A 72,089-nucleotide genomic window follows, 5' to 3' on the forward strand; every position below is an offset into this window, starting at 1 on the left:
CCCAGAATTCCTTAGTTTGGAGGCTGAAAATGGAAGGATAAATATTGAGAGAGCCCACCAATATTGACAGCGCCCCCGCCCTGTCTTGGTACAGTTCCAACATTATGAAAACAAGCCAAGAGTCACTGAAGCCTCCAGACCCCAAGGAAGGATCCATGGGTGTTGATGTGCAAGGGCTCCAGGGTCATCTTTTTCCAAGACTTTTCAGTGGTGGTGATTCAGAAAACAGCATCCTACGGTGGCATCAAGCAGAGATTGAGAAAACTTGGTATCAAGTACTCTCTAAGACGCTCCTGATTAAGGGCTTTTGCCCAAAATGTTGATTTTTCCTGCTCCTCGGATCCTGCCTGACCTGCTGTGCTTTTCCAGCACCACTCTAATCGTGACTCTAATCTCCAGCATATGCAGTAACCAATTCTGCCTACTCTCTAATTAGATTCAGATCAATTATAATGGATCTGTACATTTATTTGACTTGCCAGAGAAAGCAAGGAACTTTGTGGACATGCTGACTAAAACCAGATGATTATAAAGTTGTTCGAGTTTGTCCTTCTTTGGAGAGGACTTGGTGGAGTCCCCTTTTGTTGATAAGAAGTTGCGTTAAATTATGCTCGGGATGGATAGAGTTAATTTCTAAGTTAAGTTATACCAAGGAATGGGTGATGTATTTTCTTTTAGCTTACTTGTGTATATTACTAATCTTGTTTTTTTCTTACCGGGTTGCCTGTGGTTGTGGCACGACCCTAGCTAGTAGGTGTTAAGAGGGTGGTGGGGATGGTTAGTAAGGTTTTAGGATGTGTAGGTATCCCCTTTAAATGGGGCTAAATTCCTCTAATTAGTGCCTTTGGCACATTGTGTTTTTCCGTTTTGGGTGTATGTAGTTTTTGCAAGTTTTTTAAGTTTGTTGATTTTAGTTTATGTGTTTTTTGTGTTTTGTGGACTTTCTTGTGCTGAAGCTCAGCAATTCGTAGTTTGAGTTCTCTCTCTCTGGAGTCTAAATGGTGCAATAGAAAGATATGGCTAAGGATGTATTCAACTGGAACATTATGGGGAGTCTCTCATCAGTCAAGAGGAAAAAGGTACTTTCTAGTCTTAAAAGATGTTGTCTTATTGCAAGAAACACACCTAGATGATGCAGAGCATCTAAAACTGCAATACAATGGCTATGACTGGGTTTACTTTTCATCTTTCAATACTAGGAGTTGGGGAAGGCCATACTTGCTAGGAAGAATCTCCCATTTAAGTTGTTAGACTATATTAAAGTCACACACGGGAGATATGTAATCCTTAAAGCTCTGATAAATGGGGAAGAATACAGGATCTTAATTGTTTATAGTCCCCCTGCCCATCCCCTCTAGTTCTTGATAGATGCGCTTTCTAAACTGGTTAACCTCACATCTCAGCATGTTATCATAGGGGAGGGATTTTAATTGTCAGTGGACAGATTGCACATGGATATCTTCTTTGTGATCTAAGCAATTAAAGGATATGTGTGTCGAACTAGGATTAGTAGATGTTTGGAGGCACCTTCATCCTACAGGCATGGATTTTACGTTTTCTCGAATCCATACAAATGCCATACCAGGATTGATCTCTTTTTGACTCCCGTAGCGTTTTTGATCTTGATGGTGTCATGTGCAATTGGCAATATCACTATTTCTGATTGTGCTCCAGTGTCAAGAATAAGGATACTATGGTTGGTTCGAGGCACTGGCAACTGGATCCCTTCATTCTTAAGGATAGCAAGTTTACTGAATTCTTTTCTACTGAATTCAAGGGTTTTTTTTAGACATTAATTTAGACTCAGCCAGTATCTGAGAAACTGCTAAGGCCTTTGATAGGGGGCTAGTTATTTCCAATTCTTCCGGGAAGACACGGCAGAAGGTTGAGCAGCAACACTTGCTTGAGACATGTCTGAAGGCAGCTGAAAAGGCATACTTCGATAGGCCTTCATTATCTAAACTCAGACGATCACTGTGCTTTGGTCTACACTGAACTCCATGTTCACACAACCAGCTAAGATGGAGCTTACATTTGCAAAACAAAGGCTGTATGAGCATGGGGATAAACTGGGCATGTAATTAACATATCTTGCCAGGAAAAAAAGTGCTCCCCAAGCCATTACCATACTGGAAATCTAACCCACAATTCTAAAAGGATCATGTGGCATTTTGAAAATTTTACTCCAAACTATACCAGTCTGAAAGCTGTGAGCGTGGGCGGGTTAGGATGGAGTCTTTTTTTAAGAATTTGGACGTCCCAGGAGTGACCCCAGAGCAAGAGTCTCTCCTCATGCCCCATTATCAGTGCAAGAGGTGCAGGAGGCTGTGAAGCAGCTTCAGAGTGGAAAGAAGCCTGGTCCGGACGGTGTTCCCAGTGAGTTTCATAAGAAATTTGTAAGTACCCTGTCAGGACCAATGTTTAGCATATTTAACAAGTCGTGGCCTCCTCCCACCATCTTTAAGAGAGGCAAATATCTCTCTTATCCTTAAAAAAGGAAGGCCTGGGAAACTCTGCTTCCAATAGGCTCATCTCACTCTTAAATGTTGATTTCAAAATCTTATCTCAGACTCTTGCACTAAGATTAGAAACTGTGCTTCCCTCCACCTTCAAGGAGTATCAGATAGTTTTTATAAAAGGTTGCAGATTGTCAAATAATGTCAGGAGGTTACTTAATATGATCCATGTATGTCAACAATGATCTCCTTAGACATGCAGAAGGCGTTTGACCAGATTGAGTGGCCATAATTTTTATACTTTGAAGTAATTTGGCTTGGTCTTTATCAGATGGATAAAGGTTTTATATAGTGACCCTCTTGCCGCGTTCCTCACCAATAGTTTGGGGTCAAGCAATTTCTATATACTTAGAGGCAGTCAACAGGGATGTCCCTTATCACCACTGCTTTTCACATTGGTGATTGAACCATTGGCGGAGGCAATACATTGGGATCCAAACATATCTGCTCCTGAAATGGGGACAAAGTCACATAAGATTGCATTGTATGCAGATGATGTTTTTGTCTTTTTATCGAACTCAACAGTTTTGGTGCCTCATCTGATACAATGCATTAATTTGTTTGGCGGCTTTCTGAGTTACAGGATCAATTTTGCAAAATCAGAGGCCATGCCAACAGGTGGCCTCCTGAAAACGCCTGGGCCTGAGGATGAATCTCAGTCTCCCTTTAGATGGTCACAGGAGAGCTTTCTCTACTTAGTTATATTCATTACTCCTGTCCTTGATCGGTTATTTAAAACCAATTTTGCCCATCTATTTGACAGAATCAACAAGACCTTCGAAGATGGGAGACGCTTCCGATCTCTTAGTTAGGTCGGAGAGCCCTCATTTCAATGAACATTGTCCCCGTCTGCTGTATCCTATGTGAATGCTTATTCTGCTTTTCACTGAGCAAACATTTAGAAGACTGAAAGGTTGGTTCAGCTCCTTTATCTGGTATCGCAAATGATCTCTTATTAAACTGACTAAACTGCAGCTACCCCACAGACTGAGATAACCTGAGATATCATAAACTATCAATTAAAGCTTGTTCCTATTTTACATGAATGACTGGGCCCGGGGGACCCTCACTCACTATGGCTGGATACCGAAGCATCTCAGGCAAGATACCCCCTTACTGGCTTGCTGTTCTTGGACAAAATGAGGACAGCTAAGGAATATTGACATAGCCCAAAAGTTAGTAATACTGTTAAGACATGGAGGGCAATATTGCCAAAACATCACCTTTGCACCCATAGTAGGTATGCCGGGTTTTCAGCCGGGGTTGATGGACTCAGCCTGAAATGTCAATTTTCCTGCTCCTTGGATACTGCCTGACCTGCTGTGCTTTTCCAGCACCAATCTAATCTTGACTCTGATCTCCAGCATCTACAGTCCTCACTTTTGCCAATGGACAGTGAGGGGTGTGTCTTGCCTGGGTGATTTATTCAAGGGGGATATACAATGTCTTTTGACCAGTTGGCTCAGAAATATGAGTTGCCCAGTAGGAACGTCTTCTGTCTTTTTCAAATTAGAAATTTAATTCAAAAAGAGACCACACTTCCGATTCTTATAGATCTTACATGGAGAAGAGGGTACTGAGTACTGGGAACACACTTTCTGTCAGCAATGCCTATCTCTATTTGGAGTGGGTCCTTTTCACGAGTCCGAACGACTCTGCAAGGTATGGAAGAGGGAGGTGGACATTGAGATCTCTTCTGAAGTCTGGGAGGATATCTGGGAAAATCCAAGGATGATCTCAATATGCAACGGGACCCATGCCTTGCAAGTGAAAATTCTCCATAGGGTCCACTTGGCTCCAGATTGCCTTTCAAAATTTAAAGCAGGTGTATCTCCACTATGTCCTAAATGCAAAATAAGTATGGGTACGCTTACTCATTGTCTCTGGTCCTGCCACAGACTGTGGGCATTCTGGCGCAATGTGGTAGGTGAATAGAGAGGGTCTTGGGGCAGAGGTAGAGATGAACCCGGGGTGACTCTTTTTCTTGGCCTTGTTAGTCCACTTCCATTAGATGCGCACAAACAAAAGCTTTTCAGTATCCTCACTTTTGTGCAAGAAAGAGCATTTTGTTCAGATGGGTGTCTGAAAACCCCCAAGGCTAGCGTAAGCTAGTCATGGAACACATTCCTTTGGACTTTCTTGGAAGTATGGTGCACCGTAAAACTGAGAATTTTTATAGTACGTGGTGGCCCTTTTCGGACTACTTGGGTACAGATATGTTTGCCATACTAATAAGGGACTTTATATAGCCAAGACGATTGTGTTTAACGAATCCAGTATCCAGAGATGAGGAACGATGAACACATGAAAATATATAAAGATAAGCTCTAGATGGTCGAAGGCCATTACTTTGTTTTGTTGAGTTGTATTATTGTTATTATTATAGTCATGATTTTTAATTAGTTGTTAGTTATTCATTTTTATTTATTTATGTAATTAGTGGGTTTCTTTGTATTGTTTTGTTTAGTATTTGTTGTAATATCCAAAAAAAAATTTTATAATAAACAGCTTGTGAGGCTTTGGGCCTTTTTAAAAAAAAGGAACAGTAGAAGCAGCCTGAATGGGTGAGGCAAGCTCCATAGAAACCAGGATTTTTAGTTTTAGATTTTCAGTAGCAGTTGCTGAGGTGTTGAAGCTGGATGTGGAAGCTATTTTTCCTCTCTCTGTTACAGCTAAAAGCTGGGGGTTCTCTTGCTGTTGCAAGAATTGTATGTGAGACAATCTGTTTTATGTGAGACTTTGCCTTTTGCCAAGGGTGTGTTTGTGGGATGTTATCATATTGGAACAGTTACTGTTTAGTACTTAAATAATCTATTATTCTGTTAAGTTTTCCAACTGAGTTATTATTCCCATTTCTTTTTATTTTGTTGTACTTTAACTGTAGTGTATGAATAAAGTGTGTTTTGCTTCATATCTGGTAGTTTGACCAGTCAAATTGCAGCCTGAATGCAACACTTGTCTTTAAAACAAGAAAAAGTTATGGTCTAGGCTATCTTCTTAAGATATTTAGAGAGGGTTTGGTCTGGTCCATAACACATGGTAAATGACTGAGGCCCCAGGACTAATCCTTATAGCACTCTTCTGGTTATTTATAGCCAACCTGTAAATGACCCACTAATACTGACTCTATGCATTCTGTGTTAACCAATCCTCAATCCATGCTAATATATTATCCAAAACACTAAGCTTCTATCTTGTGCAGAATACTTTTATGTGGGACCTTATTGAATGCCTCCTGGAAACCTGAGTATACTGCAACTACCAGTTTCCCTTCTTCAACTTTGCTTGTAATGCCCTCAAAGAACTCCAGTAAACTTTTCAAAACAATGTTGACCTTGTTTGATTGCATTATATCTTTCTCAATGTCCTTCATTTTTTATTTGCTCACAGGACAATAGCTGGCCAGCATTTATTTGTCTTTCTTTCATTCCCCTTGAGAAGGTGGACATGAGCTGCCTTCTTGAACCGCTGCAGTCCATGTGTTGTAGGTAGATCCACAATGTCATTACAGAGTGAATTCCAGGATTTTGACCCCGTGATAGTAAAGAAATGGTGATCTATTTCCAAGTCAGGTGAGTGGCTTGGAGGGAAACTTGCAGATGCTGGTGTTCCCATGAATTCATTGCCCTTGCCCTTCTAGATGGAAGTGATCATCAGTTTGGAAGGTGCTTTTCTTCAGTGCATCTTGTAGATAGCGCACACTTTTGCTACTAAATGTTGGCGTTGAAGAGAGTGGATGTTTGTGGATATGTTGCCAATCGAATAGGCCGCTTTGTCCTGGATGGTCAAGCTTCTTGAGTGCTGTTGGAATTGCATTCATCCAGGCCAGTGGGAAGCATTCCATCACACTACTGACTTGTGCTGAAAATGTGTTGCTGGAAAAGCGCAGCAAGTCAGACAGCATCCAAGGAACAGGAGATTCGACGTTTCGGGCATAAGCCCTTCTTCAGGAATGTTCTCCTGTTCCTTGGATGCTGCCTGACCTGCTGCGCCTTTCCAGCAACACATTTTCAGCTCTGATCTCCAGCATCTGCAGACCTCACTTTCTCCTCGAAGAATCTCCTGTTCCTTGGATGCTGCCTGACCTGCTGCGCTTTTCCAGCAACACATTTTCAGCTCTGATCTCCAGCATTTGCAGACCTCACTTTCTCCTTGAAGAGCTCCTGTTCCTTGGATGTTGCCTGACCTGCTGCACTTTTCCAACAACACATTTTCAGCTCTGATCTCCAGCATCTGCAGACCTCACTTTCTCCTCGAAGACACTACTAACTTGTGCCTTGTAGATGATAGACAGGCTTTGGGGAGTCAGACGATGAATTACTTGCGGCAATATTCCTCGCCTCTGACTTGCTCTTGCAGTCTCTGCATTTATATGGCCAGTCCAATGGAGTTCCTGGTCAATGGAAACTCAAGGATGTTAATAGCGGGAGATTTAGTGATGGTTACACAATTGAATGTTAAAGAGTGTTGGTTCGGTTGTTTCTTATTCAAGATAGTCATTGCCTGACATATGTGTGGCATGAATAAGTCTGAATAATATCTAGGTCTTGTTGGATTTGAACCTGGACTGTTTCAATATCTGAGGAGTTGCAAATAGTGCTGAATATTGCTCAATTTTTAGGCAAACTTTTGCGCTTCTAGCCCTTTGATTGAGGGAAGGTCATTGATGAAGCAGCTGTAGGTTGGGCCTAGGTCACCACCCTGAGGAACTCCTGCAAAAATGTCTTGGAGCTGAGATGATTGCCCACTAATAATCATGACCATATTCCTGTGTGCAGGTATGACTCCAACCAGTGGAGAGTTTTCCTCCTATTTCCCATTGATTTCAAGTTTGCTAGAGTTCCTTGATGCCACTCTTGATCAAATCCAGCCTTAATGTCAAGTGCTGTCACTCTCACCTCACCTCTGGAATTCAGCTCTTTCGTCCATATTTGAACCAAGGCTTTAATGAGGTCAGGAGGTGAGTGGCCCGAACAGAACCCAACCTGGGTGTCAGTGAGCGGGTAATTGTGAAGCATGTGCTAATTGACAGGCACTGTTGATGACACTGTCCATTATTTTCCGACAAAGTAGACAGATGAGGCAGTAATTGGCCAAGTTGGATTTGTCCTGCTCTTTGGTTACATAATATTCCTGGGCGCTTAACCATGTCATCAGGTAGATGCCAGTGTTTCAGCTGTACAGCAACAGCTTGGCTAGGGATGCGACAAGTTCTGGAGCACAAGTTTTTGCTGCTGTTAGATGCTTGTTGAGAGGGCCCATGGTCTTTGCAGTATTTGGTGCCTCCAACCGTTTTTTTGTGACATCACATGGAATGAATGAAATTGGCTGAAAACTGACATCTGTAATGGTGGATGCCCACTGGAGGATGTCTAATGGACACTAAACATTTTCATAATGACAGATGTCAAGTCAAACAGTGGCTTCACATGTGTCGTGGTTTTCCGTTGTGATAGAGACTATTGCAAAACCCTTCATCCAATTAGCATCTTGTTTATGTAAGATCTTTAAGATGTTTGCAGTATCCTCTGCCATTGCAAAGAATTGGTTTTAATTGTCTGCCTTTTCTTTGTTATTAGTTTCCCAGTCACATCCTCTAATGGCCCCACACTCATTTCACCTACTATTTTTTATGTACCAGTAGAATTTTTTTGCTGTTTGCTTTTACATTTTTGTTCAGTTTACATTCACAATCAATTTTCTCCATCTTTATTAGCTTCTTGGTCATCTGCTGCTGGTTTTTAAAAATTCCCAATCCTCTGGACTACCACTATATTTTGTCTCCTTGTGGCATTAGCTTTTGTTTAGTTATTCTCCTTGATTGCCCTTGTTAACTATTAGTGGTTCACCCTTCTAATAGTGTCTCTCACTTTGATTGGAATAAATTTTTGCTCGGCGTTTAGAATGTCTGCTTAAATGCCATTGCTTGTCTATTGACATCCCCTTTGTCTATTTTCCCTGCCCACTTTAGACAATTTTTTCTTCATAGCTTTGTAATTGCTTTTATTTGTGTTTAGCACACTAGTTTGAGACACATGTAACTCTCCCTCAAACTCAATTTGAAATTTGTGTGAAGATTTGTAGCTCGGGTGCTCGTTGTTGTGGTTCTGTTCTCCGAGCTGGGAGTTTTTGTTGCAAAGGTTTCATCCCCTTTCTAGGTGACATCCTCAGTGCTTGGGAGCCTCCTGTGATGCGCTCGTGTGCTGATTCCTCCTACATTTATAGTGGTTTGAATCTGCCGCTTCCGGTTGTCAGTTGCTGTCCGCTGCAGTGGCCGGTATATAGGGTCTAGGTCGATGTGTCTGTTGATAGAATTTGTGAATGAGTATCAACAGACACATCGACCTAGACCCTATATATCGGCCACTGCAGCGGACAGCAACTGACAACCGGAAGCGGCAGATTCAAACCACTATAAATGCCGGAGGAATCAGCACAGAAGCGCTTCACAGGAGGCTCCCAAGCACTGAGGATGTCACCTAGAAAGGGGACGAAACGTTTGCAACAAAAACTCCCAGCTTGGCGAACAGAATCACAACATCAATTTGAAATTCCACTATGTTGTGTTCGCTACCCCATAGAGGATCCTTAACTACAACATCTCTTAATAATCCTATTTCTCCACACATTACTAGACCTAAAATAGCCTGTTCTCAAGACAATTATGCAAGGTATTGTTCTAAGAAACAAACCTTAATGTACTCTACAGCTTTCTGTTCCATGTTACCCTTGTCCATCTGATTTGTCCTGTCAATACGTATATTTTAATTACGCATGGCAATTGTATTGCCCTTCCTACATGCCCCTATATTTCCTGATTTATACTTTGTTCCACAGTGAGGCAAATCTTGGGGTTCTACAGATGACTTCCACCCTCTTTCTCACACAATTCCTTATTTCCCTCCAAACTGACTCCACATTGTGATCTATTGCATTGATATCACTACTCATTTTTACAACACCTTTGATACCTTTGTTTTTTGATAACACTTCACACCTTCTCCTTTATTTATTTCCTCATTTATTTCTATTTGCATCATCAAATAGAGAATTGCCCTATTTCTATGAATGCGAAAACTGTTCCTCGCAGTATTTGATTGACTTGGATTTGATGAACTATGCTATTTTAGCACATTATAGTACATTGTATTATAGTACATTGTGACTTTGTACTTGAGCTGCATTTTGCTGCACTGTGTCCTGGGTTATGATATTGATTTGTACATTGATATTGTAGTTAAAGTTGATTTTATTATTGTTAATTAAAATGTCTTTAACTTAATCATCCTTAAATTGCACTGATGCACATCCAACTGAGTAGATGGTTGAATCTTTCAAGTTCTTGGCTAAGTGTCAGCCAATTTGGTCCAGTTTCATGGAGAGTTCTTGTCATGAGGCATAGCGAGATCTCTTGCTGCCTCCTACCAAATCCATCTCATTAGCGACTACCCCACCTCTCTCACCCCATTTTAGCCCTATTTTACTATCCACACTTCTGGGTTGAACTTGTCACTTAACAAACACCTGCTGAAAGAGTGGAGCCCGCCATCTTTCAAGGTCAGAGGTCAGGCAGCATCTGAGGAGCAGGAAAATCAATGGTTCGGGCCGGAGCCCTTCAGCAACACATCCCGGTCCCTGCACTTGAATCCTCACTATGAAAGCCAACTTACCATTTGACTTCTTCATCCCCTGTTGCACCTGAAAGCTTACTTTCAGTGACTGGTGTAAGCTGACTCCCAGGTCTTGTTACACCTCCCCCTTTCCCAATCTATTACCATTCAGATAATAATCTGCTTTTCTATTTCTCATTTACATTCATCCAAGAATTTATATCATGAACAATTGAACAATGTCGTAATGGTCTTCAGATTGATCGATGAGGTGAAGGAGCAGAACTGTGCAATTTTAGCATTCATGGCTAAACCCCTGCAAGTCTGAAAGATATCATAATGAACAGAAAGGAAAAAGAACTGAGCTGTTATAAAACCGAATGCACTACTCAAAGAATAGTGGAGTAGCATTCCAAAATGGAATAGAATAACTATATAAAGGGGGAACATTTACAGAGTGAAAGGGGAAGAACAGGATGTAAGATTAATTGAATAAGTCTTTAAAGAACCAATGCAAATATGATGTGCTGAATGATCTCCTTCTGTAGCTTATCTTTCTAAGACATAGGACTATGAGACCTATGCTTACAATAGCAGCTGGTGTATTCCCTACAAGTAAGCAGTATGAGTGTTTGAGAAAGAAAGGAAGAATGGAGCTGGATTGTAGAAAATAAACACCAAAAATTGATACCGTATATAGCAGTTGTCAAATCCAGTTAAAATGAAGACCATTAGAAATAGGAATAGGAGTCGCATATGTGGCCGCTTGAGTGTACTTCACCTTACAACAGGATCATAGCTGATCCAACATTCCTCAGATTCACTTTCCTGTTCTTACCCCATAACCCTTAATTCCCCTACTAAGGTAGCTCAACCTTAAACATACTCAAACATCCTGCCCCCACAGATCACTGCAGGAAGGAGTTCCAAAGACTCACAACCCTCTTCATCTCAGTCTTAAATTGCTGCCCCTTTAATCTGACACTATACCCTCTGACCTAGACTCTCACCAGAAGGGAAGCATCCTTTCAGTGTTTACCCTGTAAAACTCATTAAAAATCCTATAAAGTTTCAATGAAGTCACCTGCGATGCTCTAAACTCCAGTGAGTAGTATCCTAAGCTGTTTAGTCTTTGCCCATAAGACAATCCCACCATACCAGGGATCATCTTAATGAAACTTCTCTGAACTACTTCCAATAAAATGACATCTTTCCTTAAATAAAGGGACCAAAACTGCCCAGCGTTCTCCAGATATGGCCTCACCAGCACCTTATACAGTTGCAGTAAGGCTTCCAGATTTTGAATATCTGGTCACGTTGCATGAGAGTTTTCTTCAGATGAAGAAGTTTGATAGTGAGGAGTTGGAGGTAATCAACAAGCAGATGACTGACTTTACTGTCAGGCTGTGATGTGACCAATGATACCAATTGCCCCCACCTCCTGCTCAAAGGATCAAGAGAGAAAAATGTGACACAAAACAGCAATAGGGAGTGAAGTAAACTGGAGGTATAGAACCAAGAATTGGAATAGCCTTGATTTTTACAAATAAACTTTCAAACAGGTAATTTAAAGTGAACAAGTAAACCCTGCAGCAAGAACACTCAGCAAATTGTAACTACGACAAGCTCTACTTGACATTTCCTCTTGTGCTAGATGTCCAACACGCGCCTGCTAAATATGGGTGCTTAGGGAAGAGTATGGCAGCACCGCAAAACGAACCGAATATTAATAATGATAAAAATCAAAGTCACTTAAATGGGTGACTTTTATTTTCACTTGATTATCCGGAAACGCACAGTTTCTGATAGGCAGTGATGTAGACAGCGACAGGTGCCGGGGTCCTCGCTAGATGCGTTGACGTGTGATAGCGCTGCCACGTCCGGGTCAGAGGGCGCTCGGGAACAATTGAGGGGAAGAATAATGTGAGTGGGGGGCGGGGTGCAACAGGAGGGGAGCCAGGGCGCGGGAATGTGAGGAAACAATCCGGGGGAGAGAGAGCGAGCGCGCGAGGGGGAGAGCGGGAAAGAACAATGGGTGTGGGAGAATGGACAGCGGGAGGGCAGACGGGCCACAGTGTGAGTTGGGGTGTGGGGAAACAATCGGGGGTAAAGAGAGAACAATGGAGGTGGGGGGAGTGGATGAGAGAGAGAGAGAGAATGGTGAGAGTTGGAGGATTGAGGGAGAAGATAATCTGAGGGATGAGGGATGGGGGATGGGGGATGGGGGGGGTGTGTGGACATGGGGCTTTGACTGGTTGGATGTCACTCAGTCTTTAATATAAAAAAGTAACCCTGTCCTGTGCCACTTGCTGGTACACTCTCAGGGATTTGCAGGGTATTAACCCCTGTTAGTCATTTTGGTGTTGACATTGCCCATTGATGCCCCCTTCCACCTGTCTCCTGTTCCAATTTTGATACTGCTTAAACCAGTTCATAATCACAGACAAACACTGATACTAGCACCTTTTTATATATGTAATTCATTTTATGTTGGTTGGTTAGGTTATTATTTGTTTTAATAAGTAATATATTGTGACTGAACAGCTGGTGGAGGCTCACTAATTCTATGCTTTTTCTCAGGTCAAAGGTCACATTTAAAATCACGTTGACATCGGATCCAAAGTTGCCTTACAAAGTGTAAGTTAGTATGGCTAAGAATAGTCTCTGAGAGCTGGTACTTCGTGGCCTGGAACACTTTTTCATCATTTTAATGCATGATCACAAGCAATAGGATTTGAGAAGTGAATCATTCAGGGTCTAGAGTGTGGTACTGGAAAAGCGCAGCAGGTCAGGCAGCATCCAAGGAGCAGGAGAATCGACGTTTTAGGCAAAAGTCCTTCATCAGGAATGAGGCTGGCTGGCTGCCTAGGCTCCCTGCCTCATTCCTGTTGAAGGGCTTTTGCCTGAAGAGTCTATTCTCCTGCTCCTTGGATGCTGCCTGACCTGCTGTGCTCTTTCAGCACCCCACACTCGACTCTAATCTACAGTCCTCACTCCAGCCAAGTGAATCCTCAGTTCATCAAACCTGCTCCACTATTCTATATAAGGTATACAAGATAATGAAGGAATAGATAGTCAATAGCCAGAGACACTTCCCTAAGGCAGGATTGACAGGTACGAGGGGTCATAGTTTTAAGATATTAGGGGAAAGGTATAGAGGAGATGTCAGAGGTAGGTTCTTTACGCAGAGAGTTGTGAATGCATGGAGTGCGTTGCCAGTGGTGGTCGTGGAAGCAGAGTCATTAGGGACATTTAAGCGACTGGTGGACAAGCACATGGAGAGCAGTGAGTTGTGGGATGCAGAGGTTAAGTTTTTTTACATTAGGATTAAACCTCGGCACAACGTCATGGGCCAAAGGACCTGTTCTGTGCTGTACTTTCCTATGTTCTAATCATTTGAGGTGGTTTTAAAAATACTTGTCATTGATAGTTAAATGATTCATTATTTTAGTTACTATTATTAAATGTAATATTTGTAGTATTCACCTTAGAACTTGAATGCATGTAGCAACTGCAACAAAACTGATGAACTGGTATTGCAAATCAGTGTGATCTGACAACCATTACAGAGACATGGTTACTGAATAGCATAGATTGGCACCTGAATGTGACATTTAGGAAACAAACTTGACAGAGGTAGAGAGGTGACTGTAAATGGCCTTTTTAGCACAGAAGAGGGGTGACCTAATTTCAGTAAACAAGGATGTCAAAGCAATTTTAGTAGAGATGAGAACAATAGACAACAAGTTGTTTGAGAGTTGTGTACAGGTAACCTGACAGTGATAATGGTACAACATACTATAAAGTGGGATCTGGCACACAGTTTCAAGAAAACATATAACTGCTGTTAAGTGCCTGGGAGAAACCTCTGTCCTGTTAATAGAGATGTTCATACTTTAGAGTTTGACAGACAAAGCTAACAGATAAAAACTATTGGCTTTGTTTTGAAGGAAACAAGGCTTTTGTTCAAAGGGAAAATTATTTCTTTTAGCATGAGTATCAGTTCAGGGAACCAGTATCTTTGGCAGAAGTGACCATTAGTCTGGAAAGCTTTCAAGCCAGGTGAGTTTGAAAGAGAAATCTTTAAGTTGTTAGATCTGAAAAAAGTTAGACCATCAAAATTATGAATAATTCATGTTATCCGATTCAGAAAAGAATCGTAAAATTATCTCTGCATTTCAAGACATTAAAGAAATGCCCTTATTCTTGTAAGTCAGAAATGTGTGTGGCTTAGGTGGAAACTTAGAGATGGTGTAGCCATGCATTTTCTGTCCACTTCTAGGCAGTCAATGTCATGGATTTGAAAGATGCTGTAGGAGGATCCTTGGTGTTTTGCTGCAGTGCGTTATAAAATGGTGTACACTGCTGTCACTATATGTCACTGGTGAGGGGAGTGAAGGTTGAAGGCAGTTGGCAGTGAGACAGTGGGCTGCATTGTTCAGGAAGGTTTTAAGCCTCTTGAATGTTGTATGGCCTGTGCTCAAACAGAGATGTGAAGAATATTCCGCAACATTCCTGATTTGTGCCTTGTAATTGGTAGAAAGATATTGGGGAAACAGAGATAAAAACAATGACTGCAGATGCTGGAAACCAGAGAAATAGAGGGCTCTATTTCTGATGAAGGGCTTTTGCCCGAAACGTCCATTTTCCTGCTCCTCAGATGCTGCCTGAACTGCTGTGCTTTTCCAGCACCACTCTAATTCAGAATTGGGGAAACAGAGCATGAGCTACTCTCCACAATATTCCTAGCGTCTGACCTCTTTTAGACACAGTATTGAATAGATGGGGGAATAGTTAGATTCAATATGTGATGTTATGACATGTCACTTCTTATTAGATGATATTCAAGTTGCTGCAGATGAACACAAGCTGCTTCAGTATTTTGTAAAGACTACATCTTTTTATTTTGCTGTTGTTCTAGCTAAAAGGAGATAAAGGACTGTTTTGATCTGAGGGTTGTGGAATGGATTACTGCCCTTTTTAAGGGAAGTTACCAAAACTGATTGTAAGTGATGTTCGCACTGATGCTTTGTTCAAGGATTGCAGACAGGCTGGCACTGGGGGATATGTACAAAATAAGATTTATCCAGTAACAAATATCTTATGGTGAAGCTGTGACCAGATGTGGATATTAAATGCCTTCTGCTTGCCAACAACTATGTGGTTAGTTCCTGGGGAGCTCAATAGTTTGTGGATGTGAATAATATTACTGGAAGGGGAGATGATGTTTCTCTGCAGTAGATAATAGCTGAAGGAAGATAGCTATCTTCTCCCACTAGTTACTGTAGGCTGTTGCTTTCACCCAGGAAGTCAGGTTTTACAAGTGGTGAGCATATCACCTATACCTTCTGTGAGGATGGACTGAAGGACATCAAGTCTGTGCAAGCAACAGGATAATTTCAGTAAACCCTGTGGAACAGGCCATTGACTTGTTATCCCAGTTTTATTTCTCGTCCAACCATTGCACCAATGTGTTTTGTCTATCTCTCTCTGTGTTTAGAGATGACAGTTTTAACATTTTATGTCAACAGTTCACAATTGTTTCCTGTAGCTAGAATTTACTTATTTGTAATAAATAGAAATTCTTGTTAGGAACAGCAATGTGGTCCAAGACCTCAGTTTGCTGGCGTCTAAAAGACAGGAAATTGGGAAATTCTTGTTTACTTTGATAAATTTTTTAACTGTGTGATAACATCGGGAAGAGCCAAACTTGATTTCCGAGTGCTACCCTAGTGAGGTGTAACTATCTGAGGACTTGAAAATGATGCTGAGTGTTGTGCAACCATCATATTTCCCCACTTCTGACCTTATGATGGAGGGAAGGTCATTAACAAAGCAGCTAAGGATGGTTGAGCTCAGGACACTGCCCTGAACAGCTCTTGTATTGATGACCTGGGACTGAGGTGATTGTCCATCAACAACCACAATCATCATCCTGTGTGCTAGGTTTGATTCCAACTGGTGGAAAGTTTTCCCATGATTCATGTTTACTGTGTGCTCCTTGGTGCCATTCATTCCAAATGCTGCTTTGTACTTCAGGGCGGTTGCTCTTTCTTCATCTCTGGAGTTTTAATTTCTTCATGTTTAGACCAAAGTTGTAATGAGTTCAGATTCTAGCATTTCCCAGACTGAGCATCAATGATGAAGTCATTGCTTCAGTGCAGAGCAAGTGCCACTTGCTTGTGCTGCTGATGACATCTTCCATGACTCTTAAGTTTGCTTGCTGAGCTGGAAGATTTGTTTTCAGACGTTTCATCACCATACGAGGTAACATCATCAAAGGCACTGGTGGCATGGCCCGCTTTTTCTTATATGTTTAGGTTTCCTTGGGTTGGTGATGTCATTTCCGTGGTGGTGTCATTTCCTGTTCTTTTTCTCAGAGGGTGGTAAATGGGATCCAAGTCAATGTGTTTTGCTGGTTGTCTGTCAAGTTCATTAGCTGCTGTTTTAGCGTGTTGGTGAGTTTGTGGGCTACCGCAATACCAAGAGGTCTGAGTAGTCTGGCAGTCATTTTCGAGATGTCTTTGATGTAGGGGAGAGTGGTTAGGGTTTCTGGGCATGTTTTGTCTGCTTGTTTGGGTTTATTGCTGAGAAATTGGCAGACTGTGTTCATTAGGTATCTGTTCATTTTGAATACACTTGGTGATTTTCCTCTGTTCTTCATTGTTCTTCTGTGCTGCAGTGTGTCGTAGCTTGTTGAAATAATGTTCTAATACAGCTTCATTTGTGGGTGTTGGGATGATTGCTTCTGTAGTTCAGTATTCGGAAGTTATGTATTGTTTTCCTGTAGACGCTGGTTTGAAGTTCCCCATTGGCTGTTCGCTCTACTGCGACATTTAGGAATGGCAATTTGCTGTTGTTTTCCTCCTCTTTTTAGTGAATTTTATGCCAGTAATGATATTATTGATGGTCTTGAACGTTTTCTCTAATTTGTTTCCCCAAGGAAACCTAAACACAGAAATAAAAAGTAGGCCGTGCTTCATCCAGCAGCTCACTGATGATGTTACTTAGTATGGTGCCAGAAGGTCTGAAATGAACCTTCCATCTCAGCGAGCAAACTTACAGAACCTCAACCTGAGCTACAAATCTTCTCAAAACCCACTATCTTCCATGACTTTACTGATTCCTGAAAGTAGCCTGAGTAGGTAGCTAGATTTTTGATAAGCAAAAGAATGAAAGGTTTTAAGACAAAAAAGCAATCAGAGGTAAGCAGGCATGCAGAATAATCAGAATGATTGTGATCCTATTGAATAATGAAGCAGATTCAAGGGACTGAGTGGCCTATTCCTGTTCCTAATTTGTATCTTCCTGACCTTGCCATGGAAATATTTTTTGTGTTTTGAATATTTAAATACATTGTTATTTTCAACACATTTATGATGCTTTTGTTTAATTTGAAACATCAGTTTAATTTGAAAATGTTTGTATTTATGTAAGATTTCTAAAATTGATTAGTAGTGTTGGGTGCATTTTTGTGTTTTTGATGCAGTGCATGTTTTCCTTTGAGTGCTCAGGTGATAAGTAACTGTCATACAGCAATTATAATATACTCAATAAGAGCAAATAATTATAATTTGCAGTACATTATAACTTTACATCTACTAGCAAGATGTGTGTAATTACTTCTGTTTGTGATAATAAATTGTTAATGAAGACCAGTTTAAAATTGTATAACCCAGACATTGCAAACAGCATTCCTACACCCCCTTCCACAAGCCAGCTCTCCACTTTCAACATTGTCAGAGATTGAGTGACCAACAGTGTGCTTGCAGATGATATTGTTATGAAAGTATCATTCATAATGCGGCCTGCTTGTAGAAGCAACTGTCTTTGGACTACTTGTTCCCAAAACTTTCCACTATTTATTCTTATCTCATGTTTAGTCATTTTAAACTAATGAATAAAGATTGTTATCATTCTGTTATTATAAATGTTTCCCCTCTCTTCCAATTTTCATCTGTAAAATGTCTTAGTCCAGGTTATTGAATAAGAAATTGAAATGTAGTCACATTCTGATAGTAAGACTGTATACATCATTGTGTTTCAGATTGAGTGTGCCTGAAGTCACACCTTTCACAGCTGTTTTGAAGTTTGCAGCAGAAGAGGTAAGTGCATTAGAATGCATCCTAGAGTTATTGAATTGTCTAGTACAGGAGAAAACCATTGCGTCTGTAGAAGCTCTTTATGAGAATTGTTTAATTTCAAATCCATAGAAATAGCACCCATGATCACATTGTTTTATACCAAATAATTTTCAGTCTATTCTTTAATTTGTTATAAGCAAAACCAGAGTGTACAGCAATGGCGTTTGTAAAGTTTGGACTAACTGTGGTACAACAGCACAGCAATTTTTAAAATCACAGCACTGCTTTTGAGGCAAACCTGTAGTCATGATGTACTGGGTGAAGAATGTTACCTGATACTTACTTGATAATTATTGTGTATGCGTGCGTGCACCAGAGAGTGGCGAGTGCACAGAATGCACTGCTTGCAGTGGTAATACAGTCAGAGACATTACAGACTTGCACATGCACATGGACGGCAGTAAATTGAGGTATGTATAGGTTAGGTTGATCTTAGATTAAGATAAATGCTCAGCACAACTTTGTGGGCTGAAGGGCCTGTACTGTGCCATACTATTCTATGCTCTATGTATTCAATGCAGGGTGCTTGGGCTTATAGTCCTGAGTTCCAAAGTAATTTTCATAACACTGACTTTTAGGATTTAAGTTTTTTAAATTGTGTTTCATACAGATAGAAATAGCTGAAGTGAAAATTGAATCTACTTTTTCATCAAATTTCAAAATGAAGCCCTAGAAACACTGTCTGTAAACCTGGTCAGGAAGATTTAGTTCAGATATATCTAAAATGTGGAGATACTGTTCTAGATGTGAGGTAAATAATGCATAAAGACATTAACATGGCGTTGGAAATTACCTTTACCACCCCACTTTATGTAGCACAGTTAATAGAGTCATACTGCATGGAAACAGACAGTTTGGTCGAGCTCATCCATGCCGACCAGACATCCAAATCTCAACTTGTCCCATTTGCTAGCGTTTGGCTCATATCCTTCTAAACACTTTCTATTCATATACCCATCCAGATGCCTTTTAAATGTAATAATTGTACTCGCCTCCACCACTTCCTCTGGCAGCTCATTCCATACACACAGCATCCTCTGTGTGAAAAAGTTACCCCTCAGAATCTTTTTAAATCTTGCCCCTTTCACTTTACACTTATGCCCTCTAGTTTCCACCCAAGGAAAAGAACCTAGGCTATTCACCTTATCCGTGCTGCTCATCATATTATAAATTACTATAAGGTTACCTCTCAGCCTCTGACACCTCATAAATAAAAAGCCATAACCTAGTCAGCTTCTCCCTATAACTCAAGCCCTCCAGTCCTGTAAGTAAGCAAATAAATATTTTCTGCACCCTCTCAAGTTTAACAAAATTCTTCCTATAGGAGGGCAACTAGAATAGTACGCATTTTTTTTTAAAAGTGGCTTCACTAAAGTACAGCTGCAATGTGACATCCCAACTCTTATACACAATGTTCTGACAGAATATTTGAAACTTTCCGAGGCATTTGATAGAAGCATCACTGGATCACGTAAGGAGATGTTGTCCTTGATCTTCTGGTAGGAAGATGGTCTCTGTAGCAACTTCGATGGCAGTTGATGCCAACTTGGATTCAAGGCTTTTCAGTGAAATGCTAGCCAAGGCTATTTTTTTTTCTGTGGATTGAATTTATTAACTACTTTGTCTTTTTTGTATAAATCAGCTGTTAAGAACTCAGCATTTTTTTAATTTTAAAATCAACTTGTCCAGATATATTGCGTCACATCTTTAGATCAGGTGGGACTTGAACTCGTCCTGGTTAAGACTCTGCCACTGCACCACAAAAGCACCATTAAATCATCTGTGTTTCTGAATAGATTGCTAATTTATATGCAGAGCCTGTCAGAGACTGTGCAATGACAGCAAAAATTTGATCTAGTAGCTGTTTCTATACCAGTCCCATCTGTTTCCCCATAATATCTCTCCAGTCAATTAATTAATCCCATTCAATTGCTTAAATATTTACTTAAAAAGCAGTTACTCATCAGAACAATACAGTCGTCCTGATGCAAATGACCTTGCAGGATCTTTCCATGAAGTTGAAACCTGGTGACTGGAATCCTCTAAGCCAGTCCCCAACTGTATGTTAGAGCAGGAAACATGAAATATTAAAGTAATTCAAACTTCCCATCACTCCTGGCTTACTGTAGAATGAAGAGACTGTAAACTAGGTATAATTGACCCAACTCCTCTCTCCATCCCACAGAACCAACACTCTCCCTGACTATGGGCACAATTTCTCACACTGATTTTCATCTCAAATATCTGTGTGATTTTGTTATCTGCTAATTGAGAAAAATCAAGACATGGCATTTACTTGTTGGGAAAATGTTGGAATCAATTATGAAGGAAATTGCAACCAAAATAGGTAGAGAGAAGCCAGTAGATGCATTGTAGTTGGACCTCCAGTAGGCGTTTCACAAGGTACCTCACCGAAGATTAAATCTTAAGACTTCCAGGGTGTTGGACTTAATATATTGCCATAATTTGGAGATGCTGGTGTTGGACTGGGGTGTACAAAGTTAAAAATCACACAACACCAGGTTATAGTCCAACAGGTTTAATTGGGAGCACACTAGCTTTCTGAGTGACGCTCCTTCACCAGGTGATTGTGGAGGGCTCGATTGTAACACAGAATTTATAGGAAAAATTTGCAGTGTGATGTAACTGAAATTATACATTGAAAAATTGATTGTCTGTTAAGCCTTTCATCTGTTAGAATACAGTGATAGTTTCACTACTTTCATGTGTAAATCACAAACCCCTTTTTTTTAAAAAGTTGCATTCTCAGGTTAGCTGTTAACAATGGTGATAGCAAGACAATATGTTGAAGGTTCTGGATTAGTAATGCTGGAAGAGCACAGCACTTCAGGCAGCATCCAAGGAGCTGCTCCTCTGATGCTGCCTGAACTGCTGTGCTCTGCCAGCACCACTAATCCAGAATCTGGTTTCCAGCATCTGCAGTCATTGTTTTTACCCATATGTTGAAGGTGTTAGCCCCTGGGTTCTCTGTCTATGACCTGCTGTTTAGATTGATTCTAATTTAAAAAGTGAGATAACATAAATTTTACATAAATTCATGCAGTTTTTGAGCTCAGAGTTCTACGTGAATGTATGCAGTTTTTGAACAAACTGCAAGTTTGAACAACTTGCAATGTAACTCTGCAAGTACAAATTCACCCCACAAAATATGTGTGCATGTGGGTCTTTGTCTGTCTGTGTGTGTCTGTCTGTCTGTCTGGGGTGTGGGGGTTGTGAGTGAGAAAGTGTGTGTGTGTAGTGGGTGCAGAGTGTCGTGTGTGTGTGTGTGTGGTGCAATGGTGATCACCTGTAATGTGACATGAAGCCAAGGTCCAGGTTGAGGCCCTCCCTATGGGTACCGAACTTAGCTATCAGCCTCTGCTCGCCCACTTTCCTCTGCTGCCTATCCCGAAGTCCATCTTGGAGGATGGTCACCCGAAGGTCCGAAGCTGAATGTCCTGGACCACTGAAGTGTTCCCCAGCTGGGAGGGAACCCTCCTGTCTGTTAATTGTTATGCGGTGCCCATTCATCCGTTGTCGTAGCCTTTGCTCGGTTTCCCCAATGTGCCATGCCTCCTGGCCTGGATTTTTAACTAAGTTGACGTAGATAGAGATTTGACTAATGGGTAGGAAACAGTGAGTTGGAGTTGGCGTGTCCACCCGCTGCAGAGTTGGCAAACTAGAGACTCAGCATGCTTGTCAGCTGTGTTTATAAGTTAACTTAATTTGAAAGTAAGGGGTTCTTTTTGGCAACCTGTAGCCAATGATATTCCAGTGGGATCAGTCCTGGGACCACAACTGTTGACAATATTTGTAAATGACTTGGAGGAAAGAAGTAAATGTGCTGTAGTCAGATTTGCAGACCACGCAAAAGTAGGTGGAAAGCCATGCTGTGAAATGTGTATCAACAGGATACACCAAGACATTGATAGGTTGAGTAAGTGGGCAAATGTTGGCAAGAAAAAGGAGTATAATGTGGGAAAATGTGAAGGTAGTCATTTTGGAAAGGGAAACAAAAGAACAGCATTACTTAAACTGAGATGTTGGAGAAAAGTGCAACGCAAAGAGACTTGAAGCACAGAAAGCTAACACACAGGTGCAAAGGGTAATCAGGAATGGAAATGGATTGTTGGTCCTTATTTCACTTGGAGTATAAGAATAGGGAAGTCTTTCTACAACTGTTTAAGATGCTGATGAGACCACGTCTGGAGTATTGTGAGGAGTTTCGCCCCTTTTTTAATGGTAATTTTTTTTGGAGACAGTTCAGCAAAGGTTCTCTACGATGATCCTTGGTATGGAGGTATTTCTAATAAAGAAAGGCTAAACAAGTTAGGACTTTACTCACTGGAGTTTAGCAGGATGACAGGTGATCTCATTGAAGCATGTATGATTCTGAAGGGGCTTGACAGGATTAATGCCGAAGGATGTTTCCCAACATGGAAGAGTCTTGGACCAGAAGACATAGTCTCAGAATAAAATTGCATCAATTTAAGACTGAGCTAAGGAGGAATTTCTCAGAAGGTTGTGGGTTTTGGGACTCCTCACCAGGGGGAGTTATGGGGATCTCATACTTTTAAAACCAAAATAGATTCTTGATCAGTAGGGGAATCAAGGATTGCTGGGAAAAGGCTGGAAAGTAGACATGAGGAATGTTGGATCAGTCATGATCCTATTTAATGGTGGAGAAGGCTTGAGTGGCTGAACAACCTGCTCCTCTTCCCATTTCTCATAGTGTTATAGCTTTATCCAATGTCTGTCCTTCATATAGTCGCTCGAATACTCTTGTGCATTCACACGTGTGCAAAATTGAGAGAGAATAGCTTCCAGTACAGAGGAGGAAAAGAGTAAACGGTTTAAAGACCTGTGGGTGTCTTTGAACCATAAGGTTTTAACCCGAGTGCACAATTGGGTTATCACCACTAACAAACGTTAAAGTTATGTATTCTGTTCGCTGGAATCTGTTGCCATTTTCCAGTCAATGATTTCATACAGGGCATTGAAAGAAGTGAATGTGAAATGAGACCTGGAGGTGTCCTCATACACCAGTGAGCATGCTGGTTGTGGTCCGATGTGACTCCATACTCTTAACTTGCCTCTGAAAAGTCATTCAGTTCTCATGAAGGTGATTCAACATATCCTGCTTGATGGCATTTAGGGATGGAAATAAAATCTGACCTGCGATTGTTTTAAATATATTTGTTCATGTGATTTGGGTGTCACTGTCTAGGCCAGCACTTATTGCTTTGGAATAGGTGGTGGAGTAAATGCAAATGAAACAATTAGAAAAATGCTACAAGCCACTACCAGTTATATTATCCCTTTTGTATCTATCGTCATTTCTTGCTTAAAGCTGTAGTAGTACTTCTGAAAACAGCAACTTCAAATGAAAACATTACACTAATTGGATTTTTCCATTACAACCAATGTAAAAGCTCCTGTTAGGTTCTGTAGGCTTTTTCTCATCATAAAAATCATTAAATCATTATATCAGTAATTAGAAATACTTAACATTACTAAATCTTTAAGTGAAATTACTTTCAAGTTAAGTTAATTTAATATATATAATTGGAATGCATTGAAGTGTCTTCTTAGAATTGCTACCTATCCAGCATGCTGAATCTCTAGCTCGCCAACTCTCCAGTGAGGTGGCTCTGCAAATTGCTGACCTTCGCCTTGCTGTTTCTTGCTCCTGAGTCTGTGACTGAGGGTTCATGAGATGAGCAGGAAGAGTCGTTTCAAATTGTAGGTTGCAGGCATGAGCCACAAATTGGAGAGATGGGATTGAGGTAAGGTTGGTATTGACTAGGGAGGCTGGATTGGAAGATGTTACTTTAAAATGTATCAATTGAGTGATGTGACCCCATCCCCGACCTGACGTTTTATTTTAATTCAAAATGTGAATGCAGGCCATATCATCTGACCGTTAAAAGTGGAACAAGTTAAAATAGGTTAATTTAAACAGAGTACTGACTATTTGGAAATTAAAAAGCCTATACTTCATGAGAATGTTGAAAAAGGCATCACGGTTTTCTTTTAAAACGAAGATATTTTGAATCATTTTTTAAAAGCAACTTGACTGACTGTGCTTTACTGCTTGAGTCAGGTAAGTTGCTAAAAGGGAGCCTTCAAATAAATCAAATTGTTGAGACATCTCTAGACCAGTGAACGTTTCAAAGATAAAAGAATAGGATTGTTATTAATTTAAAAGAAAATTAAAATGTATGTTTTTGACAATGTGGAAGATAAGATTGAAAGGAAAATTCAAGAGTAGAATGGTGCATATTAGTTCAAAATTCCATTTTATCAAGGGGTGCTTTGAAGATTCTTCAATGTAGAAATTTTAATATAGAATGTACATTGAACTTCTATTACAAAAGTAACACGTACTTCAAAAACTGTGTACGCAAAGTTTAAAATCAGACTGGAGCCAAATTTAAGGTATCTTAGAACATGAAATAAGATAGCATAAGAAAAGCCCTTTAGCCCACCATATTTGTGCCAATCATGTTGCCATTTCTCAACTGATCCCCTGATCCCGTCTGTCCTCTATTCCCTGCCTGTTTGTGTGTCTTTCTAAATACTTCTTAAACGTTGTTTCTACCACCTTCCCTAGCTGCACATTCCAAGCACTTATCACCCTTTGTTTAAAAAAAAACTTGTCTTGGCAATCTCATTTAAATTTTCTCCCTCTCACATTAAACCTATGTCCCCTTGTATTTGACATTTCCACCCTGGGAAAAATAGTCTGACTGTCCACCCTATTGTGGTCTTATCATAATTTGCCCCTCAGCCTGTGATGCTCTGGTGAAAACAATCCCAAGTTTGTCCAACCTCTCCTTAGCTTTCCAAATATTGACTGGAAAAGCTGTAGTTCGAATACTTTAGATGGGCCAGTTTTTGTCCAAAGTATGCAGGAGAGTTTCCTGACATGGTATGTAGATAGCAACAAGAGGCCACATTGGATTTGGTACTAGGTAATGAACCAGGCCAGGTGTTAGATTTAGAGGTAAGTGACCACTTCGGTGATAGTGATGATAATTTGGTTATATTTACTTTAGCAGTGGAAAGGGATAGGCATGTAATGCAGGGCAAGAGTTATAGTTCGGGAAAATTATGATATGATTAGGCAAGATTTAGGATGCATTGGATGGGGAAGGAAACTGCAGGGGATGGGCACAATTGAAATGTGGACCTTGTTCAAGGAACAGCTACTGGGTGTCCTTGATAACTATATATCCTTCTGGCAGGGAGGAAGTGGTCGAGCGAGGGAGCTGTGGTTTACTAAAGAAGTTGAATCTCTTGTCAAGAGAAAGATGGAGGCTTATGTGAGGATGAGGCGTGAAGGCTCAGTTATGGCGCTTGGCAGTTACAAGTTAGCCAGGGAAGACCTAAAGGGAGCATGAAAAAGAGCCAGGAGAGGAGGTTAAGTCTTTGACAGGTAGAATCAAGGAGAACCCTTAAGCTTTCTATAGGTATGTCAGGAATAAAAGAATGGCTAAAGTAAGATTAGGGCCAGTCAAGGACAGTAGTTGGAAGTTGTGCATGCAGTCGAAGGAGATGGGAGAGGCGCTAGATGAATATTTTTCATCAGTATTCACACTGAGAAAAGACAGTGTTGACAAGGAGAATACTGAGAGACTAGACAGGATTGAAATCATAAGGAGGCGGTGTTAGCAATTCTGGAGAATGTGAAAATAGATCATTTCTGGGCCTAGGATTCTCTGAGAAACTAGGGAGGAGATTGCAGAACTATTGGCTTTGATCTTTATGTTGTCATTGTCTACAGGAATGGACCAGAAGACTAGAGGATAGCAAAGGTTGGTCCCTTGTTCAAGAAGGGGAGTAAAGGCAACCCTGGTACTTACAGACCAGTAAGCCTTACTTCGGTTGTGGGTAAAGTGTTGGAAAGGATTATAAGAGGATGTATAATCATTTAGAAAGGAATAATTTGATGAGGGATAGTCAACGTGGTTTTGTGAAGGGTAGGTCATGCTTCACAAACCTTATTGAATTCTTCGAGAAAGTGACCAAACAGGTGGATGAGGGTGAAGTGGTTGATGTATATATGAATTTCAGTAAGGCATTTGATAAAGTCCCCTAGGGTAGGCTATTGCAGAAAATGTGGAGGTATGGGATTGAGGATGATTTAGCAGTTTGGATCAGACATTGGCTAGATGATAGAAGACAGAGGATGGTGGTTGATGGGAAATATTCAAACTGGAGTTCAGTTACTAGAGTTGTACCGCAAAGATCTGTTTTGGGGCCACTGCTGTTTGTCGTTTTTATAAATGACCTGGATGAGAGCATAGAAGGATGGGTTAGTAAATTTGCGGATGAGACTAAGGTCAATGGAGTTGTGGACAGTGCTGGAACATGTTACAGCTTACAGAAGGACATAGATCAGCTGCAGAGCTGGGCTGAGAGGTGGCAAATGGAGTTTGATGCGGAAAAATGTGAGGTGATTCAGGTTTGGAAGGAGTAACAGGAATACAGGGTACTGGATTAAGGGTAAGATTATTGCAGTGTGGATGAGCAGACAGAGCTCGGTGTCCATGTACATAGATTCCTGAAAGTTGCCACCCAGGTTGATAGGATTGTTAAGAAAACATACGGTGTGTTAGCTTTTCTTGGTAGGGTGATTGAGTTTTGGAGGGATGAGGTCATGCTGGGGTTGTACGAAATTCTGGTGTGGCCACATTTGGAGTATTGCATACAGTTCTGGTCGCCACATTATAGGAAGGATGTGGAAGCTTTGAAAAAAATGGAGAGGAGATTTACCAGGATGTTGCCTGATGTGGAAGGAAGGACTTATAAGGAAAGGTTGAAGGACCTGAAGCTGTTTTCTTTAGAGGGAAGGAAGGTTGAGAGGTGACTTAATTGGGGCATATAAGATGTTCAGAGTATTAGATAGGGTGGAAAGTGAGCGCCTTTTTCCTCGGTGATGGCTAGCACAAGGGGACATAATTTTAAATTGAAACATCTCTATGACTTTATGACTCTATGAAGGGCAATAGATATTGGACAGTGGTCAGAGGTAGGTTCTTTACTCAGAGAGTAGTAAAGGCATGGAATGCCCTGCCTGCAACAGTTGTAGTCTCGCCAACTTTTAGGGCATTTAAATAGTCATTGGATAAACATATGGATGAAAATGGAATAGTGCAAGTTGGATGAGATTCAGATTGGTATCGCAGGTTGGTGCAACATCAAGGGCGAAGGGCCTGTACTGCGCTGTAATGTTCTATATAGTTAATACACTTAAACCCAGGCATCATCCTCATTGATATCCTCTCCAAAGCCTCTTCCTATAATGTGCCAACCAGAAATGTACATGATACTCCAAATGTGGCCAAAAGTAAGATTTATACAGTTGCAACATGACTTGCCAAGTTTTATACTCAGTGCCCTGACTGTTGAAGGCAAGCTTGAAACTGCCTTTTTTCAATGCCTTATTCACTTGTGTAGTCTCTTCCAGGGAACAATGTACTTGCAAGGTAAGACCTCTTGTATCAATGCTCCTAAGGGTCCTACCATTGACTGTAACTCTTGCAATTTATCTCCCAAAACATATCACCTCTCACTTGTCTGGATTAAGTTCCGTCTGCCATTTCTCTACCCAACTTTCCAATTGAACTATATCCTACTGTATGCTTTGACCATATTCCTCACTCTTCACAACTCCTCCAATATTCATGTCATCTGAAATTTACTAAGCAGACTACCCAGGTTTTCATCCTAATTGTTTATATAACATAAAATAACAGGTCCTTGTACTAATCCTTGAAAAACATCGCTTGTCACAGACCTCTACAACTATTTTCTGTCTTCTTTGTTTCCAACCTACCGAATCACCATGGATCCCATGTGATTTAATCTTTTGGACCAGCCTACTATGAGAGACCTTGTCAGATGATTCAGTAAAGCCTATGTAGACAGTATCCACTGCCCTACCTTCATCAATCATTTTCGTCACTTCCGCAAAAAACTCATTAAATTTGTAAGACAAGATCTTCCCTGAATAAAGCCATGCTGACTATTCCTAAAACATCCATTCTTTTCCAAATGTGAGTAATTCCTGGCCCTTAGAACCTTCTCCAGTAATTCCCCTACCACTGATGTAACATTCAGCAGTCTGTAATTTCCTGGATTATTCTTGTTGACCTTCTTAAACGAAAGAACAGCATTGCCTATTCTCCAGTCTTCCAGAATCTCACTTGTGGCTAAAGAGGATGCAAAGATTTCTGTCAAGATCCCTTGACTCCTAGTGTCCTGGCATAGATGCCGTTAGGCACTGGAGACATATTTACCTCAGTGCTTTTCAAGACACCCAATACCACCACCTCCTTAATAAGAACATGCCCAAGAATATCAACATACCCTTCCCTAATGTTAACATTATCCATTTCCCCCTCCTTGGTGAATACCATAATGAACTGCTCAGTAAAAACCTCTCTGGCTCCATGCATAAATTCCTTTAGTGGGCCTACCCTTTCCTAGCTATCCACTTGTTCCTAATATGGTAAAAATGACTTGGGATTATCCTTAACCCTACTTACCAAGGGCATTTCATATTCCCTTTTAGCCCTCCTAAATCTTTGTTTCTCCTTAACCCTACTTACCAAGGGCATTTCATATTCCCTTTTAGCCCTCCTAAATCTTTGTTTAATTTCTTTCCTACATCCTTTAAATTCCTCGGGCCTTGACTGATTTCATTTCCTTAAACCTTACATTTGATTCCTTTCTCTTTTTGACTAAACTTTCAATATCTCTTGTCATCCAAGGTTCCTGAATCTTGACATCCTTACCATTCATCCTCTCAGAGACATGCTGGTTCTAAACTCTGATCAACTGCCCTTTTAAAAAACTTCCACTTGTTGGATGTGGATTTACCCTTAAACAGCCATTCCCAGTATAATTTCTCCATGTCCTGCCTAATGCTGTTGTCATTCCCAATTTAGCACATTTGTCTGAAGATCAGTCTTATTCTTAGTGATAACTATCTTGAAGCTTACAGAATTCTGATCACTGTTCCCTAAATGCTCCCCCACTGAAATTTTGATTGCTGAGCAAGACTCCAAATACAATACAAGGGTAGCGGGTTTTGAGAAGATTTGTAGCTCAGTTTGAGGTTCTGGATGTAAGTTTGCCCGCTAGAAGGTTTGTTTTCACATGTTTCGTCACCATACTAGGTAACATCATCAGTGAAACTCTGGTGAAGCAGTGGTGGTATGACCCGCTTTCTATTTATGTGCTTAGGTTTCCTTGGGTTCGTGATGTAATTTCCTGTGGTGATGTCATTTACTGTTCTTTTTCTCAGAGAGTGGTAAATGGGGTCCAAGTCGATGTGTTTGTTGATAGAGTTGCAGTCGGAATGCCATGCTTCTAGGAGCTCTTGTGCGTATGTCTGTTTGGGTTGAACAGATACCCGATGGACATAGTCCATTGGTTTCTCAGCAACAAACCCCAAAAAGCAGACAAAACACATCCAGAAACCTTAGCCTCTCTCCCCTGCATCTAAAAAATGACTGCCAGACTACTCTTGGTAGCCCACACACCCACCAACACACTAAAATAGCAGCTAATAAACTGAAAAGACCCTGTACAGACAACAAGTAAAACAAAGGTCATTTACAGAATACCTTGCTAGAACTGTAACAAGCACTACATTGGACAAACAGGCAGAAAACTAGCCACCAGGATACATGAACACCAACTAGTCACAAAAAGATATGACCCACTATCATTATTATCCTGACGTACGGATGAGGAAGGACACCACTTCAACTGGGCCAACAGATCCATCCTAGGACAAACCAAAAAGGGACATCACGGGAATTTCTAGAAGCATGACATTCCAACCAAAACTCTATCAACAAACAAATTGACTTGGACCCTATTTACTATCCTCCAAGAAAAAGAACATGAAATGACATCACCAACCTAAGGAAACCTAAACACATAAAAAGAAAGCAGGTTATAACTCCCTGCTTCACCAGAGGCTCACTGATTAGATTAGATTAGATTAGACTTACAGTGTGGAAACAGGCCCTTCGGCCCAACAAGTCCACACCGACCCGCCGAAGCGAAACCCACCCATACCCCTACATTTACCAAGTAAAACAAAGGTCATTTACAGAATACCTTGATGATGTGGCAAAATGTCTGAAAATGTACCTTGCAGCTCAGCGGGTAAACTTGCATCAAGATCCTTCTCTTGTGTAATAGCCTCACTGGAAGATAACCATTAAATATTGCTTTCTGACATGATTAATGAGAAATGGTGATTCTTTGAACAATTCTGTGGAGATAACTTACAATTAACTATTTATTTTGTGTAATTCCAAGCTATTTTGAAATTATATTTAGCAGAATTTTAAGTTTAACCAAGTTAAGGTAAGATTTGGAATGGCAAATAGAAGCAACTGACTTCTTCTAGAGAGCAAGAAAACAGAGCACAAAAGTCGGGCATGCAAGGCACAGTAAAAGTAAAAGTGGAAAGAGAAGGAGACAGCAAGAGGTTGGAATCTTGATTGCTTTCAAGTTGGCACTGGCTTTCTGAAGTTCTGGATTTGAAACGGTAACTGTTTTCCCTTCACACATACTACCTTGCCTACAGAGTTTCTCCAGCAATTTCTGCTTTTCTTTATTTCTGGCGTTCTGGTTTATCATAGCTGTTACCGTTTTGGCTTCATTAACTGCCATAGAGAGGAAATAAAATTTGCAATGAGCCTTTATGTCCTTGGAAGAAATTTTCCAGATCTGTCACATTTATTACTTAAGATTACCCTTGTCTCACTTCATGACTTGTCAGAACAATATTATTTAGATTATGCAAGAAGGCAACTATTTGTGGCAAAGACTTTGCAGACATGACTCATTTCAAGATATGAAGTAGTGATGTCAGTTCATCTCTGACAATCGTTTGATTTCAAAATTCATATATTTTGTATCGAGAGAACAGTTGATCTTTTAGACTACATTTTTAAAAAATCAAATCAACTTAATTAAAATTGAGCCCAATTCTGCATGAGTAAATGCAAAAGTAAATGTCATTGTGATTAACAATTTCAGTCGTCTTCAAAAAAGTTCAATCCCAGAACTGGACAGTTTTCACTAAATAAATTACAAATCCTATAACTTGATATCTACGTTGGAATATGGGAGGGATTCAAAAACAACTTAATAACTCTTCTAGATTTCAAAGAGTTTATCATTTGTAAGTAAACAGTCTTTGTTTCAATTTGATGATTTATTTTGAATTGAAATTGTTGAGATGGATTCAGCCTGATTTGTATTGTTAGAAAAAAATCTTGATCTGGCAGCATTGGAACAAAAGTGAATTTGTAAGTAATGAATATCTAGCTTATTTGGAGTTATGACTATCTGTTCAAAACATATAATTAATCGTCTCCTGTTGCACCTAAATCCTTCCCACTTGGATTGCATATTGCTATTTGCCCAGTTACTGTGATATACTGCAGTCAAGATCTTGTTTAAATAAATGTCATAATGAGCAGTGTATTTCTTCTTTAAAAATATGTACTTTAAGTAGAATGTCCACAATACAGTGATCAACAAGACCATCAATTATATGAGAATGATGAGGATGCATTCTCAATGTGCGCTCAGAATTATTAATTGGCATAAGCTTTTGTGTTCAAAAGAAGATACTGCTTTTGTGTTCAAAGAACTTGGGTATTTCAGAAGCAGATGATCGGTATAGATCATTTATTAAGTGTTTTTATGTTGTTCCTTGGAATTATTTTGCCCAAAGTGTGCCTACCTGATTAAATTATCTTGAAGAAAAGGTAGAGTATTTTGCTAGCCTGTGTCTGATTCTGGCTTAATTTGAGCTCTTACTTATCTGTGATGGTGCAGGCTTGTTTCAAGCTGACAGCAGTGACCTTATCAAAAAATGTAGTGAGACTTGGATTAAATTCTGTTTTTGCTTCTAGGGTACTATATTTGCATAGAGGCATGTAAGCTTCTCTGACAGCAAGAATGTAATCTTAAAAAATGGATTTGTACTACAATCACGCTTTCTAAAATTCAGTCATGGGACATGAGCATCACTGGCAGACCAACATTATTGCCTGACCCTAATTGCCCATGTGAAGGTGGTGGTGAGTCCATGTATTGCAGTTAAACCCACAATTCTATTCGGGAGGCATTCCAGGATGTTGATGTAGCAATAGTGAAGGAACAGTGATATATTTCCAAGTCAGAGTGGCGAGTGACTTGTGGGGAAATTTGTAAGTGGCAATATTCCTATGTATCTGCTGCCATTGTCCTTCTAGATGGAAATGGTCATGGATTTAGAAGATGCTGTCTAGGGGTGTTCAAATTTCTGCTATGCACCTTAGAGCTTGTGCACACACTGTACTGATCAGTGGTAGAGAGAGTGGATTTTTGTGGATGGGGTCGCAATCAGGTGCGCAATGGGCTGCTTTGTCCTGGACGGAGGCAAGGTTCGAATGGTATTGAAGCTGCAGTCAACTAGACACTGTCACACACCTGAATTGTGACTTCTAGACAGTGGCTAGGCTATCAGGAGTCAGGACGTGAGTTACATGCTGCAATATTCATGACCTGTGACCTGCTTTTACAGCTACTGTGTTTGTATGGCAAACCCAGTTCAGTTTTTGGTCGATGGTAACCCCCAGAATGTTGGTCGGGGGGATTCAGTGACAGTAGATCCATTGAATGTCAAGGGGTTATGTTAGATATTCTTTTATTGAAGATGGTCATTGCCAGGCATTTATGTGGTGCAAATGCTATCTGCCACTTTTCAGCTCTAACCCGTGTATTGCCCTGGTCTGTTTGCATTTGAACATGGACTGCATCAGAATCTGAGGAGTCGTAATGATGCAGAACATTGTGCAATCATTTGCAAACATCCCCACTTCTGGCTGTCTGGTGGAGGGAAGGTCATTGATGAAGTAGCTGAAGGTGGTTGAGTCTAGGGCTCTGGGGACCTCTTGCAGAGATGTCCTGTAACTGTGATGACTATCCTCCAACGGTCAAAACCATCTTCTAAAGTGCCAGGTATGACAGCAGAGCGTTTTCCTCTAGGTTCCCATTAATTCCAGTTTTGTGAGGGCTCCTTGATGCTATACTTGGTTGAATGCAGCCTTAATGTCAAGGATTGGCACTCTCTCCTCACCACCTGGAATTAAGCTCTTTTTTCCATGTTTAAAACAAGGCTGTAATGAGATGAGGAGCTGAGTGGTCCTGACATTGCCTAAATTGGACATCACTAAGCAGGTTATTGCTGAGCATGTGCTGCTTAATGACACCTTCAGTCATACTGATGATTGGGAGCAAACTGCTGAAGTGGTTATTGTTAGGATTAGATTTGTCCTACTCTTGGTGTGCAGAACATACCTGGGCAATTTTCCCCACTGTAGGCTCAATGCCAGTATTGTAGCCCTGCTGGGGCAGCTTGGCTAAGAGCATGTTCTGGAGCACAAGTCTTCTGTATTATGGCTGAAATGTTATCAGGGCCCATAACCTTTGCATGATGCAGTGCCTCTAACTGTTTCTTGCTGTCTGGTGGAATGAATCAAATTGACTGAAGGCTGACATTTACGATACTGTGGACAACTGGAGAAGGCTGAAACGGATCACCTATTGGGCACTTCTGGCTGAAGATTGTTGCAAATGCTTCAGCTTACCTTGGCATTAATGTGTTTCCTCAGCCATCATTGGCGATAGGGCCATCTAGTGAGTTATCCACAACCTTTCACAAATGAATATGGCAGGACTGCAGAGCTTACATATGATTCATTGATTGTGAGATTGCTCAGCTCTGTCAATCACTTGCTCCTTATGCTATTTAGCATGCAAATAGTCCTGTTTGGTAGCTTCACCAGGTTGACAAGTCATTTTTAGGTATGTCTGATGCTGCTCCTTTCATGCCCTCCTGCACCCTCCATTAATTCAGGGGTGATCACCTGGCTTGTTGGTACTGGTTAAGTTGGCAGTATGCCAGGCCATGAGGTTTCAGATTGTGTTATGTATCTGACTCTGCTGCTGTTGATGGCACAATGTATCTTATTGACCAGTCTTGAATTGCCAGAGCTAATTTAACACAGTGCCTCACATGATGGAGTATATTGCCAGTGTGAAGGTTGAGACTTCCTCTCCACAAAGACTGTGCGGTGGTCAGACTTACTGATATTGCCATGGGCAGATGTAATAGGTAGGTAAGTGAGGATAAGGGCAAATATGTTTGTTCTTTTTGTTGGTACTCTCACCACCTACTGCAGACCCAGTCAAGCAGCTATGGCCTTTCGGACCCAACCAGATTGATTAGTGGTGTTATTGTCAAGCCATTCTTGATGATGGGCATTGAAATCCCCCACCAGAGTACGTTTTGTGCCCTTGCCACCCTCAGTACTTCCTTCAAGTGTTGTTCAACATGGAGGAGTATCAAGGGAGGGAGGATGGTATGTGGTAATCAGCAGGCAGTTTCCTTGCCCATGTATGAATTGAAACTATGAGACATCATGGTGTCCAGAGTCAATGTTGAATAAAGGGCCACTCCCTCCCAACTGGAAACTACTGTGCAATCCTCTCCTGAGGAAATCTACCCATAAGGTTTTCCTTGCAGTTGATAGAGAGGTTGACCCTGTTGGTCATGTCGAACATTCACCATGGATGATGATGGTGGTGGCTGGGACGTTGTCTATAAAATATGGTTCCATGCATGTGACTGTCAAGCTGTTGCTTGACTAGTCTGTAAGACCGCGGTCCCAATTTTGGCACTCTGGTTTTGCGCCAGTGGGGTATGTTGAACTGAACTAATGACTTGGTGACTGAAATAAATCTTAAAACATTGTAAAGTTTTTCTCTGTAAAGAGCACATTTCTGAAGCTGCCTGGCATCATTTAATTGTAGAACAGTATAACCGTCAATGTGGTCATTGGCTTGTCAAGTCTGTCCTTTTGAAATGCAAACCAGTTCAATTCCCCAGTTCTTTCCACGTATCTCTGCAATCCAATTCCAGCTGCCTGCTGAATCCATATCCATTAACCAATCAGACAGTTTGCTTGAAATTCTAATCACTCATTGGGTAAGGAAGCTTTTCAGTATTGTTTCTGATTCTTCTGCCAGTCACCACCTGATCACTCCAGCTGGCACACATTGATGGAACTGGCATGGCAAAAGGTCTGCTTACTATATGTAAGTTTTAATTCAGATTTACAGCCAGAAATAAACTCTGGCTTGTATAAAGCTCCAAAATCCTGTTTGAGCAAAATCCTGAACATAGAGGTTTATAATATCATGACCATAAATTGGGTGAATAGCCAAGGTCTTTTTCCCAGGATGGGCAAAGTCCAAAGCTAATGGGAATAGGTTTCAGATGAGAGGGGGAAATTTTAAGAAGGACCTGAGGGGCAACTTTTTCATTCAATGGGTATTGTGTGTATGGAATGAGCTGCCAAAGGAAGTGGTAGAGGCAGGTACAATTACTGCATTTAAAAAGGCATCTGGATGGGTATCTGAATAAGATGTATTTAGAGGGACAGGAACCAAATGCTGGGAAATGGGATAGGTCAGATTCAGATATCTGGTTGGAATAGATGAGTTGGACAGCTATTTCAGTGCTCTGTGACTGTGACCTCAAATGCCACTTTGAGAATTTCTGATGAAGCATCATTGACCAGCAGTATTCTTCCTTTCAATTATGCTGCTGAGAATTTCTGGCAGTTTCTGGTTTATTCAAGAGTTTCAGTGTGTGTAGTATTTTCCTTTCTTTCCAGAATGTGGTTTTATCAGTATGAAGGAGGAAAGAAACAGAAATAAACAGTGTTTCCAGTTCCCGTAGGAGAGTAACCAACACCAAACTGCACAATTGCAAGTCTCCTTTATAAGTATATTCAAAAAAGCATGCATTATCCCTTGCCTCCTGCTAGCAACACAACCAGATGTAAAACCATATTTTGATATTTAAATCTGTAACTGGATTATTACATGCAGTGTTTGAAAGGTAAGGATTAAAATTTTGGCAATACAATCCTTCTTGTACTTAGTTTAAAATGTAAATCTGCAAACAGAATGGACTGAACTACACTTTACTACCAGCTGCATAAATAGTTATAAGAACAACAACGTCACCCTGACCTGTGAATGGTGTATAGAAATAAATAAGCGTGTGCACATTTGATTCATGATTCTCATGAAGATATTAAATACATCAACTTTGCAATGATGCACAATTTTACAGTTTTCCAAATAACTAATTGTTATTTAAAGAAGGTGATAACTAAAATCTCCAAAGCTTTACTGCGCCATCCTTTTCCCTTATTACCAAATTTAAAAGGAAACAAAATAATTTGCATTTTTATGAAGTAACTTTGCTTTTTCAGGCGGTGCAAGAACATTTTAGAGCTAGCAAAGTGCTTTTGAAGTGTAGCCACTGCAGTAAGACGCCATGAACAATTTCATTTCCCATGTTAATGCTCCAGCTATGATTGATCAACATGACATTGTGCTAATAATTTGACATTTCCATTCTCCTGTTGAGTTAAGGGTAGATTCCACAGGACCTGAAATTGATTCAAGTAACTACATTTCTTGAAATCTGATCTAATGAGTAAGCTTATGAAAAGTGTGGTAGTTAAAGAGCAATATCACCAATAAATATAAGGTTTTCTTTGCAAATGCAGTTAAGTTGCATTTTTAGAAACCTTGGAGAAAGTGAGGACCACAGATCCTGGAGATCAAAATTGAAGAGTGGAGTGCTGGAAACGCACAGACGGTCAGGCAGCACCAAAGGAGCAGGAGAATGAACGTTTTGGGTTTAAGCCCTTTAATAGGAATAAGGTTTGTGGGCCAAGTGAGCAGAGAGATAAATGGGAGAGGGTGGGGCTGGGAGGAACGTAGTTAGGAATGCGATAGGTAGAAATTGGGGATGAGAATGTTAGGTTGGAGAGGAGGGTGGAGCGGATAGGTGAGAAGGAAGATGGACAGGTAGGACAATTCAAGAGGACGGTGCCAATTAGGAAAGTTGGGACTGGGGTAAGGTAGGGGAAGAGGAAATGGGGAAACTGGTTAAATCTACATTGATCCCATGTGGTTGGAGGATCCCAAAGCAGAAGATGAGGCATTCTTCCTCATTGTGGTGATTAGGGTTTGGTGATGGAGGAAGCTCAAGGCTTGCATGTCCTTGGAGGAGTGGGGGGAAGACTTAGTGTTCAGCCACAAGGCAGTGCGGTTGGTTAGTGTTTGTGTCCAGAGATGTTCTCTGAAAAGATCCGCAAGCTGGCATCCTGTCTCCCCAATGTCCTATCTCGTCTGTATGACTGGCTGTGCTTTTCCAGCACCACACTTTTCAGAAAACTTAGCAACAATTAATTCAGTAGAAGCTCTACAAATCCAAGTACAGTACTGTGATAAATGTATAAATAAATTGAATAGTGTCTCACACAATCAATCAGGAGCATAAACTGAGAAAATCTGCCTTTTAGGATAAGTTATTTCCTGCAGTTGATACAGAAATTTTACTCGGAGGTTATACTCCATAGAATCCTCTTCCAGATTTTTCACTGATTAAAGTTTGAATTTGAATTTGGTGGTTTGTTTCTTTTGGATGTGACGAGCTCTAAGAGGTCAAGGAGGAGATAGGAGAGAACCGAGAGAAAGGTACAAGTTCAAAGTTAGCATAGAGAGGAGTCTTGGGGAAAGTTCAACCTATGGGCAAGGTAATGGAAGGTAAGTAGCAAATGCATCTTTTTGGATGGTGTTTTCTTTGGTGACAAAGAAATCATGAATTCCTTTTTAAAGGTGAGGGTAGATAATACAATAAACAGTAGGTGTAGGAGTAGGCCATTCTGCCCTTCGAGCCAGCACCACCATTCATTATGATCATCCTTAATCAGTATCCTGTTCCTGCCTTATCCCCATAACCCTTGATTCCACTATCTTTAAGAGCTGTATCCACCTCTTTCTTAAAAGTATCCAGAGACTTGGCCTCCACAGCCTTCTGGGGCAGAGCATTCCACACACTCAATACTCTCTGGGTGAAGAAGTTTCTCCTCAACTCTGTTCTAAATGGCCTACCCCTTATTTTTAAATTGTGTCCTCTGGTTCAGGACTCACCCATCAGTGGAAACATGCTTCCTGCCTCCAGAGTGTCCAATCCTTTCATAATCTTATACGTCTCAATCAGATACCCTCTCAGCCTTCTAAACTCAAGCCCAGTCGCTCCAATCTTTCAACGTAAGATAGTCCCACCATTCCGGGAATTGACCTCATGAACCTACGCTGCACTCCCTCAATAGCCAGAATGTCTTTCCTCAAATTTGGAGACCAAAACTGCACACAATATTCCAGGTGCGGTCTCACCAGTGCCCTGTACTGCTGCAGAAGAACCTCTTTGCTTCTATACTCAATTCCTCTTGTTATGAAGGCCAGCATGCTATTGTCTTTCTTCACTGCCTGCAGTACCTGCATGCTTGCTTTCATTGACTGATGTACAAGAACACCTGAGATCTCGTTGTACTGCTCCTTTACCTAACTTGACTCCATTTAGATAGTAATCTGCCTTCCTGTTCTTGCCACCAAAGTGGATAACCACACAGTTATCCACATTAAGCTGCATCTGCCATGCATCTGTCCACTCACCTAGCCTGTCCAGGTCACCCTGTAATCTCCTAACATCCTCCTCACATTTTACACTGCCACCCAGCTTTGAATGGCAGGGTAGAGGAGGAACAAAAGAGAAGTTCAAGAAAACTTACACATAGAAAAGAAAACAGGAGTACCTTCACATTCAAGATGATTTTACAATAATGAGCAGCTACATCAGACAAGAAAAGATAGGCAGACTGGGTTCTTAGAAGAAAAGAGGGATCAGTTAACTCAGTTGGCTGGACAGCTGGTGTGCGATGCAGAGTAATGTGAACAGCATGGGTTGAATTCTCGCATGGCTGAGGTTACCTTGAATGACTCTCCTTTGCAACCTCTACCCTTGCCTGAGGCGAGGTGACCCTCTGGTTCAACCAGCACCAGTGAGAGAGCAGCCTTATGGCATGGCATGAGTATGGTGGCTTATACTTTTTTTTAAAATAGGAGAAACATTGGTGTGGAGTAACCTAATAAGAGACTTTTAAAATGCTGCAGTGATTTGATTGTGTGGATTTGGACTGAATGTTGTGGGGAAGAACATCATTAAATTGCTACCAAGAAAGCCATTAGGAATTCAAAAGAAATTTCTTTCCTCCAAAGGATGGCTTAAATGTGGAATGTAGAAGCATAGGAAATAGGAGCAGAACCAGGCAATTTGACCCATCTGCCCCACCATTCACTTGATCATAGAACATAGGAAAGTACACCACAGTACAGGCCCTTCGGCCCATGATGTTGTGCTGAGGATTAATCCTAACTAAAATAAAATAACTTATGCTCCCCTCATCTCACTGCTGTCCATGTGTATGTCCAACAGTCGCTTAAATGTCCCTAATGACTCTACTTCCACCATTACCACTGGCAACTCATTCCATGCATTCACAACTCTCTGCATAAAGAACCTACCTCTGACATCTCCTCAGAACCTTCCTCCTAACACCTTAAAACTGTGATCCCTCGTAGCAGTAAATCCTGCCCTGGGGAAAGTCTCTGGCTATCAACTCCATCCATGCCTCTCATTGCCTTGTACACTTCAATCAGGTCACCTCTCTTTCTCCTCTCCAGAGTGAAAAGTCCAAGCTCAGTCAACCTGTCCTTGTAAGACAAGCCCTCCAGTCTAGGCAGCATCCTGGTATACCACCTTTGCACCCTCTTCAAAGCTTCCACAAATTTCCTACAATAGGTTGGCAGAACTGGACACAGTATTTCAAGTGTGGTCTCACTAGGGTTATTCTTCAACTCAATGCCATACTCTTGCTGTCTCCCCATCAGCCTTCGAGTAAAAAATGAGGTCTGCAGATGCTGGAGATCACAGTTGAAAATGTGTTGCTGGTTAAAGCACAGCAAGTCAGGCAGCATCCAAGGAATAGGAAATTCGACGTTTCGGGCGCTTATGCCCGAAACGTCGAATTTCCTATTCCTTGGATGCTGCCTGACTTGCTGTGCTTTAACCAGCAACACATTTTCAACTCCCCATCAGCCTTCACAACTTTAGACCCGAGAAAATTGTCTATCTCTTTCCTAATATATTGTGACTAGGCCTACATAGCCTTGTGTGGTAGTGAATTCTACAGGTTCATTCTTCTCGAAAGAAATTTGTCAGCATCTCATTGTGAAAATGGCCTACCATTTACCCTCTGATGATGACTCTGTTGTGGACCTCCAGCAATTCCAAGAAATTTCCTTTTGTGCTAGGTTTCAGTTTCAGGCCATTGTCTCTCTTGTAGGCAATGGAGGGAGTGATTACTGATAGGAGGGGTAAGAGAAGATGTGTTCGATGGTGTCATCTATTGGAGGTAATAGAAAGGGCAGGGGATGATCCTTTCCATGTGGAAACCATAGGGATGGAAAGTAAAGACATGGGGAAACCAATTATTCTGTGCAGGAAGGATGTTCTGTGGACAGAAGTGCAGGAGGTGAGTTGCATACAGCTGAAGGCCCTGCCGATCACATACTTGTTTGAGGGAAAAAGAAGATCATCTTGGAGGCTGCCCACTAAAGGGTAGCATCGTCTGAATAGATGTGACAGAGATGAAAAAACTGGGAGAATGGAATGGCATAGAATCCTTGCAGACCAAATTGCAATGTCTTATTTGTTCCTGAGCTGAGCTTCTCATTCTGGATGTAAGTTTCACGCTGAGCTGGAAGGTTCATTGTCAGACGTTTCATCACCATACTAGGTAACATCATCTGTGAACCTCCAATGAAGCGCTGGTGTTATACCCCACTTTCTATTTATGTGTTTGGATTTCCTTGGGTTGTTAATATAATTTCCTGCTCTTTTTCTCAGAGGGTGGTAGATGGGGTCCAAATTGATGTGTCTGTTGATAGAGTTCTGGTTGGAATGCCATGCTTCTAGGAATTCTCGTGTGTATCTGCTAGCTTGCCGTAGGGTAAATATGTTGTCTCAGTCAAATTGGTGTTTCACCTTCATCTGTATGTAAGAATACTAGTGATAGTGGGTCATGTCTTTTTGTGGCTGGTTGGTGTTCATGTATCCTGGTGGCTAGTTTTTTGCCTGTTTGTCTGATGTAAAGTTTGATACAGTTCTTGCAAGGTATCTTGCAAGACTGCCAGACTACACGGACCTCTTAGCATCATGGTAGTCCACAAACACACCAACATGCTAAAACAGCAGCTAATGAACTTGAAAGACCCTATACATTCAATAAGCAAAACAAACATCATTTACAATATATCTTGCAAGATCTGTAACAAACACTACATTGGACAAATAGGCAGAAAATTAGCCACCAGGATACATGAGCACCAACCAACCATAAAAGGACATGACCCTCTCTCACTAGTATCCTTACATACAGATGAAGAAGGACACCACTTTGACTGGTACAACACATCCATCCTAGTGCAAGCCAAACAGAGACACACACAAGAATTCCTCGAAGCATAGTATTCCAACCGGTATTCTATCAATGAACTCATTGATTTGGACCCCATCTACCACCGTCTGAGAAAAAGAGCAAGTAATTATATCAACAACCCAAGGAAATCTAAACACATAAATAGAAAGTGGGATATAACACCAGCGCTTCATTGGAGGTTCACAGATGATGTTACCTAGTATGGTGATGAAAAAGGACCAGAAATGACATCATTAACCCAAGGAAATGTAAACCCATAAGTAAAAAGTAAGACATAACACCAACCCCTCACCAGAGGCTCACTGATGATGTTACCTAGCATTGTGACAAAATGTTTGACAACAAACCTTCCGGCTCAGTAAGCAAAACTACATCCAGATCCTTAACCTGAGCTACAAACCTCAAAGCTCACTGAGCTTCTCATTTACAGAAAATAAACATTTTGGAGCTATTGAATAATGCCATTCCATTTGCCAGGAATAAACGATTGAAAGCAGATCCTTCTGTATATGTTGATTGTTTATTAGTAATATTATTTTGCAGTCTATTTTCCCTCCTTACAACTGCTCGCAAAAAAACTTACTGTAAATGTTCCTCAGCTTAGTTCCATAAAATGTCGAGGAGACTTCATGCAGTGAGAACATTTTGCTTCTGTTTATTATCTGTGACCGTCAGCAGTATCAGCAGGGACTGTCATAACTGCTGACCACTTTTTAATAATGGTTCTAGCACACTGTTGTGTATGTCTTTTTATCTTTTGAAAGTTCACAGCTTGTGCCATGAATTATAATTGTTGAACAGCAGATGTTCCCATTTCAATGAGGAGCCCACACTTTTGTATTGATTTTTGTATTTCGCATGCCAAAGTTGAATGAGAAACTCAGTAACTCCTTTATCATTTACATTGAGCCAAAGCATTCAACTACCTCTGCTGCATCATAGGTTTTTATATGCAGTGCATTTTTATTTTGACGGCTGGGAGACCAACCAGGACGATTTGGAATAAGTTGAGTCTGGTGATGACAAACACTTGATGCAATTTTGAGCAGCTGATAGCTTTAGTTTGGATTGAAAATGGGCAATGTTATGAGGTGATATAGGTGGCCCTGGTAATGGAGACAATATTTATTTTATTTCTTCTTTCTACAAGCTCCACTCTTGGTCCATCATGAACTTGGTGTTCACTTTTTTGGAAAAGTATTCATAAAGTGAACAGAATGTTTTTTTTATTGTAGCAAATGATCATAAATTGCAGATTTTTCCTTGCTTACCTCCCCCATTCCTAGAGCGTTTCATCCCCCTGGTAATTTTGAATGCTATAGAGGTCTGTTTTTCTAAGCAGTGATTGCTTACACTGAACTGCAGTCAACCAAGCATGTGCACACATTGTGGAAGGCATGATTTCTAGCACTGATATCATCATGTAGGCTTTCTGTGCTTAAAAAATTCTACTTTGGGGAATCAGTCCAAATATGTCCTGGTATGTTAAGCAAATCCGATGGTTATCTAGCTGAGAAAGCAGCAATAATAACACCGCTATTAGGCCCCATAACATATTCACTCTCTGTCTATACTTTAACCAGTGGCATTGCTATACTCCTCTCCATAGGCTACTTTGTCAGCAAACTGGAACGTAACTTGTTTCCATGTGGAAAGTCCTTCATTTTCCACCTCTTCCCAATGTTTGTGAGTAACTAGTGTCTCAGAATGATCATTTACACCATTGGCAGTTTAAAACTGTGTAATTGCTCCTTTTGACATAAAGTCCTGATACCTCCCCTGGTCAAGAGACATCAGAGCAGGCACTGAACACCTTCAATGCTATAGACACCAGTCTTGGAGCCTGAGTTTCCATGGAATGCTTAGTCATGGACTGGTTTTACATGGACTGGCCTCCTGCTATGAAAACACATGAGGCAGCTTCTTAACTATCTCCCATCTGGACTCCTTTTAACAATCAGCAACAGTTCTCCTTTCTTTGCCTGACTTCCCTTTTTGGTCCAGCATTTCTCACGGCTATTTACCTCTCTGCTATCTATCCCGTGTGAAGCTTGTCATGCAGGTGTAAATCAACATAGGAGTTCAGGGTTTCTTTGCAATTAACTGGGTGAACTATTTTTAATGCATTTTGATTTAAAATGCTAATTTCAGTTCTGATGCTTCGTTTATTTCAGGTTGGTTTTATGAATCCTGGCTAATGTGTGTGGCCATTTTAAGTCAGTGGGTTTTTTTTTCATTTTTTAAAACCAGTCCATTCCATGAATGTCCTAGATGTGCGGCACGGTGGCACAGTGGTTAGCACTGCTGCCTCACAGCGCCTGAGACCCGGGTTCATTTCCCGACTCAGGCGACAGACTGTGTGGAGTTTGCACGTTTCCTCCGGGTGCTCCAGTTTCCTCCCACAGTCCAAAGATGTGCGGGTCAGGTGAAATGGCCATGCTAAATTGCCCGTAGTGTTAGGTAAGGGGTAAATGTAGGGGTATGGGTGGGTTGCGCTTCGGCAGGTCGGTGTGGACTTGTTGGGCCGAAGGGCCTGTTTCCACACTGTAAGTAATCTAATCTAATCTAATATTAAAATCTGATGTAGATATTCAAAAATTGATAATCCATATTTTATTGCTATCATGACAAGTGTTCAATTATTATTAAAGATCTTGGTTTATATTAGTCTTCAGTTATTTTCAGGATTTCAAAATCATCTTGTCATTTAAGCATTTTTAAGTGAATGTGTTAAATTGGTGAGAATAATATAAAGTTGCTTACAACACAAAAGCCCATTCGTGTCAATGACAGTGATATTGGTGCAACTATTTAGCTCTTGTCCTAGTCAAGATCCAAACCTATTTTGATGGTAACACCTTACTTGATCCCAATTTGCATAGTCTCCAAAAATGCATTAGAAGAAATTGTTGATTTTTTAAAAACAAATTATTTTCAGACTTTAATTTTTAAAATGTTTCTCAATGTCTTCCTTTGTTTTCAGTTTAAAGTATCTGCAGCAAGCAGTGCAATCATAACAAATGGTAAGGAAATATTCAGTATTTTGATACAATGTCATTAATATCATTGAGTGTTTTGCTCCTCTTTTGATAAATATTTTATTGGCAGATATTGACAAATTCTAAATCCAGAATAATTATACAATAAGCATTTAACAGCCTGAAGTGTGTAAAGCATTTGAAAATTCAGGTTGCAAGTTAACATTGTCAATATTTTTATTACTGTAGCATTTTCATAAGGTACTCAGTATGTATTACTGTAGTGTAGGCGCAATAAGGAAAATGTCTTTGGTGCTTTTGAAGAGACACAACTCTACATTCCTTCAAAATGCACTGAATAGAAATATGTTGAAACAGACGTTCATGCAGTTTTTAAAAATGTTTTGATCACAAGTCTGAATTGCTGAGTAATCTGAAATGTAAAATATAACTAGTATGCTTACTTTTCTGCTGTCACTCAAAATTGTCGTCATGTTTGCAGCAGTTTTCACCACATAACAAGAATAGATAGAGGTTTGCAAAAAAGCAAATTATAAGCATATTGAATCCAATGTACCGAACAGCCACACGTGATATCAAAGACGGGAATGCCAATTTTGTGAACGGTCTATCACTTCAGTGTGTACACTGCAAATTGTAGCTACTTTAACTGCAATGTAATTATGTTCCAAGCTACTGTTCTTTCTGAAGTCTGGTTGTCTTCCTCCTGGAATTCTGATAGTTTAAGATGAATTTGTTTCATTGCAGATGGAATAGGCATCAACCCTGCTCAAACTGCAGGTAAGTGAAATTGTTTAAATTGGCAAATTTTGGGGGGCTATTATAGTTGATTCTATCCGTTTTATAATATATTGAATTTTATGATTTTTGAGCAGTTTTCAACCTTCACATTACTAAGTTAAAAAAAATTACCAATAGATTTCGTGCATATTTGAAACTGAATATAAACTTAAGTTTGTTATAGGCAATGATTATTTATATCTGTAATATCATGTTAATTTAAATTTGTGTTTGTAATCATTTAAGAACAAAGGCACAAGGATTAGCAGGTAGGCCATTTACCCCTTAGAGCCTGCTATACAGTGCATTCGTTGAAGCTCTTTCATCAAAACTTCTATCCTAAATTTATTTGGAGATCAATAAAGTTCTGGATACAGTCTTAAAACTGCGCAACTGAGCACCCACAGTTCTGAGCTAGAGGCCTTCTAAGTGAACCATAGTCATGGTTGGTTGAAATGCTTTATGTAAATTTAATTAAATCTCCTGATTGTTGTACTCTATGCACCTATTTGTAAATGCCATCAAATGTAGAATCCCTACAATGTGGAAGCAGCCATTCGGCCCATCAGGTCAGCACCAACCCTCCAAAGAGCATCTCACCCAGATCCAACCCCTACATTATCTCCATAACCCTGCATTTCCCATGGCCAATCCACCTAACCTGCACATATTTGGACTGTGGAAGGAAACCAGAGCACCCGAAGTAAACCCATGCAAACATGGGGAGAATGTCTATGTGGAGTTTGCACACTCACCTAGGGCGAGAATCAAACCAGGCACCCTGGGGCAGCAGTGCTAACCATTGTGCCATAATGCAGCCACTGGAAAGCTCAGTTTTTGTTATGATACACTTTAAAGCCACTGCTTTGTCAGACTGGTACACGCAATTTGTTTATTCATATTATGCAACCAATTTCATTTCTTTGAAACAGGCTGTAAGCAGCATCCAGGCAGCAATATACAAAGGACTTGAACCTTTCAAGTACCACAAACAACATCCTAACTAACAGTGCTGTATTCTAATGGTACATAACTCCTGGCTTTATTTCCAACTTTAATGATGGCAAAGTCTTCCAGTAAATTGGCGCTGTTCAATTCACCTAAAATTTGTGTTCACATGCATGCATTTGTTAACATAAAAATTGTTTTGCATTTAGTGATTTCTCACTCAATTAAAACTAATCACACCTATTAAATGCTGCATCTGGCATTTATAAGAGAGCAAAGTATTGCAGGTGCTGGAAACTTGGAATATGAACTGAAAATGTTAGAAATAATGAGCAGGCCAAGAAGCATCCACGGAGAGAGAAACAGAGATAGTGCTTCAGGTTCACAATCTACATTAGTTCTGCCAAAGGATCAGATGCTGTCAGAGTATTTCCAATATCTTTTGTTTCAGTTGGAGCAACAATAACCATGTTTGCCAATCTTTAAATATTAATCTTACACTTTTTGAGCCTTGCATTTTTTTTTGTAGGAAGAATTCCCATATCAGCTGCCTGTGCTGCATTTTGCCACAACATTAAACGTGAATTTTAAGCAAATGTACAATTTGTTGAGTCAAAGCAAGTAAATGATAATTTAAAAGTGAGTTATTAATTAAAAAAAACATTAAAAGTGTCAAACATCATTAACTAACTATAAACCAGAATTTTCTTTGCCTTTTCCACTTAAGAACCAGAGCTAGAGAGGGCTAGATTACATCCCAAAACGTGGTCACTAGAGATAACGGAAGGGGCTGAGCCTTTAACTACTGCTGCCCTTGTGTATGCCTCTGTTGGCATTGACTCCATGCTAACCTCAAAGTAATTCATATGTAAATTCTGATCAGAAGCAAAAGTAATTGCAGACACTTGCTCGAGAAACCTGTTTCTTTCCAATTTCTAGTTTTTGCAGTATATTGCTTTTATTTGAGGGGCGGTCTGCCAATTTCCCTCTGCATTGCCATTTGGAATATGATGTGAAGGTGCTGGTGTTCGACTGAGGTGGACAATGTGAAAAATTACACAATAGCAGATTAGAGTCCAACAGGTTTATTTGGACGTTCAAGCTTTCAGAGTGCTCCTCCATCAGGTAGGTCATGGGGCAGGATCATAGGACACAGAATTTATAATAAATTTACTACAAATTCTGTATCCTATGATCTTGCCCTACAACGTACCTGATAAAGGAGGAGCACTCTGAAAGCTTGTACTTCCGAATGAACCTGCTGGACTCTAACCTGCTGTTGTGTAATTAGGAGTATGGACAGAGTTTTGTGGGAGTGCATTTGTGCCTCCCAAACCCAATCCACCTCTTGTGGCTCACACCCAGTCTCTGGACTCTCACTCACTATCAGGGAGAACTGAGGTCAGGAGGGGAAATACAGAACCCTTTGAAGAATGCATTCATAACCAGAGGCACTTGTGCAGGAAGTAAAGCTGGAGGCTGTCATGGAGAAGAAAGAATTTACTCAGGACTCTGCTAAAATCTTCTTTGTCTGCACCTACAATAGATTCTGTGTCAAATTAAATTGTCTTCAGATATTTAGTAGGAGGTTTTGCTGAGACAGCCTATTTGTAGGGGTGATGCATCTGAGAGAAGAGTTTTGCAGTGGAATTTCCAATTGTAAGCTTGTAATCGTGTTCAGGCAACCAGATCTTGATTTACTTCCTTTTTGCTCTATTCTAATTCAACTTATGACGAAACTGCCACCTCTGGCTGCCCGAGCCAACTGCTTAACAACATCACCACTCTTGAACAATACTGACCAGATGCACAGATTTGGGGGAAGTGGATAGACGAAGCCAGATTGAAATCGCAAAACAATCCAGCATCTAGTAAAAATTGAGTGCCTGCAATGGAGAGAATGAGTCTGGGGAGGAATCCACTTGCCCATATTTATGCAGGGGGAAAAAGTGGAACCTGCTTCAAAAGACATTGCCACCAACCCTAACTTTACACACAAGCTGAGGGAAAGAAAAGTTAAGTTGAAGGCAGCAGCACCCAGACACGACAAGGCCCACTGAGAAGTCCAAGAGGTAGGCAAGAAAGGAAAGGAATCTGTCCTACTGCTTGTCCATTGATTGCCTGTTGTCCAGAGGAGTACAAATAATTGACTGAGGTGCCTGTACATTAGACTGCCTTGAGTATCTAGATTGATAAGCTACTTTCCAATGACGCAGACCCACCATTCTAAAGACCCTGTCAGCTCCTCCTTCCCCCACTGTCCCAGGTTCCAACTCTGTGTTCTGAGATTGTGAACCCTAGTTGTAAATTCTCTAGTCAAGGGAAATATCTTTCAAACACAAGCCCTTAAACATTTTATAAGTTTTAATAAGACCACTTCTAATTTTTTTAAAGTTCTACTGATCATAAACCTAGCCTACATGATCTCTCCTCAGAGGGCAAGTCCCTTGTCCCAGGAAACATTCTTGTCAACCGTTGTTTTATTCGTTCCAACAATATCATATCCTTTCATGGGTAGGCCCATCAAAACTGTACACAGTACTCCACATGTGATCTCACAAAGGCCTTGTGCAATTGCTGTAGGATTATTTCACTTTTGTCCTTTTGTTTAAAAGTAGAGCATCCTGTTTAATTTCCTAATTGCTGTTTGTATCTGCATGATAAGACCTCTGACTATATACATTGAGACCTAGATTCCTTTGCATACAACTTTTCCCATTTACTCACCATTTAATAAAATTTCTGCTTCTCCAGTTCTGCGGCAATGTGCATGACGTCACCATTTCTCCATATTACATTTCCAACTGCCATGGATCAGGTACTCTTACCCCTCTGTAGCTCCTTTGCTTCCACCTCACAGTTTACTTTTCACCTAACTTTGTTTCATCAGAAAATTTGGATACATTATACTTCATCTATAACTTACATAATTGGATTCAGATTGTTAATAGCCGAGGTCCAAGTTCTGATTCATGCAGTATCCCACTTGTTGTAAAGTGCAATTCAAAAATGAGCTTTGATTCCTTCTCTTCCTTTACCTCCTGAAATCCATACTAATATATTTCCCCCTTTCCAGTGAACAGTAATTTTGTATATTAGTCTCTTGTGCATTACCTTGTTGATTTTTTAAAAAAAATTGCACCCACTGTATGTACTAATTTTCCCCTGTATCCATGGTTCTTATTTGTAAATTGGTACATTTTTGAAAACTCTTGATGCATCTGTCTAACCTGCTTTTCCTGTCACAAATCTGTGACACTACATAATCATATGGCGATTGCTTTGGTACAAATTCCTAATGACAGATTCATATATTTTCCACGCTAATGATGACAGGCTAGCCAGTCTATAGTTGCCTGTTTTCCCTCCAACTACTTCTGAAGTTCAAATATATTCATGCTGTTTTCGGGTGACAGCATATAAATGCCTTTTGTAGCTGCAAATAACCTGAAGTAATTTAATCTCGAACTCGCAGTGACTGTGCTTGATTTGGTGTTTGTTTTAGCTTGCCTTGCAGAACTAGAAGTTGAAGCATCTGCCTTTTGTAAAGGTCTGTGTTGCTTAATGGGCACACATCCTTCTATATTTATAATGAGCATGTATTCAGTGTGTGGGAGATAGGTTTATCTGGTAGGTTGCATGCATGAAGATCTGGATTGAATGTGCAGTCTTAACAGTCAGTGTGCAGGTTCGCTGTAAAGAAAAATAAATATGTATGCTCGATGTTTTGGACATGAAAATAGGTCATGTAGCACTTGACACACAGACAAAACCCAACTGGTCAATAAATGAAGACTGAAATGTCATAGGTGTAATCATTTTTTCATAAAATTTTAACCTTGCTTTGATTTTACATTAGTGTAATTTAGGTGGATGACAATGTGTAGGTGCAGGACGAGCAAATGGGAATAACTGTCAAATTGATTTAAATGTCCACAGCTTACTACAAGCAGTGATAAGCGTAACAGTCTGATTTCTGGTTTAGGAAATAGTTGAGAGCCCATATTCATGAAGACACTTGTTTGAAATATCTGTAGAACTGTCAGATGAAGCAACCCATCATTTAAATAAACAATTAACTTGTGGATTGCCTAGAGGTTATTAATGTATAACAATAATTTTCGGAATGTACTAATTTATTTCAGGAATAACCAAGCCAAACAATTGAAAATCCAATTAAAAATTGTACCATAACACTTGTAAAGTCAACAGTGAATTTTGAGTACTTGATTTTACATTTTGTATTTGTAGGAATATGCAGGGCATCTAAAAACTATTAAAATATTTATCCTAGTTTCACCCCCACCCTAGTGTTAGATGTTTTAGAGATATGGTATTGTTATGCTCTTAAATTTTCTTTCATTCACATTGTACACTTCACAATCTCATGGTTTGTGTTTAAGTAAAACATTTCGTGTCATTTAAAATTACACATTTTCCTCTAATGTTCTAGCATTGCAATCTCAATCAAGATGTATCTATGCTGTATTTTTCACTTGTAGTTTATTGAAATTAGCAATGTAGAACAAATCAGAATATTGTACAAATTTTGCACAATGATTATGCTTGATATTAAACATTTAAATCTTTAACTATAACCAATATGTTTCATGATTTGCTGTGAATTAAAAGCAGTAAGTCATTGCTATCTCTCCAGAAGAGATTCTCGCTTTGGAGGATGCTTAACTAAAAGTATTTTTAGAAAAACTAAGCTAATACTGAAGTGGACCAAAGATGTGTAGGCCAGGTAAATTGGCCATGCTGAATAGCCCACTGTGTTAGGTGCATTTATCAAAGGTAAATGAGTCTGGGTGGGTTATTCTTCGGAGGGTCAGTGTGCACTTGTTGGGCCGAAGGCCTGCTTCCACATTGTAGGGAATTTAATCTAATCTAATCTACTGTAGTAGCAGCATCTGATTCTTCAAACTATAAATTCTTATTTTTTTTTCTCTTTCTCTTGTGTATTCTGTATAAGATTCCAAATATAACTGCATTGTTTATACCTTATGTAGGTATGTTTAAATGTTTGTAGTAAATCAGAGAATGTTTTATATTAACAGGAACATTTATTTCATTAACAAGATAGCATTAGAATTAGTACACAGTTACTGAATAAATAAAGTTTGGTTTATACTTAATTGGATTCTGGGAGTGTTACTATTATTTCAGTGTTTGGAATCCACAATACTCTCCATTGTTTTGTTAAAATTGTAATGGGGTGGTATTTGTGTGACCTGTAGATTTATTGCATGTTTAAGTTTTATTCTTTACTGGTCCATGCATGGTAAACAGGTCAGGCATCTTATGTCTATAATTACTTGATGGGATGATTAGATTTTGGACACTGAATAATTTCAATTGGATTTAAGAGATGGAAATAAAATAAAGGTGACAATAGATCAGTGTAATCATATTATGTTAAATTTAATTCTAAACCATGAATTATACATTTCAGTTACTAAGAAAATAATGGATTATTTCTTTAAATAGCACTGTGAGCACCTAACATATTGAGAGTGAATATTGATGGCCGCTTTGTGTGACATGTGGACACTGATTTCCATGATAAAAGCATGAAATATCAAGACGTTATATGAAAAATATGCATGTTCAAAATCTTTATGTAGATTATGATTCATGTAGTTAACAATTGTTTTATCATTATTTCAATGAAAGTGTTAGCCTGCAATGTAATTGTTTTTAAAAAACTACCAGGAGAAATAGTAAGCATTGTTTACACAAGTTTCACCAGCGAAGGAGGCGTTTTGGTCCATCTCGTCCATGACAGCCCTCTCTAAGAGTAACTGTGAGAGTGCCATTCTCATCCTTTGTCCAAGTCTCCACAAGTTATATAGTCATAGAGATGTACAGCATGGAAACAGGCCCTTCGGTCCAACCCGTCCATGCCGACCAGATATCCCAACCCAATCTAGTCCCACCTGCCAGCACCCGGCCCATATCCCTCCAAACCCTTCCTGTTCATATACCCATCCAAATGCCTTTTAAAAGTTGCAATTGTACCAGCCTCCACCACTCCCTCTGGCAGCTCATTCCATGCGCATTCCACCTTCTGTGTGAAACAGTTGCCCTGTAGGTTTCTTTTGTATTCTTTTATATAGAACTCCTGTACTCAATACTTTGACCAATAAAAGAAAGCATACCAAACGCCGCCTTCACTATCCTGTCTACCTGTGACTCCACTTTCAAGGAGCTATGAACATGTTTGTCTATTGTAAGAATGTACTAGGAGAACATTTAGAAGTACATAATGGCTGCATTTTCTACTGGTCAGAGGGTAGTTATTCCAGTGTAGATGGAAGTTGTGCATTGGGACCCAGCAGAATGAAATTTCCCCTCTCAAATTTGGGGATCCTTTCATTTGTTCTACAAAATAGCTACATAAGAAAAAGCGAGCATACAAGTTCAGAAGGTAATATGGAAGGTATAGTGGGATATTGGCTTTTATTTCAGAGGGAATGGAATATGAAATTAAAGTTTTGCTGTAATAATCCAAGGCACTAGTGAATAGCACCTAGAATGCCATGAGGATTATCTAAGGAACGATATACTGGCATTGGGCACAGTCCTGAAAAGGTTCACCAAATTGATTCCAAATATGGAGGGAGTTTTTTATGAGGTGAAGTTGAGCGTGTACTCATTGCTTCTTGTCTTTCTAACCTCCAATCCGTGGAAACGTGGAAGATTCTTCAGGGGTTTTACAAGGTAGTTGCAGAGAGGATGTTCACCCTTGTGGAGGAGCCTGGGATGAGAGCATAATCTCAGCGTAAGGTGTCACCCATTTAAGACAGAAATGAGGAAATTCTCTGAGCAGAGTGAAGCTGTGCAATTCTTTACCACAGAAGGTTGTCAGGACTGGGTCATTAAGTGTATTCAAAGCTGAGATGGACATATTTTAATCAGTAAGGGAATTGAGGAGTATGGGATAAAGGCAGGAAAGTGGAGTTTAGGATTATCAGATCAGTCGTGATCTCATTAAATAATGAAGCAGGTTCGTTGAACTGAATGGACTACTTCTGCTGGCCTGTGCCTAATGGATATATTCTGCATATTTATAATGGAAAATAATTACATGGGTCTTCAAAATATACAATACTAATAAATGAATAAGTTAATGGCTTCTTTTGAACTCTTGGGAAGAAATTATCTTTTGCATGTAAGATTTGATGTTTGTGTTCCAGTATCATTTTAAAACCATAATATGTTCAAGCTATTAAACACAACTAGAATAGGAAATAAGAAGGTCTCTGAAATAGTTAGCTGTTCTATTTACATTGTGGTTGTCTTTTGGATGCACACAATATTCCACAAATGTAGAAAGCATAAACACTTTAGGTAGTCATGTCAGATGAACACATTAAGAATGTTCTGTATGCTTTTACTAACCAGTTTTCTTATGATGGCTCTTTTATTACAGGAAATATTTTTCTGAAGCATGGATCAGAATTGCGACTTATTCCCAGGGACCGAGTTGGAAGTCTTTAACCATTTGTCATCCAGAGATCTTTTGCCTACAGAAGAAAACGATATTTATTTTCAAAATTATTTTTAAGTCCTTTGACCTGTCACTTTTGATATGCATTCCTTTAAGAGAATCTCCGGTAGGACTTCACTGAATTAGGTGGTAGCACCTTAAACAGAGAAAAATCTAAAATGCATATGATAAACACATAACAGTGCTGCCTAAAATGTGTTGTAATATAATTGAGAAAAAGGTTGGACTGAAAAGAAATCTAATCCTTAAGTAGGGACTGCTAATACTTTAAGAATGTAAACCTGTTAAGTAAAAGTCACACAAGGAAATTACAAAGTATTATACAAAGCTTCTGTAAAATGCTTGGTATTAAGTAGCCGATTGGTAGCTATCAGTATGTTTTAACCTTTGTATCATTTGTTTTCTGTATTGAGCAGATACAAATTCTGAAATTCATTAAAATAAAATTGAACTGCAGAAGATATTTTATCTCTGAAATTACAAACTCAGAATCACTGATTGGCTTCCTGCTGTGCAATAGCCATTCAGCCCACCTTGCTTATATCGGTTCTTTGAATGGACATCTCATTTATTGCCATTTTTGCACCTTCTCTGTGTAATCCTGAAGACTGTCACTTTTCAAATAACACTCAAACTCCTTTTGAATACATCAGTTGAACCTCCCAAGCAGTGCATTTCAACCCTGAGTTCCTAGCCTGTTCTGAATTATGTTTTCAAATATAATATTTACTGTTCCACATTATATAAGAGTGCATTTGATAGATCAGTCTTTTGTGTAAGTATCTCTTTTAGACAGAATGCTCTGAACTAAATGGTAGAGTAATTTTTTGTGACATCTTTTCATTTTCCTCGCGTTTGAATTGTATTAATTGTCTGAATTCTATATTATTTATCTTACTTGGTTATGTCCGGGAACTACAGTTTTTCCTAACCAGTTAAATGGTTTCCTCCAGCTTGAAGTGAACTGGTGATGTGACTTGACGCCTTTCACTCATGCCAGATGACTCATTCCAGCAGAGTAATTAGAGTTTGGGCAGTGCACATCGATAGGTCAGCTTTCCTGAAGATGCACATTGTAACTTGGAAATTACAAAAAAAAAGAATATCTGCTATGACTTTGAGAAGTGACAGGCATCTATGAGTTTGGGAGGTCTTGATTGAACCCTGCGTTCAAGTAATAAGACTGGTATTAATCTGGATTTATAGTTGATGCTGTCAACTTGTGCTCAGTTAATAAATTGAACTAAAGCCTGAATACATCAAGCATTTTCTTAAGCTTGGCATTCCACTCGATGATAAACTGCTATTGAGTTTATTTCTTTCATCACAAATTTCAGAAGTGATGCATTTTTTTGTTTACTGCCTGAATGTGAACAAGTTGGAGAGCACTAACCTTGCACTAAACCAAAGAGGAATGAATTGATAACTCTGAAGGACAAATCTTAAAATGCAGGAAATGTCAGTAACTGAAAAAGAAGGACAGTGTAGTATTTCGGGTGGGACCTTTCTTCAAAATGGCATGTATTTGGCACTCTTCACAATTTTGACCTATAGCAGGTAATGCTTTTCCCTTGATTTAGCTGTGATCAAAAGCGTCAGCAAGCTGAAGCATCTGTCTTTTCAATTTTTGATAGAAAATGTCCCATGAATTTCCCTATTCTTATGTTCTCATCCAAGAGCAAATGTATGGTACATCACTTGGGCGGCATGATGGCTCAGTGGTTAGCACTGCTACCTCACAGCAGGTTCAATTCCCACCTCGGGCGACTATCTGTGTGGAGTTTGCATGTTCTCCCAGTGTCACATGGGTTTCCTTCGGGTGCTCCAGTTTCCTCCCACAATCCAAAGATGTGCAGGTCAGGTGAATCGGCCATGGTAATTTGCCCATAGCGTTAGGTGCATTAGTCAGAGGCAAATGGGTCTGGGTGGGTTACTCTTCGGAGTGTCAGTGTGGACTTGTTGGGCTGAAGGCCCTGTTTCCATTCTGTAGGGAATCTAATCTAATCTGCAGATGCTTCATCTTGAGTTTTATCTTGACGCTTTTATCAGTGTTGATTTATCATTGCCTTCCCCTTTTGGAGTTGGGGTGAAGAGGCAGGTCCTAAGCCTTCATCAGGCAGAATGGGATCGAACCTGCACTGCTATTCACAACCACATTTTGACTTTAAATCCAACTTTACAATAGTGATTTCATCTTTTATGTCTTTAAAATTTATTTTCAGTCTGATGTTTAAAAGCCAATAGGCTAATAGAGATCACAGTGATTTAGAAAAGAATTATTCATCCCTAAGTAGTTTATTCCTTTATTCCATTTCATACAAATTGTATGTGTTCATTCTTGAGCAGAAGGCTACTGTTAATTTTCATGAAATCATTTGGGCTGGATAAATTAATGCATTGAGAATTATGTAGATTTTTGGCTGGTCTGAAAACCTGGTGGGCCCAAGCTTCATTTATATGTTGCTGATTTAGAGCATCTTATTGTGGATGGCTATTAACTATAGAAAGGAAGAACATTGACAAGCTATTCATTCCAGCCCACGCTTGTGGAGTTTTGTTTATTAATGAAATTTTGATCTTCATCCCAGTATTATTAGTAGTCATAACATTAATTGAATTACTGTGCGCAGTAATATAAGAGTATGTTCAGGGGTATAGCATGGAGAGGGAGAGGATGTTTGTATAATGACTTCAGGTCTGGAAGCAGCAGAAAGGATTGCTAATGTCACTCTGAATGCAGCCTTTTAGGGCTATGCTAAAAATACAAAGGATTTTTTTTTCTCAATTAATGCAGTCTTTGTAGTGATTCTTTTAGTCTGTGTTATGACAGTTGCCCATCAAATGTTGGGAATAATCTGAGTCTTCCTTCATGAAGCTAATAGGAGATCCAGTATCAAGCTGTGATGTGAATTGTGTGAAAGGAAGGAGTGGGCAAGCTCTTGTCTTTAGTGACTAGTATTGTAGGAGCATGGAGTAAAAGGCAGCTCCTCTGTAGGCACATGTCTCGACAAAAAAGCTGGATTGAGGTTATGCCCTTCTGTAATAGCACTGTTGCTAAGATATTGAGGGCACTTGATAAGGTGGATTGGGAGAAGCAATTTTCTCCAGTTGAGAGATCTGGGTCTATATAATGTGAAAATTAGAGCATGCCTTTTAGAAGTGAAATTGGGAAATGCTTCATCATGCAAAGGGCAGTTAAAGTTCAAACTACTTTCCACAAATGTCAATTAATGTTCAAAACTAATATTGATAGAGTTTTGCTAACCAAATATATTGCAGACGATAAAACAAAACAAATCAATGATCTCTTTGAATGGCAATTGTCTTGATCTGATAAATGGCTTACTGATGACCCTAAATTTGAAAATAGAATCAGAAATATATTAACAATGGAAACACAGGAAACAAAAGTATTTATGTTTCACAGAGGCAGTAGTTACCAAGTGTGCACCACAGGAACTGGAACGCATGAACTATGTACTCTCTTTTAAAATAGGCACTCCCCGTGGCTCATTATCATAAACACCACTGATGAGTAGCCTGCCTTTCTATTGAATGCCATTAGTTGATTCTTGTAGTTTGTGCCAATGAAGCACATAATATATGCATGCATAGTTGCGTTAAGTCTGTGGAAACGAGTCTCAATTTTTGAAAATTGCTTCATTTCACAGAGGCTACATTTTGAAGGAATCTCGTAAACTGTCTCCATGGAATGATTGATTGTGAGTTTAGTTCACTCAGCAGAAACTATTTAAAAATAAATCCCAATCATTTTTATTTGTTCTGTTCATGATTTCTGCACTTAACAGTCCAGTTTCTTTTTAATTGTTGCCGCCATATACCAATTGTGCATGACAGATATGGCCTGGGAGCATTTCAAGACTGTTTCGATGTAACAAGCTTCAACAACTGTCTTGTAAATATCACAAGTGAGCAGAGCATCTCTAAGTTAAATACAGTTCAGAAAGGTTTTATGTTGATTAATAAGCTTAATTAATGCATTGGAGTTTATTGAAAGTTTCATGGCCAGTGATTAGGAAGAGAAATCCTAATGGGAATGAAGTAGTATCCTTTTTGTGTTCAAGTTCCGTTTCTTTTAAAAACGGATGACCTTACTGACCTCAATAGCTGAGGCAGATTGCCTGATCGTTTTTTAAGAAGCCTCCGAACCAATTGCTTGGGGATGCGTTCCATTCTAAAGTTGAACAAAAGAGCTGGAGATGAGCCATCTGGCTTCATCCAGGTCTGGATAGGGGCAAGTGTCAAGAATATTTTTGCTGAAGTGTATGGGGTGGCACGGTGGTTCAGTGGTTAGCACTGTTGCCCCACAGTGCCAGGGACCGGGGTTCAATCCCAGCCTTAGGCAACTGTCTGTGTGGAGTTTGCACATTTGCCCGGTGTCTGTGTGGGTTTCCTCCAGGTGTTCTGGTTTTCTCCCACAATCCAAAAGATGTGCAGTTCAGACGAATTGGCCGGGCTAAATAGCCCATGGTGTTAGGTGCATTAGTCAGCACCCAACTCTTCAGAGGGTTGGTGTGGACTTGTTAGGCCTAAGGGCCTGTTTCCACATGGTAGGGAATCTAATCTAATGCTTTTATAGTTGTCTCTCTCAGAATGGAAAGTCCAACAAAGTTAGCTTAACAGCCTTCTGAGTCCACCAAGCTTGACCCTCAACAGCTGATATGCCTGTCCTTCTCAAATGATTGAAATCTGAGCTTGATGAGTTATTTGAACATAAAAGTTCTGAGATTCAAAGCCAATTGCTGGGTGACCCCTCTGGAGGGAAAGTAGAACCCCAGACAGCCTGCCTAGGACCCTCCATCTCTGTCTTCAAGTTGCTCATTGGAAAGAAGTGTACCCAATGCCTGCAAGAAGGAAAACTGCTGGGTGCAGCTCAACAGGGAAATTACTATTGCACAGTGGCATCTGGAAAGTTGTAACTCGCGAATTAACTTTTAAGACCTTGTGATTTACTGAGACTTGTAATTTAAGCTTTTTTGCTCCTGTCCTGAATTTCTTCTTTTCCTGGATGTTTGTGTGTAGTGGACAGGCAATTTCCCTAAATGTTTTGTTAAGAAACCCTATGTTTTATTTATAAAGGATTTTACTGTGAGTTTATTTCAAAGATTGGAATCCAAAAACTGCATCATACAGATGTGGAGAACATGCTTCAGCCTCCCTCTATAAAGGAAGGAAATTTAAAAAAAGAGTAGTTTAATGAACAGCTCGCTGTCTCATGTTCAAGAGGGCCAAAACAATCAATTAAAATTGATCCCAATTTCCTGTATGACAGGGCATATCCAATAAGATCAAACTCTACTGATGTACACCCCATAGCTGTGCATTTCTTTTCCTTTACAGGCTTTCTTTTTAACTTATTCATTCATGGAATGAGGGTGTTGCTGGCTAAGTCGACATTTGTAGCCTAATCCTAAGTGCCCAGGCAGCATTAAGAGTCAAACACATTGCTGTGGGTCTGCTGTCACATGCAGACCCGACCAGGATAAGGATGGCAGTTTCCTTCTCTAAAGGATATTAATGAGCTATTCTTATTCATTGAATTCAACTTATTTACTGTCCTTTTTAAAACTTACTACCAAGTCTACTTCCACAACGTTTTCAGTTTCAATTTTAGAAGTTAGAAATGTCTTCTGTTGCTGGGACACACATGGTATTTTAAATTTCTGCATATTTAAAATGACAGTGCCCAGCTAAGACTGACCCTGCTGTTTGATATGTTTTCTGTAGTTCTGGTTGTGGTCAATAGGAAAAAATATGGTAGTCTTCTAGTAATTTTTGTTACTCTTAGGCAGCTCCAAACTGCATATTATAGATTAGAAATAAAATACTATAGATACTGATAATCTGAAATAAAAGTAAATTGTCGGAGTAACTCAGTAGCTCTAGCAGCATCTGTCGAGAGTGAAACTGAGTTGTTGTTTTGAGTTGGATGTGCCTGCTCCAGATCTGACTTCATCAGTTAAACAAAAGATTTTGCTGCAGGGTGACAGTGCAACCAAATAGGCAAAGAAGAGCAAATAACTACAAAGAAACAGCATCAAGAATTATTCATTCACCCAGTTTCCAGTACTCATCAAGTTAATGACAGCTTTGAGCATTTCCTGGATTCTAAGCTATCTTTCCAAGCTATCTTTGTAAACCACTAATGACCATGTACTTTCATCTAATGGATAAATGCATCGATTCATTTGCTTTCTTATGGAATTAGTCTTCAGTTTTACTTTTGCCCATAAGAAATAAACATTCTAAAATTATCTTTTGTATGCTTTCTGTATATCTATTCTAATCAGAAGGTTGCTTAGCTCTGTGGTGTGTGCTTTTGCTGCTTGAATGTATTTAATTAAAGGTGATTTCCCTTATTTTAACATTTCTAAAGGAATGATCTTTCTGAAGTATGCATTAGTTCTAATTATGGAGTGCTTCAATTCTAAATACAATTGGGGGCTGCGTGTTGAAGATCTACAGAGTAGGTGATACAATGACTTCATTGCTTCTCAAATTTAATGCAAGATGACTATTGAATATGGAAATAGTAACTTTAATTGTTCGATCAATGCACTTTTACTAGGGAATGAGAAGCACTACAGTGGATCAAAATATTTTATTAGACATGATAATGTTAGAACTTTGCAGTTCAGAGCTAAATGCTGCAATAGGATTAGATTAAAAAATGAGGTCTGCAGATGCTGGAGATCACAGTTGAAAATGTGTTGCTGGTTAAAGCACAGCAGGTCAGGCAGCATCCAAGGAATAGGAAATAAGATTAGATTAGTTTCCCTACACTATGGAAACAGACCCTTCGGCCCAACAAGTCCACACCAACCCTCTGAAGAGTAACCCACCTAGATGCATTCCCCTGCCTTATATTTACCCCTGACTAATGCACCTAACACTATGAGCAATTTAGAATGGCCAATTCACCTAGCCTGCATATCTTGAATTGTGGGAGGAAACAGGAGCACCCGGAGGAAACCCACGCAGACATGGGGAGAATGTGCAAACTCCACACAGACAGTCGCCCAAGGTGGGAAAATATGATTAATACTGTGTGATCTGTCAAAAGGTGTCAATACTCTCATAGTTGGTAACACTTAAGAGTTTTGGCAGAAGTGTTCCACAATGTGGTTATCTCAGTTGCTTCTGATCTCCCCTGTGTAGTGGTCACATTGTGAACAGTGAATACATTACATCACTAAAAGCAGAACAATTCAGCTGCTGTTTTGGCTGGAAATAGTGTTTGGAGCTTAAGTCAATGAGAAAGAAGGTGGTAAAAGGACAAATTGGTTATTTCCTCCACCTGGAAAGGCTTAATTGGAAAAGAAAAGGGTGCAGGGGGTGATTAAGGAGCAGACCAGGGTATCATGGAGGGAATGGTCTCTTCAGAATGCTAAAAGGTTGGGAAGGCAGATGTAATGGGTGGTGGAAATGTGGAAGGGGCAGAGAGTGATCATGAATATTGAGGTTTGCTAGTTGGAAGGTGAGGGCAGGGAGAACTCCATCATATTTCTGGGATGGAGGGTGTGAAGGAGATCAAACAAGGCGGAGGTTCCTGTTAACCACAGGGAGGGAGAGGTGACAGTCCTTGGTTGAAGAAAATGGAAAGCAGACTGGAATTTCCAGAATGGAAGGTTACATCATTTAAATGCATGTGATAGAATTGGAGAAATAGATATTGGGATTAAATCACAATACTCTGAATGCTGGGGTTTGTAGCAAAAATAAGTGCAGGAGAAACTCAATAGCTTTATCAGCACCTGTGGAAAGAGAAACCAAGTTAACATTTCAAGTTGAATATGACTTCTAAGCAAGCGAAGGGGACTTAAAGTTATAGAGATGAACAGCACAGAAACAGACCCTTCAGTCCATGCCGACCAGATATCCCAATCCAATTTAGTCCCACCTGCCAGCACCCAGCCCATAACCCTCCAAACCTTTCCTATTCATACACTCATCCAGATGCCTTTTAAATGTTGCAATTGTACCAGCCTCCACCACTTCCTCTGGCAGCTCTTTCCATACACATGCCACCCTCTGCATAAATAAGTTGCCCCTTAGGTCTCTTAAAAATCATTTTCCTCTCACTAAACCTATGCCTTCTAGTTCTGGACTCCCCCATCCCAGGGAAAAGACGTTGTCTATTTATCCTATCCATGCCCCTCATGATTTTATAAACCTCTATGAGGTCACCCCTCAGCCTCTGACGCTCCAGGGAAAGAAGCCCCAGCCTGTTCGACCTCCCCCTATAGCTCAAATCCTTCAACCATAGCAACATCCTTGTAAATCTTTACTGAACCCTTTCAAATTTCGCAACATCTTTCCAGTATCTGTTCAAGGAAGAAGTGAAAACGTCACGGACCATCTGGTGGGTGATGAAAGTGTCAAGATGCTTGTGAGTAAAATGATGGAGGACTTTGGAAAAGGCATGGGTGTGGGTGGGGGGAGCCTGAACTAGGTGAGAAAAAGAAACAAGTTTGAGATGGGAAAATAATCAGCTCAGTGAAGTTAGAAACAAAAATAATAGCTCTGAAATTTAGAGTTGGCTTTTCAGATGATTTTGGTCCACTAAGGGAACAAGACGCTATTATTTAACGCCTTTGGTATAAGTGCTCCTTAATCACAGAGTAAAAAATGAGGTCTGCAGATGCTGGAGATCACAGCTGCAAATGTGTTGCTGGTCAAAGCACAGCAGGTTAGGCAGCATCTCAGGAATAGAGAATTCAACGTTTCGAGCATAAGCCCTTCATCAGGAATAAGAGAGAGAGAGCCAAGCAGGCTGAGATAAAAGGTAGGGAGGAGGGACTAGGGGGAGGGGCGATGGAGGTGGGATAGGTGGAAGGAGGTCACGGTGAGGGTGATAGGCCGGAGTGGGGTGGGGGCGGAGAGGTCAGGAAGAGGATTGCAGGTTAGGAGGGCGGTGCTGAGTTGAGGGAACCGACTGAGACAAGGTGGGGGGAGGGGAAATGAGGAAGCTGGAGAAATCTGAATTCATACCTTGTGGTTGGAGGGTTCCCAGGCGGAAGATGAGGCGCTCCTCCTCCAGCCGTCGTGTAGTTGTGTTCTGCCGGTGGAGGAGTCCGAGGACCTGCATGTCCTCGGTGGAGTGGGAGGGGGAGTTAAAGTGTTGAGCCACGGGGTGATTGGGTTGGTTGGTTCGGGCGGCCCAGAGGTGTTCTCTGAAGCGTTCCGCAAGTAAGCGGCCTGTCTCACCAATATAGAGGAGGCCACATCGGGTGCAGCGGATGCAATAGATGATGTGTGTGGAGGTACAGGTGAACTTGTGGCGGATATGGAAGGATCCCTTGGGGCCTTGGAGGGAAGTGAGTGTGGAGGTGTGGGCACAAGTTTTACATTTCCTGCGGTTGCAGGGGAAGGTGCCGGGGGTGGAGGTTGGGTTGGTGGGGGGTGTGGATCTGACAAGGGAGTCACGAAGGGAGTGGTCCTTGCGGAACGCTGATAGGGGAGGGGAGGGAAATATATCCTTGGTGGTGGGGTCCGTTTGGAGGTGGCGGAAATGGCGGCGGATAATACGTTGTATGCGCAGGTTGGTGGGGTGGTAGGTGAGAACCAGTGGGGTTCTGTCTTGGTGGCGGTTGGAGGAGCGGGGCTCAAGGGCGGAGGAGCGGGAAGTGGAGGAGATGCGGTGGAGGGCATCGTCGATCACGTCTGGGGGGAATCTGCGGTCCTTGAAGAAGGAGGCCATCTGGGTTGTGCGGTGTTGGAATTGGTCCTCCTGGGAGCAGATGCGGCGGAGACGAAGGAATTGGGAATATGGGATGGCGTTTTTACAGGGGGCAGGGTGGGAGGAGGTGTAGTCCAGGTAGCTGTGGGAGTCAGTCGGTTTATAATAGATGTCTGTGTTGAGTCGGTCGCCCGAGATAGAAATGGAAAGGTCTAGGAAGGGGAGGGAGGAGTCTGAGACAGTCCAGGTGAATTTCAGGTCGGGATGGAAGGTGTTAGTAAAGTTGATGAACTGTTCAACCTCCTCGTGGGAGCACGAGGCAGCGCCGATACAGTCATCGATGTAGCGGAGGAAAAGGTGGGGGGTGGTGCCAGTGTAGTTGTCCACCCCTCTCACCCACTCCAACCTCTCACCCTCAGAACGTGCAGCCCTCCACTCCCTCCGCTCCAATCCCAACCTCACCATCAAACCCGCAGACAAGGGAGGCGCGGTGGTAGTTTGGCGCACTGACCTGTACACCGCTGAAGCCAAACGCCAGCTCGCGGACGCCTCCTCTTATCGCCCCCTTGACCACGACCCCACCTCCCACCACCAAACCATCATCTCCCAGACCATCCAGGACCTCATCACCTCAGGGGATCTCCCATCCACCGCCTCCAACCTCATAGTCCCACAACCCCGCACCGCCCGTTTCTACCTCCTGCCCAAAATCCACAAACCTGCCTGCCCCGGCCGACCCATTGTCTCAGCCTGCTCCTGCCCCACCGAACTCATCTCCCAATACCTCGACACGGTCCTGTCCCCTTTAGTCCAAGAACTCCCCACCTACGTTCGGGACACCACCCACGCACTCCACCTCCTCCAGGATTTTCGCTTCCCCGGTCCCCAACGCCTTATTTTCACTATGGACATCCAGTCCCTGTACACCTCCATCCCCCATCACGAAGGACTCAAAGCCCTCCGCTTCTTCCTTTCCCGCCGCACTAACCAGTACCCTTCCACTGACACCCTCCTTCGACTGACTGAACTGGTCCTCACCCTGAATAACTTCTCTTTTCAATCCTCCCACTTCCTCCAAACTAAAGGAGTTGCCATGGGCACCCGCATGGGCCCCAGCTATGCCTGCCTCTTCGTAGGATACGTGGAACAGTCCATCTTCCGCAACTACACTGGCACCACCCCCCACCTTTTCCTCCGCTACATCGATGACTGTATCGGCGCTGCCTCGTGCTCCCACGAGGAGGTTGAACAGTTCATCAACTTTACTAACACCTTCCATCCCGACCTGAAATTCACCTGGACTGTCTCAGACTCCTCCCTCCCCTTCCTAGACCTTTCCATTTCTATCTCGGGCGACCGACTCAACACAGACATCTATTATAAACCGACTGACTCCCACAGCTACCTGGACTACACCTCCTCCCACCCTGCCCCCTGTAAAAACGCCATCCCATATTCCCAATTCCTTCGTCTCCGCCGCATCTGCTCCCAGGAGGACCAATTCCAACACCGCACAACCCAGATGGCCTCCTTCTTCAAGGACCGCAGATTCCCCCCAGACGTGATCGACGATGCCCTCCACCGCATCTCCTCCACTTCCCGCTCCTCCGCCCTTGAGCCCCGCTCCTCCAACCGCCACCAAGACAGAACCCCACTGGTTCTCACCTACCACCCCACCAACCTGCGCATACAACGTATTATCCGCCGCCATTTCCGCCACCTCCAAACGGACCCCACCACCAAGGATATATTTCCCTCCCCTCCCCTATCAGCGTTCCGCAAGGACCACTCCCTTCGTGACTCCCTTGTCAGATCCACACCCCCCACCAACCCAACCTCCACCCCCGGCACCTTCCCCTGCAACCGCAGGAAATGTAAAACTTGTGCCCACACCTCCACACTCACTTCCCTCCAAGGCCCCAAGGGATCCTTCCATATCCGCCACAAGTTCACCTGTACCTCCACACACATCATCTATTGCATCCGCTGCACCCGATGTGGCCTCCTCTATATTGGTGAGACAGGCCGCTTACTTGCGGAACGCTTCAGAGAACACCTCTGGGCCGCCCGAACCAACCAACCCAATCACCCCGTGGCTCAACACTTTAACTCCCCCTCCCACTCCACCGAGGACATGCAGGTCCTCGGACTCCTCCACCGGCAGAACACAACTACACGACGGCTGGAGGAGGAGCGCCTCATCTTCCGCCTGGGAACCCTCCAACCACAAGGTATGAATTCAGATTTCTCCAGCTTCCTCATTTCCCCTCCCCCCACCTTGTCTCAGTCGGTTCCCTCAACTCAGCACCGCCCTCCTAACCTGCAATCCTCTTCCTGACCTCTCCGCCCCCACCCCACTCCGGCCTATCACCCTCACCTTGACCTCCTTCCACCTATCCCACCTCCATCGCCCCTCCCCCTAGTCCCTCCTCCCTACCTTTTATCTCAGCCTGCTTGGCTCTCTCTCTCTTATTCCTGATGAAGGGCTTATGCTCGAAACGTTGAATTCTCTATTCCTGAGATGCTGCCTAACCTGCTGTGCTTTGACCAGCAACACATTTGCAGCTCCTTAATCACAGTCAGGATTCAGAATATCAGAAATAGATCTTCCCTTGATATTCAGTTTGGTAAAAGTAAAATGATGCTGCTGCTTCCTTTGCTCTCTCAGGCTATTAGCCAGTGATGCTTAATTGCTCAAAGCAATGGCAGTTTTTGAAAAATAAATAAACAAACTAGATGTAAAAAGGATAACCGTATTGTTTAATTTAAATGGCATCTTCAATATATTTTATAATGGACACTAAGATGCTGACAATAAAGAGATGGGCTGAATTCAAAACAAAAAACAACAGTTCAGGAATTAAGTACAATTTATGTCTATCTACACAAATATTCCTGACTGCTTTCTAAATTCTGGAGCATATATGGTTGGTGGATACCCAGGCAATTTATACTGTGATTCAGTGCATTGGAATATTTTAATATGATTTCAAAAGACATATTCCAGCAGTTCTTTTTTTAGTATTGTTAGTACTAAAGCAAATATAAGAGAAAGGAACTTAATCTTGTCTCAATGTATGAACAACAGGTGTGAGAACAGGATAAATATTTGGCCTTCGCACTTACTGTACTGTAAACAAAGTTTGTAGAACAGAGGTTGTGGCTGGAAAGATTTTATGGTGTATTTAATTTAAATGTACAAACTGTATAGCTCCCACACCAGTGCCCATTTTACAAAAAGGATAGGTCTAAATGATTATAGTATAAGAACAAAGTCCTTAACTTCAGGTTAATCTTGAGGGTGAGGAACAATGCAGTCACACAAAGGTTCTGGCAGGGCAGTTGGTAACCCCTTCTTTTATTCTCTGACATTAGAATATATTGTCAGAAGTAGTTGGACCTGAGGAACCATGACTTGCATCTTGTTTTATTTAAATGGAATGTCAAATCAGTCACTGCATTAAAGCATATTTTACAAAATGACTTTTTTTTTGGCTGAACCTCAATCTCAGAAATCAGTTCTACAGATAAGGGTCTGTTCTCAAGCTACATTACAGTTTCAGCAATACCTTGTGCTTGTGGCTTATCAGCTCCTGGATCTCCTGGCTGTTTTCATCAAACCAACCTTGGACTTTCCTGGTCAAATAACCAAGTGCCTCTTCACAAGCGATCATTATGGAGGTCTTGAGGGCAAAGCAGCAACTGCAGACACTCTGCATCTCTGGGCCACCCTGGAGTCATCAGGTTGGCAGCGAGTAGCAGAATCGCGCTCTTGTTTCTCATCTCTCATTGAGTGGCTCGATGTTCATTTTCCAGCAGTATTGTTTCTGTTGCATTTGGGGTAACATTGATGTTGATGACTGAGCAAGTAGGCAGTAGTTCATCCCGCAGTTTATGGTTTGTGTCAAAGCACAGGTGATATGTATGTCTTTGTAATGCCTCACTCAGATAATATAGTCAAGCCAGTGCCAGTGCTTGGAGTGAGTGAGATGGGAAGGAAGATGGACAGGTAAGAAGTTCAAGTGGGTGGTGCCAAGTTGGAGGGTAGGATCTGGGATGAAATAGGGAGAGGGAGATAAGGAAACTGGTGAAATTGGCATTGAGGCCGAGTGGTTGAAGAATCCCAAGTCTGAAGATAAGTTGTTCTTCTATCAGTCATTGGGTGGCTTGATTTGACAGTGGAGGAGGTCCAGGACTTGCATGTTCTTGGCAGAGTGGGAGGTGGAGTTGAAGTGGTCGGCGACAGGGCGGTGTGGTTGTTTGGTGCGTGTGTCTTCTACACCGGGGAGACAGAATGCCAACTTGTGAAAGGTTTCAGGGAACGTCTCTGAGACACACGCACCAAACAACCCCACCACCCTGTCGCCAATCACTTCAACTCCCCCTCCCAATCCGCTAAGGACATGCAAATCCTGAGCCTCCTCCACTGCCAAATCCAAGACACCTGATGATAAGAGGAAGAATGCCTCATTTTCTGCCTTGGAACCCTTCAAACCACACAGCATCAACATTTATTTCACCAGTTTCCTTATTTCCCCTCCCCCCATCTCATCCCAGATTCAATCCTCCAACTCTTGAACTGTCCTACCTGTCCATCTTCCTTCCCACCTGTCCACTCCACCTTGCCTCTAGCCTATTACTATCACCCTCCCCCCACCACCTGTATCGACCTATCGCCTTCCCAACTACCTACCCCCACTCCCACCGTCCTATTTATCTCTCAGCCTTCATTCCCCTCCCCACATTCCTGGTGAAGGGTTATGCCCGAAACATCAATTCTCCTGCTCCTCAAATGCTACCTCACTTGCTGTGCTTTTCCAGCACCACACCTTTCAACTCTTAATCCAGAGACCCCAGGTAATGTTCTGGGGACCCGGCTTCAAATCCCACCACAGTAGATGTTGGAATTTGAATTCAATTTAAATATGGAATTAAGAGTCTAATTATCCATTGTCATGAAAAAAACCATCTGGTTCACCAATGTCTTTTAAGGAAGTAAACTGACATCCTTACCTGGTCTGGCCTACATGTGACTCCAGACCCACAGCAATGTGGTTGGCTCTTAACTGCCCTCTGGGCAATAAATGCTGGCTGAGCCAGTGATTCCGTAATCCTGTAAATAAATAAATTATATCCCAGCACAACCTCAACCCTGTATGAAGGCCATACAACAGCTAAAGCTCAAGACATAAGGAACAAATGAACCCCTCCTGAAGGACCAGTGACATGAATATATTAACATGAATATATGATCTTATTTCCCCTATCTGGAAGGAGGAGGGCATGCCAGAGAATCTCAAAGATCATGACCATCTTCAAGAAAGCTGTCAGGTCTCACTGTGGTAATGCAGAGGATTTCCCTGCTGTCAGTCACTGGGAAAATTAACACAGAACTCCTTATTCAATTTCTTCCATGACTGAAGAGCTCCTTCCCGATTTGCAATGTAGATTCTGCCCTCTCAGGGGCACAGCAGATTTGATTAGTCACTAAAACAAAACCAAGCACTGCGAATGTTGGAAATCTGAAACAGCTCGGGAAACGCAGCACGTCTGGCAGCATCTATGGACAAAAAGCAGAGCCAACATTTCAAATCCAGTAACCCTTTATCAGAACTGTTCTAAGATTTAGATATTAGAATCATGCAAGGAGAAATGAGTAACGATCTCCAGACGCTCCCCTTTCATTCCATATAACCTGTTGATAAGATCGCCTGATGGGGTGGTTTGTTTTACATGAGGATTGGTATTCAAATACTCATCTTTAGTTCAAAATGTGACACAAGCACAATTGAGAAGTGTATAATGAATTCTCATTGATGAATGGGTCTCTGTTCCTTAGCAACAGCGCAACACAAAATGGTGAATGTGATTTAGGAGGGTGAGCGCTTTCTCAGAGATACAACCTGCACAGACGAGCTATCTCATTAATGAAGGAATCAGGGCAGAGGTAAACACACTGGTATTTGTCAGAGGGAATGAAATCTAACTTGAAGTAGGGAGGAATATAGACTTCAGATGGAGACAACTGAGAGCTGGGGGAAGGGATTACTTAACACAAATAAATTACAAAATGGATTGGTTATTGGGAGAAGCAGAATACCTTTTAAGTCACTGAATTTCTTGGTGACATGGTAACTTTCTACCTGATACATTTTCATTTCTACTGCCCGGATCATGTTATGTAATATATTAATCAAACATAACCTTTAAACTGATCCAAGGTTAATTCGGAAAGTTGCCTAATACACATTCTATGTCAAAAGAATGGAATATTTGAATGGTTACCATGATTTCTTTTAAAATGTCAGCCTCTCCCTTTTTTGGGGCGAAGGAAAAGTGAGAGAAAGGGAACTTAATCTTGTCTCTCTGTATAAACTCCAGGTCTAGGGAATTGGATAAATATTTGGTTAAAGCACTTACTAAACTATAAACGAAGTTTGTAGTGCAGAGGCAATGTGTGAAAATATTATAAAGGCTGTGCTACAGTTAAATGTACAAACTACACCTGATGCATATACAGACCAAGGCAGCATTAAAATAGGACCTGGGTATTCTCAAGAGTGAGGAAGAGTAGACCCTCATAGAGGTGCTGTAGAATAGGGGCTTATCATTTCAGGACTTGTGTTGTTCTCCAAGAGCATTAAAGAGAATTGTCAGAGATCATTGGAGTTTAGGAACTACATTGTATTACTTGCAAAAAATGAGATTTTTAAAAAAGTGCTGGAAGCACTTGGAGGCTAGGCTGCTTCTTCTGTGAAGATATTAAGAGTTATTTTCTGCTTTTTCTTAGCTTCCACTTCCTCCCTACGACCCACTCACCCACTGGGGCTGAAACTGGGTGGCACTGAAATTTGAATCTGAAGTGGCCTGGGGTGCTCAATGTTATGGTGCCAGCCAATGTATTGCTGATAAGTGACATCCTCATGCCTGGGAATGTTGTCATCATCTTCAGAGGGCTTGAAGGACCCTCTTGAACTGTTGCAACTGTAAACAAGCCCAACAAGGACAACAACTGCAGAGCGGCAAGGCCCCATATTTTCTCATGCCAGTGAGATGTATGTACGTGAGTCGAATTGAAAGAGAGGAGAAAAGCATCTTGAGCTCCTCTCAGGATGCTCCTCATGTACTGAAAAGCTCCTCAGCTCCTGTGGTGTTCTGTATCAGTGACACCAGCACCTTAGATAGCTACAATGACAGAGAGGATTCCTGGTTCGTCAAGGCCCTCCCTAGTCAAAGGGAAACAGGCTGCTTCTACCTCAGCTGAAAATCTGGGGAAGAGTCAGCTATGAATAGATGGAAGAGACTGAACATGAACGTACAGTTATATTTGAGGTTCACATTTGTTTTTCTGGATTCACAAAATCCCGAAAAGGAATACAATGCTATCAACTTTCTAATGTGGCAGGGATGATGTCCTCCTTCCGTTTCTTGGTGGGCTGTTTATTTTTCAGGAATATCTTGGATCATGCAAGGAGATCCATGGACTGGAGTCCTGTTGGGAAATTGAGGCATTTCCCATGCCACTCTGTTGACCCTTACTGTAAGCAAGTGAATGATTCAGTGAAGAACCACAGACTGACACATCTTCAGTGGATTGGAACAGCACTGTCATGTGACCGTCAGCATCTGTCTCCACCATCTTGCCATTCCTCATAACAAACTGCTCCCAGGAGAAACATAGTCTGTATTGCCACTGCAGCTCTGATATCTGTAAGCAGCTAAGCCAAAGTCAAAAGGCTGTTTGGTTACAAGCATATTTTCGGTACAGGCAGTTGCTTCTTTGTCCGCTTGTGCTTTCCTTTCTAACCAACTGCATCCGAGAATGGTCCTGCCCATCTACTTTCTGCTATCGTGCTGCCCATTGCTACAGCTCTCTCGCTGTTTGCTGCTTAATCATCCCCTGTGGAGCTAGAATTTGAGTGAATAGGGCATGTAGTCTGTACATTCACTTGATGTTCAATGCCTTCTTTCACAATTACTTACACCTATACAAGAAGCTTAGCACTTTCTCCCTTGCTTCTCACAGTCCATACCAATGCCTGCCCAATCCATGCCTGTGTTTACAATGATTGCTTTATGGCCCAGACTGACCTCCCACTAGCTCAGTACCTCTTGTAAGTCTCTGAAACATTATGGTTTTCATAGAGACCTGGAAAAACTGAAGGATCCTGAGAATCAACTGGGGAAAACCAATTCATTTGACTCCAGGAAACTTGGAAGGCTTGGCATTGCAAAAGTTTTTAACTGAAGTAAAGAAAAAAAGATTGAAAAAGTGCTGTCACTACAAAAGGTAGAGTAAAGGTCTGTCTTTGACAACAGTAGATGGTGGAACAGTAGGAAAGAGCAGGCCAGTTTGGAGAAGGCCTGCA

General features: G+C 41.1%; 1 protein-coding gene across 2 annotated transcripts; it reads left to right on the top strand.

Annotated features, from left to right (window-relative positions):
- Nucleotides 1-11,968: 11,968 nt before the first annotated feature.
- On the top strand, nt 11,969-54,481 carry ufm1 (ubiquitin-fold modifier 1). Of its 2 annotated transcripts, none has more exons than XM_060826789.1 (6): nt 11,969-12,049; nt 12,707-12,763; nt 18,174-18,231; nt 44,764-44,803; nt 45,527-45,559; nt 53,943-54,481. In XM_060826789.1, coding segments are annotated over exons 1-6 (258 nt in total). In that variant the 5' UTR covers nt 11,969-12,047; the 3' UTR covers nt 54,011-54,481. The 2 variants fall into 2 exon arrangements, with proteins under 2 accessions (XP_060682772.1, XP_060682773.1); XM_060826790.1 differs by lacking the exon at nt 11,969-12,049 and adding an exon at nt 12,064-12,097.
- The last annotated feature ends 17,608 nt before the right edge of the window (nt 54,482-72,089 follow it).

Source organism: Hemiscyllium ocellatum, chromosome 6, assembly GCF_020745735.1.
Source record: "Hemiscyllium ocellatum isolate sHemOce1 chromosome 6, sHemOce1.pat.X.cur, whole genome shotgun sequence".
NCBI lineage: Eukaryota > Metazoa > Chordata > Chondrichthyes > Orectolobiformes > Hemiscylliidae > Hemiscyllium > Hemiscyllium ocellatum.

What these genes read in the sequence shown, in the direction of transcription:
- ufm1 (XM_060826789.1), top strand. An exon ending in CAGTGCAATCATAACAAATG is followed by an intron (nt 44,804 to 45,526) that starts GTAAGGAAATAT and finishes GTTTCATTGCAG; the next exon opens with ATGGAATAGGCATCAACCCT. An exon ending in CAACCCTGCTCAAACTGCAG is followed by an intron (nt 45,560 to 53,942) that starts GTAAGTGAAATT and finishes CTTTTATTACAG; the next exon opens with GAAATATTTTTCTGAAGCAT.